A 70,869-nucleotide genomic window follows, 5' to 3' on the forward strand; every position below is an offset into this window, starting at 1 on the left:
GCAAGTCTGTCTTCTCTGTGCACCTCGTGGCTTGTTTACAGCACGAGAAAAATTCAGAGACTACTTTTCCAGAAGAGCTCCCCATGTGGACACACTTATTCTAGATTAAAAGAGGCCCCTCTCTGAACTACTTTTTTCTGGATAAAGGTAAATATACAAGGTACTAAGATCATCCATATGGAAAACTACTTTGCAATACTATTCTACTTTAAGCAAACATCTACCCTAATCTGAAATAATATTAAGTGTTGGAATACATCAAGATTTCTTTTAAACATCAATGAAAGAAATCCTACACCAAGCAAAGTCAATCCAAATTCTACAATCCTGAACCCACTGAAATCTGACAATTCTTAGCCACAGTAATGTTAAGTTACTCTTCTTGTTGAGTCTGCAAAACAAATGCCAGTGTATTACCAGAGAAGATGAATAATATGGGTTATAAATGTATTTTGTGATGGAAGTTGTAAAAAAAAAACCGAACAAAAAATCACATCTAGAATGTGATTTAGTTTATAGTTTTGGAAACGTTAGGTATTAATAATTTCAGGAGCTATGAATAAAGCCAAAAAATACTTCCACATCACATTCGTTTAACCATAGTCCAGTAATATGCTCTCATTCAGTCAGTTTTTTACTGCTACAAAATATTGAGCACACTTAAAACTGTATTTTGTACAGTGAAAGAAACCTGTGCATTACTTGTGCATGTATCTGTATCACCTGTGTGTGTATGGAGAAATATGGAACACAAGATTCTCAAAAACAACACTCAGATGATAAAAGAAAGATTCACCATAGGGAAATGCACCACACATTTACAATTTTAACAAAGGAAAATACCCAGCGTGAATGTACCTAAATGCACGTAAACCCAGCTAGCTACATTTTATTTCTCCGTGAACAACCATCAAAATTTAAATGACATCTTTTTAGATTATTTATGCCCTTGAGAATTACCTCAAGTCAACCACTTCATTTAATGCAAACTAGACGTTTTTACTTTCTCTATATAAAATGTTAAGATTTATTCATGCCCTTAACATACATTAATTAGACACTACTTATAAATAACCTGCAATAAGAATAACTATTTGAATAGGATACAATTACTTAGGGCTTGTGTCTTTTCAATCAGTCAGTGTCCCTGCAGTGTTTAGAGTGGCAGAGGGGAAGTGGCCTGCGGTTAAACAGAGGAAATACCAAGGAATTTTAATAGAGCAAATAGTCTCTTTACTTCCTACAGGGTACTACTTCAAAGGCAGCCCTGCTCCAGAGCAGACAATGTGTTAGAGGGGCCATCAGTCATTTAATAGTATGTCAAGTCTACTCAAAACTTACATGCAGTCCAAGATAAATACCACATAACTGAGACAATGGGTACCATCCTGCAGTCATTACTCTAATAAGTGCTGCCCTGCCTGCAGTATGGAGGCAATCATGTGCAAGGGTGGTATTACAAAATCAGACTACAAAATTATAACTACACAGTCAGACAAGGTATCTAATAAACTGGCTAGGGAAGTCTGAACTTGAAGCGGAAAATACAATAAAACCAGAAACGAGTACAAATATTTTATTAGCTAAAATGGTACGTTAGTTGTGAGCAATAAAGACAAAGGGGAGGGGGTTACGCTAATTGGAGAGAGTGTAAGTTTGCTGATCTAAAAGCCAGTCAAAATCGTTATATTAAAAGAATTATATTGTGGTACATTCCTGTTTAACACACACAATGATATTAATTATGTAAGCAAAAAAATCCAGAACAAAGCGCATCTGCATATTTCTATAAACGTCAATATACATTAATTCAAGTGCATTACAACTCACGTACTATGACTTGTAACAGTGATAATTTACTTAATAGAAGGTGCAAAACTTGACACAAATATACAATGGTGTTATGAGCCTACCCATGCCTGGTGAAACACACAATAGACGTACTCAGCCAAAACATTTTATTGCTAATTCTGTTAAAAAGACCTTATAGGGAAGTCTAAACCTACAACTGTTCCATCCAACACAAAGATTTAGATCCTAAGCTTTACCAGGGTTTGAAGTTTGTTTTTCCACACTTCTTTTACACATTTCCCCATGCTTTCGCCTTTCTAAACTATGCCCTACAAACTTCTGAACTGTGTGTTGCAGCAACGTTCTCAAAGGATCTGATCTGAAACCAGGAAAATCCTTAGTGACAGTCTAACAAAAAGGAAAAGCAATGAAAGTCAGTTGTGTTCCCTCCAGTGTTCCCGGATCACCACGCTTCAACTAAACCTGTAACCAGACATCGGGAGACAGCACAGGAACAAACCAAATCATACAACTCAAAAGTTATTAAAAACGTATTTAAAAAAAAAAAAAAAAAGCAATCGAGAAAAGTCTGACAGCAAAACACACCAGAAACGGGAACAAAAGGCAAAGACCAGTAACAAAACGTTTATCACCTTCCTCCCCCTTCCCCCTCCCGTAAATTTCCTACATCCTCTGTATAATGATCAGGCCCGGAGCTAAGACCCCAAACCGGCCTCGAATCATTAAAATAACAAAGCCCCAGCGATCGCTTTTATCCAGGTCGGCTCGGGGAAGTGGAAAGCGCTGGTGGTAAAGGACCTGTTGAGTGACTTCTTCACACTCGCCGGCTACGAGCTGCCTCCCCCCTCGGCGAGAAACCAATAAATATCCCTCGCCGGGAAATGCCACCCTCTCTCCCGCCCGCAATTAACTTCCAGATGCAGAGCCCCGGGGCAGCGTTATTTGCTGCAGAAGTGTCTCCAGGGCAGCCGCTCCCTCCCTCCGGAGCAGCGCCCCAGCTCCGCGCGGCTCTCCCGACCGCGGGACAGCGCCCGAGCCCCGCGGCTGCGGAACTCGCGGAACTCCGCGCATCTCCCCGCGCATCGCCAAAGCCCCTTCCCCGCCGCGGCTGCCTGCGCGGGGAGCCGGCAGCACCGCTCCGCTCTACTCACCCTCCCTGCGCACGCATCGGCCGCCGGGCCCCTCCTGCCGCCGGCTGCTCCGGCGGCTGCAGCGAGCCGGGGACCGCCGAGACAGGCGGCGAGGGCGAGGAGCAAGGAGCCGAGCTGCAGCCCCGGTGCCATGGTCCGCAGCGAGCCCGGCGCGGGCGGCGGGGCGGGGGCGGCAGCGCTGCCGCCCGGTGCGTGTCGGTGTGTCCGGGTGTCTGACGGTGCGGCTGTGTGTGCATGCGCGCCCAGCCCGGGGGCGGGGGGTTCGCCCGAGCCCCGGCCCCGCCGCCCCCGCCCCGCTCCAGTCCTGGCAAGCGGCAACAATGGGAGGGAGCAGGAGCTCCTCCGGCTGCTTTGCTTTGCACTCTTCCCTTCCCTTCCCGGGGAGCCCTCAGTGTGCGGGGCCTCCCCGCTCCCCGGGACAGCGGGGGGCTGCTGCTGCCTTCCTGGCAAGTAAGGGGTCAAGACAGTACCTGGCCGAATTCCCATCTTGGTTATATGGTGCGGTACCATATTCCTGATCCACTCACTACATTGCAAGGAAGAGAGGCATCACTTAGTGACACAAAACCAAAGGAGTATGGTCCAGGTGCTTCACAAGATCAAGGCCACAAGCCAAAGATCAGTCATAGATCTTTGACGTGCTTTTATGCATTACCGAATCGAAGAATCAATTAGGTTGGGAAACACCTCTGAGATCATCAACTGCCATGTCCAGTCTTTCCTTAAACACTTTCAAGGGACAGTGACTCCTCCATCTCCCTGGGCACTCCATTCCCATGTCTAACCCTCACTGTAAAGAAATTCCTCCCAATGTCCAACCTAAATCTCCCCTGGCACAGTTTAAGACTGTATCTTCTCATCCTGTTTCTGCCTGGGAGAAGAGATCCCACTGGCTACAACCTCCTTTCAGGTAGCTGTAGAGGCTGATAAGGTCACCTCCAAGCCTCCTTTTCTCCAGGCTAAACAACACCAGTTTCCACAGCTACTCTTTAATTACTCTTTAATTAAGGAAGACAAACTGGAAGAATATAATGTCATAAAGTTTTCAACTGCAGAAAATGCAAAGGAATTTGTACATGGCAATAAATATTTCAGCTTATTCAACTGGAGTTAATTCTGATATAACATGCTTTGATGAAAATACTTTTCTTTCAAATTAAATAAATCCCATTTCTGATAAATGTCAAATGCAAGCTGGTCTAATATATCAGTAAATCACATCAATTTCAACCCCTTTGCCTCAAAGTCATGTAAGAGACAGAGCAGCCCAAGGTTCTTCCGAGGCACAGGATGATTCAGCTTGGAAGGGACCTCAGGGGTCACTAGGCCTAACCCTCTGCTCAAAGTAGCCCTAACTTCAGTTTTAGATGAGGCAGCCCAGGGCTGTCATATGTCCCTTTTACATATCACTTAACTCCAATCAGTTTTGAAAACCTTGATTTTAGTACATTCTGTTTGCAATGATTGCTCTTGGACAAAAACATCATCCTCATGGAACAGACAAACCCATCAATATTTTATAAAAGACATTACAGCTTGGATTAAAATAGTATGTAAAACCACCACTAAAGCAATCAGTTGAAAGGAAACATGACCAGCTGGTAATTTTTAACTACTATTGGTTTTACACCTGTCATAGGGTTTTCCATCCTTTGTGACTAGTGGTGAAAATAATACAATAAAACTTCCTTAAACTGCTTGTTTAAGTTGATGGATCACAGCCCTGGCACTCATATTTACCTTTGAAAACAGGTTTGTGACTTCAGGAAGGCTATAGCCCTCCACTGTGATATGAACAGAAATTACATTTTTGCCATTAAAGGTTTTTTTTAGCAAAAGTTGGAGGTTAAGCCATAGCTCTTTGCAGCTCTGGGAACAAAAGGTTCTTACTTTTGGTGTCCATTGCCCCTGCAGGCTGGAATTCTGAAAAAGGTAATATTAAGTCTCTAGGTGGAATCTCACTGATTTTATGATTAGATATTTTTGTTGGCCAAGTATACCCAGGCCAGAATGGAAGTTTAGCATGTTTTCTCACTGTACACCACACTTTTCTGTCTGGATATTCCTGCTTTACTTTCTCCTTGCATTACTCAGAAGTAATCTAACAGACTTGAAAACTATATGAGCATTTTTATTTTTAATCAAGTCAGGCTGCATAAAACCCATGTAAATAACTAGTCCTTTTCTGTTTGAATGAATTACAAAGGACATAAATACTAGCATCGTGGCTAAAGAAAGGAAGACATATGTACAGTTCATTTACAGGTCAGTAAATACCTCTGCTTCCCATAACCACCTGTGACAAGCAAGGATTCCCTGTTGAACATAACGCCACTGATTTGCAATTAAATCTTCCAAACCATAGGGAAAACTGTTTGGCTTTTTCTGTTAACTGAGATCTAGACTGCTGGAGAAGCTGTAATTTTTAAGTGTGGACAAAATTAGAATTATCTGTGCCATTGATGCATTAGCCTATGATTTTAACAAAAACAGACACACAACAAATAGTGCCAATGCCTCAGTAGCAGAATAACTGAAGAACTCACAGCTGCCACTGGTTGCACTGGCAGTACCCAGAAAGCAGCAAAATGATTGGTCATATTTACTGAGACCTCAAACCTAGCAGCACAAAGCAAAGATGCCATCTCACAAAACCAGTATTGATACCTCCTTCCCAATAGTTCAGCCTACGCTAATAACAAAATGACATGTCTGAAAAACAATTCCTCCATGCTGCCACCATGTCCAACTTATCCCGTGAGTGAACTGAATACAGAATATTGCATTGCTCCGGATCCATTTAGAATAATTTATACTGAAATCTTTCGTGGAAAAAAGTAGTGGAGAGGAAGGAATCAAATGACAGCAGTTAATGTTTCTAACTGGAGTCTCCAAACTGCTGCGAGCTCATGGAAGGGCGAAAGTGGCTGCAAGGACTCTGCTTGTCTGTAGGTTCTTTTGTCCTTTTTACAACAGTCTCTTGTTTCTGAGCAGTATAGAATGCATACTATCCAAAAGTCATGGGTATCAATATCCTGCATGCTACAGCTGGTTTTGGTTGCCACTCTCCCTTCTTGCTTAATGCTAAAAATCCCTTTTTTTTCCTTCCCCTTTCTGACCAGCTGTTCCCAGATGGAGGAGACAGTGAGAACTCAGCAATCCCTATAAAAACATGAAAACTCATGTACCAAAAATTTCTGATAATATGGTTAAAAATTCCCTACAAAAACGTTCTATTGCTCAGCAAAAATTCATTCTTGGACTTGGAAGCTGTATGCTCCATCCATAGTTCATATTTCTAGCACTGAATTCTTTCCCAAGAGAGACTGACCTTGACTGCAAAAGAAATCAGCTTACTTTGGGGCAGAAAGCATTCATCAGGCTTGTAGAGTATTCAGTTCAGTCAGACAATCATGACTATTGCAATATCACAATATTGCAATATGTCAATAACTCCTGTTACAGACACTGCCCACTGTTAGGAAATGAGGATGAGATGCAGTGAATCAAGCAGACAATGTGCTAAAAGAGATGCCAGAACGGACACCCCTCAATGTGAGGGTCTTCTGGAACTTCATCTGGCAGATACTGGAAGGCAGAAAATCAGATCTTTTGAAAATACCCACTTACATGAAATTGTCCCACTTCCATTGGGATGGTTTATCTATGGGATGAGCACTGAGCATAAAATAGAGGAAGAACCATCTTCCAGTATCAAACTTTAAGATCAAAACTAACAAGTGTGAAATGGATGTGGACACTCCCAGCAAGGGCAGGAAAATTCCCACCTATGTCAGGGGTCATAAAAATACTGTTTCCATGGAGTCTTCTGTATTATAACATGCCACAGTTTCAAATTATCTGGCCAGGCTCAAGTGAAAGGTTATCAACTGATAAGAAAGCAACCTCAAGCCATAAAATTGAATTGAAATTTGAATCAAGTCTATCAATTGTTATGAATACCCATCTTGTTCAAGGCAACTGTTAAATCATTAGGCCTTGAGAAATGTGACAAAAATTCATGAAACACAGAGTTCACAAAGAAAAATCTGTATTACCAGTCCCATTTTATAGATGGGGAAACTTAAGCACCGAGTCATAAAGATGCCTGCTTTTATGTCTTGCACACATGCTCAGGGCTAAACCAATAATTAGATTTGGAGTCAGGAAAGACTCTGTGCCTTAGAACGGCAGGAAAAGACTCCTGTGTGTAGCATTCTTTGGTTTTAATTTGCTGCTTTCTGTAGAGACACACTGCTTGCTAAGGTCATCCAGACAGTACTCATGGGTGCAAGCCTCCAGAACAATTCCACCCAAGTGGCTGCTTCTCTCTCAGGAGTGGCAAAGAGCACCCAGCAGGCTGTCGTGGCAGCCAGCTGCCTCCTGCTGTGGCCACACGTTTATTGGCACTTTAGAGTAGCTGCTGCTGTGTCCAGATGGGAAAGTGGAATTAGATGCATGAATTCTACTTTGACACTGGCAGCCACCATTTCTATATCCAGATGCTTTGCAACAGGTCCTGAAACTGAGCATCCAGTCCTTACTGCTGGCTAAGCCAGACCTTCCAGAATCCCATGGAGTGTACTGGCAGGGATGTTTCTCTCCTGCTCACTTTTTTGTCACAGTGTCATGTTTGAGACTTTTCTCAAAAATCTCAAGTCTGTCTCCAGATATTTGGGGATGTGTTGAAGGTTGTAGAGTTCAGAGAGAAGGGAGTGAATGGTCTTGTGACCTTTCTGGATGACTTAATCTCTTCTACAGGAAATTGCACTCAATGACCAGAGAAGTTTAAGTCCTATATTCCTAGAGGCTCAAGTCAGCATCAGATGTAGGAGTATGTTATGGTGAAAAGGAAATGACTGAACTAAAGCAAATACTATTATATGAAAATTACTTCTGATCACCATCAAATCAACAATTTGTCAGTGATCCATGGATGCAAATCTTCATATAATATTACCCCTCCCCGGACCTCACAGTTCCCTATATTGTATAGAGGCCTCCTTCTACTGGCAGACGATGTTTGCAGCCAAATGTCAACTTTCTGTATTTCTGTTGAGTTTTGTATCTGTTTACTCATATGAATATAATAAAGGAAGTTCTCTAAGATTATTCAACTTAGTGATGTGCCACCAAGCACACTCCTCCCTGCTCCAAAAGCACACTGAAGTGACTCACCCTGTGGCCACATGTTGTTTCTGTGGGAGCAGGGCAGGACTGCATCTTTCAGCAGCAGTCTTCTGTTACACTGGATTAGGTGTAATATGAAACTGCACTTTTAGAGAAGAGTAGATTTATGATGCAAAGAAAATTTAAAATTGCATGGATGAGTCATTTTTCAATAAAAATGCTGTTGAACTAAAAATAATCCGAACCAACAACTGTATCCCCAAAGTTATCTATGTTTTATTCTTTAACAACAAGTGAATAATTTGTAATGTTCAATTTTAAAATAATGTATTTCTGCAATACAGAAATTTTATGTCAAACAGCTATTAAAAACATAAACCAAGATCCTCGCAATGCAGTTTGAATAAATGCCAGAAATGATAATGAAGTAATGTCCTTACAAAAGTTTCCAGTTTTAATTCTACTCTCAACCCTTTCTTATTGCAGCACAATGCTTCCCATGCAGACAGCCTGTCATTTTCCTTCTGCAGGGAAATACGGGGGAGGGAGGTGGGGCGGGAGAACAACCCTAACCTGATTTAACAGTCTGTTGTGCAATTCAACAGCATCCTGTGGCAATGTCTGCAAAATTAATCCTAGCACACTAAGGGACCCCTCACTGAGCATAACCTGCCTTAAACCCTTTCCCATTTAACTGAGGGAGAGCTATTTGCTCAAGCACTTTGGGATGACATCATTTGTTATTTGAGGCCAAAAGCTAAGGGTAATTAAGGCTAAAGAAAACGTTCTGAAAATTTTTGCAATTAAAATGCATGGAGACACTTGTAACAGATATCACTACAGAACAATAGAAACATGACTGGAAGAATTACAAAAAGTCTGACTATTGTGCAACCATTGTGGAAGAAAATTGGAAAGCCCTTTGTCAGTAGCACCTCATTCTACTCCCACAAAGGGAAATACACAAACAAAAGAAAATACAAAGGCTGGAGACATATGGAAATTGCATTTTTTGTTTATATGATAGATATTCCCCCAAATAGTCTAATGTAATTTTAAAACATTTTATAACAGATTTACAAAAGAATGCACAGCAATTCTACATGACTGGCCTAAAAAAAAAAGAGGAAGGGCCTTGTTAGGAGTGACAACTGTTGCTGGCAGCTCTACCTCTCCAACAAACAAACTCATGGTTCTTTTTATCTACAGTCTGGCATATTATTTTAAAACACTAATTTGAAGCAGTTGGATATCAGGATTGAGTTAGCTGCTTGTTTTTGGAAAGAGTAAGATAAATATGCAGATAGTAACAGACTGATCAAATGCAGTGAACAAGATTTGTTAAGACTCCATGGAAAGTTAAAGCCTGTTAATATGGTAAGTTACAATAGATAATTATTATTTCTTTCAAATTAGATTATAATGGTAACAATCACTGAAAATACTAGTCCTGCTAAACCATAATTTGTGATAAAACTAACTACCCCGGATCATATTTTTACAGAGGAGAGAAGGAAAAGATTGAATCAGCTTTCTCATTTAAACAAAAACATCCCCAAGAAAAGATTTTCCATGTAACCCACTTAAATTTTACAAAAGTTTCAGCATTCTAAGGGCAATGCTGATGCCACCTGAGAATGCTTCCCTCTGACTTCCTTTCTCTGCCAAAATGAATCAGAGCAAATTGCAGTAATATTGTCAGATAGCCACATCCTGTAGCACATAATGAGATTAAACTCTGAAGTGAGGGAAGCCTACAAATATTTGAATCATGACAGAAATTAAAGTGGATACTATTATATTTTAAAATATATTTTTAGTATTTTGCTCTGACCAAATGTTTTGAAATGCAATAAAATTAAGAAATGCACAGTGTTTAAATAGCATGAAGTAATTTCTTCGAATGTGATGAAACAATGAAAAATAAAAATCTGGTGGCAATAAGTGTTTCTGCCTGGCAAATATTTGCATTGACAACACTGTATTTATTATCACAGAAGAATTACATTAGTAGATATTGTACCAGAAGTCATTCTAAGTTTTACACCATAATGAGTGGGGTTTTTAGAACTGCAGGATAATTTGTCAAAAGCTTTCACAGAATCATTTAGCTTAGAAAAGACCTCTAAGTCCGAGTCCAACCCTTGACCAATCACCACACTGTCAAGCAGACCATTGCAGTAAATGCCACATCCAGTGGTTTCTTGAGCATGTCCAGGGATGGCAATTCCAACATCTCCCTAGGCAGCCTGTTCCAATTTTAACAACCCTTTGTGTGAAGAAATTCTTCCTGAGAATTTCTTTCTGGAATGTGAAAATATTCTCCTACCACAAACTGGCAATGCTGGGCAGTCTTACAGACACATAATCACGACAGCAGCCTAAATTCATTTAGAGGCAAGATTTTAAAAGGTTGGCTGTTCAGAGTACCAAAAATATTAAGCACCCGCACATCACTAGGTTCTGTTCATTATTGAGCACTCAGAGCTTTGGAAAATCAGGCCTGACATGGAGCATTTGTATGCGTGCACGATGTCAATTCGGTCACGAATGTTGGTAAATTGGAAGGATCGGTCAATCCCTTGCGGGCATCCCGTGCCCACGGCCCCGCTCCAGAGCGCGGAATGAAACCCCCCGAGCACGTGGGGCTGTCATTACTAAATGCAGCCACCAGAGGGCAGAAGCAGCCCAGCAGTTTTCTAGGCAGTTCAAATACAGACTAAAACTGTTTCAAAATTTATGACTTTAAAGCCTGTCTTTATATGGAAAAGCCAAATAAATAGCCAACAATTTTTAGTGCACAATACTTTATCTGCTATCTTCTTAATTTAGCATCATTCATAGAAACTGAATCCCAAGATAATTTTGAATATTACTATGATCCATCCATACAATAAAATTCTGAAGATTAAAAGTATGAAATCTATCATTAAAATATATATATTCATTTTAATTTAATATATAAAACATAATTTGGTTATGCAGAAAAGAGACTGCCCCAGAATCTAGAAATTGTGGACAGGCACTTAAAACCTTAGAAGTAGTACTGGTAAAATAAAAATTCAGTGCTAAGAGAGCAAGAAAGGATCAGAGAAAAAGAAGGTACAATAATTGAGTTGGTGCAAGGTCATCGGTTTTTTTAAAGGTCACAATGAGATAATGTGTTTGAAACATATGCAATTTAGAAATTACAAATTCCCAAAATTTTATAGAGATTAATAACAAGACTAATGACATAGATAATTTTTAATGAAGAGGACTATCTTATACCACCTGCCTACTTCTGTCCTTTTGCTCCAAATTGCACAAGGTTAAGGAAAAGAGTGACAGACCGTACTCATGGTGTTCTCAAGCCATCCTAATGGCAGAGGAAATCCTGGTTTAGGAGCTAGGAGAAAAAAATCCTGGAACATAAATCCAGAAAGAAGGAATATTTACTTCCCTTTCAGTCTGGGTGCTGTATCAATTTTACTGGCCACACATACACATCCTTACAACATCTCAAGCCAGATGACCCTGCTTGAAATTTAATATCAAAAGCATAACTGGTACCTATGTGAATCCACAACATATTCTGTTTGCTCAAGACACCGGACTTTACACCCACTGATCCACAACATGGATCAAAACACACCTGAAAAATCTGTTCTTTCATTGATTTTTTGTTCTTTTTTTCCCTTTTATTTTTCTTTTAAGGCACAAACAATGCATTACTTATTCTGTCACTCCAATACCAGCCCCATAGCACATCCATGTGATCAAATATTAAACATACTCAGGGGTATGAAAGTCATTGGCAATTACACCCAGCTACACCAAAACCTGTATATCCCTAAGCATTTTTGATCATGGTCTTACCTCCCTGCTTAATAAATAGTGTCCTGCAAAAAAACAGATATTAGAAGAAATCCTTATTGCTGTTTCTAAACTCAACAAGTACATGATTAGTTTTCCAATTTGCTAGTCAATCTAAGAAAGGAAAACTTCAGTGGTAACACTGTGCCATGCAAAACAGCATTTCACTCTTCAGGATTCTCCTGAAAATACTGCTGGCCCCACCAGTATCAATTTTGGGTGCCCAAAACAGACAGACTGGTTTCCATATTTTCTGTGTAACCCCCTCATGTCCCGCAAGTCCAGGCACTATCCCTCCCAAAAGGAATCTAGAACTGCAGGCTCTTCAGCAGCCCTGGATTCCTCTCCCTCACCAACAATCCTGTTTGCCCACTGTGACCACAAGAACTCCCTTCATGATGCAATCAGGTGGGATCCTTATGCCCCCCAAGAGGCTGAACAGCCCCAGCTCCCCCTCATATAATTATTATTATTGCTTTGTCTTTTTACTGTTTCATTATCAAATATGCACATAAGATATTCTAAATAGCTCATGTAAAAGTAATAGAATGTGATTTTGATTCAAGGTGAATCCATGACATGAATAACAGGACATGAAATAATAATTCAAGTCAATCACTATAGCTCCAAAGTATTCTTGGAAATAAAATACCTTAAATTTCCCATGCAATTATGTAATATTCAGTCCTTTAAAATAAAGGGACAAAGATAATCTGTCTAACAATTAATAGGGAAATGAAGTCAATCCAAGGAATAGAAAAGTTGTTTTACAACCAATTTCTAGAAAGCTTTGATTTTATGATTGTTAGTTAAACCTGAGAGTTGGTCTCAATCGTTTAAGAGTAGCTTATTTTCGTGTTAGATAAACTGAAGGAGTTTGCAAATGATTTTATGCTGCTTTTATACAAGGCTTCTGTTAAAATCCAGTCACATAAAATTGCTGGATTATTTTTAAAGTCACATTTCCTTTTAATAATGCTTTGAGCACAATGTTAATCTTCTTACATACAACTATAAAAGTCACAGGTTTCATCTCTTCCAAAGTATTTCCAATACAAAACTTTGAACAAGTAGAAAAATGTAAATGTATCCACACACACAAGAAAAATCATAACCTGTAGTTTGCTGGTGTGCTGGCTTGCTATTTGTAAGCACAGACTTGACTAAATAATTGCAGATTCAAAGTGTTAAATGACAGTTTAATGAATGCTGTTTCAACCTGGGCTTTTGATGCTAACATTAAAGTTTTAAACTATGGTTTTATGTATGCTTCAAGTAACATCAAAATAGAACTTTGGAAGCATTGGCTCTTTGGTATAAATTAACGTGAATCTGCTTTTAGACCATAGGCATAGCACATCTTTTTTGGACAGCACTGCACATTGCTGAAATTTGTAGTTAGAAAAAAAATAGAGACAATAATTAAGAGAAGAACATCAATTTAAAACAAATTACTATGCAAGCAAGTGGAAAACACTACTAGAATATTTAAGCTGCAGTACAGTCAGAGACAGAGGCCCAGTATCATCCTGAGTGAGGATTGTAGCTATTGATGGCTGTTGACATGACGACTTGCCCATATTAAGAGTGAGAGGGTTTTTTGCTGCAACAGTTTTTCTCCATCTTAGTCGATGTATCAGCTTATCACAAGGGTCAAATGATCGCTGGAGCCAAAGCAAGGCAACATGGCTGGAAGCAAAGGTTGTGGCTTCATGAGCTTAAGCCAGAACTAGAACAAAAAAGACCGAGACTCTACGCTCTGAAGCGCAGAGAGACAAACAGAACCACTGCGAGGCAAAGCATGCAAAAGTGGGGCAGGGCTGGATTCCAGCATCCAGGGTGGCCTCTGCCGACTGCCTCACCCACTGCCGTTCCTGGCCTGGCAGTGCCTGCACAGGTAACAGAACTGTCACACGCACTGCCAAGGGAGCCCTGCATATTGCCAGCAACTACAAGACAAAGATCCTGTGAAGTCCAGACTAATACTTTTCAAGGGGGGAAAAAAATCCAGCTGTTTTGAGAAAGTGATGGGCACAATTTAAACCCATGCTGGTCAGAGCATGTATAAATGTAAAGTGAGAGGCTCTTTTTTGACTTGCTGATTCCTTTACTCTGGGAAGAACAAGCTAAAGCCAAATGAAGGAAATAATGCAACTCTGCTTTTAAATTCTTTCCCCCTTAGCACTATGTGGGACACTCCTAGTACCTCACACCAAAGATCCTGCTGGTAACATTTGCTAATGGAGAGCAGGATACCAGGGCTGGTGCTATTATTATTCTGCTACTATTCTACTGCTTCTCTTAAATTGCTTTGTCAGACTTCCGTCACTTGAGACAAGTTCCATTATAGCAGACATTAGGTGTATTTAGGTATTTGCCAGATAATAGAGTAAGGTTCTTAGGCAATCATTCTGTACAGATTAGTCTAATCTGTTGCTGCTGGAAACCTTCTTTCCAGAAGCAAAGTAGACAATAGTTTCAGATTACCTGCAGTAAGGTTAAACTATGGGCAATATATGTTTTGAGGTGTGAAGAAAAACAAAATAGAAGAATGCATTCCCAATATTGTCTTTGCCTTTACCAGATCAGGCAGGTATCTGAATTGAGATTTCAATTTCTCTAAAAACTATTCCTAATGGATCTGGCTCAATTTAAATTGCTTTACTTGTGAATGTTCCCTTAAGTATTTTGGAATGCAGGATACAACAGAAGTTCAGTTAGGAATGTTATTTCCCAAATCCAACAAAGCACAAAAAAATTAACATTTCAATATCAGATAAAAGTTTGTTATTTTCATATTAAAATAAGATTTCCAGGAGCAAAGTCAAACAATTCAAGATTTTTAGGATTCTGTATAAAATTGAAGGCAATGAGCCAATGAAGTTAAGAACACAGAAGGGCCAATATCTGTAGCCCAGTTCTAAAGTAATGCAGTTTTTCAGTGATATTTTTCAGAAAATACAGAAATGTTTTTTTAATTTAAACTCTCATAGCTCAAACTATCATTCAAAATACTAAGTAAGGACTGAAGTCAGATCATCCCTCCTGTTGGGTTTTAGCTTTTTTTTTGTATGAGACAATATAAAATGATTTTTTTCTATCACCCCATTTTCTCAACTTACCTTTCATCCTATTGGACAACAGATATGGATACAAGCATGGAGAGAGGAAGAGCAATACTGTGTTTGTTCATGAGATAATGTAGAATTTATGTCTAGCAAGAAACATAGGCTGGAGTCTAACAGAAGGTCACCAGCACTTGGGACAAGTGCTTAGAGCTCTGCTGAACAAAGAGCAGCATAAACCTGTACTTACAATGTTTCCCTACATTGTGGCCATGAAGAGTTGGGTGGGGTTTTTTCATATAAGGCTCTCCTTGACTTCAGGATGAATATCAAATATGAGGATAATTAACTTTCTTGTACTGTTCGATAAAAATTAATTCAACACCCTAAAATTAATGGCAATGATCTGCATACCCGGCCTGGTCCCCACTGATTTGATCCCATGAAATGCTACATTCTGTCATTGAAAGATAATAGGGCAACTTCCATAACTGGAACACTTACACTGACAAGAGAGGAGATAACCAAGTTAAAGAATTAAACAGGCAAATAGCCTAAATTAATTAAAATTATATAAAAAGATTATAATTGTCAGCTTCTTTTAACTGAGCAATTGTTCAAACTGAAGAGCCAGTTGAATATTAGTCCTTCCATTTGAGACACCTTTTTCTAAAAACCATGTTCTTTATGAAAACTATCATATTCTTTATAAATAAGCTATTTAAACTCCAATGTGACAAACTGTTTCCAGTAGCAAAATTTATTTTGCATCTGGTTTATTTCAGACTTGAAACAGACTTCTCCTAAAACCATAAAGCTTTGTCAAGTCACCTGCAGTAATTGATAGTAGCTGAAAATCTTGTGCAACCCAGGGTTTGCATTTTTTTGAACTGCAAAAATATCTCAACTTCTTTGAAAATTCTTACTCAAGTATATAGGAAAAGTTCACTTTTCCCACAAAAAGTAGATTATAATAATACTTCAAGTATTTACAGTTTATTTGAATGAAAATTATAATAAAATTTCAAATCTGAGCATAAAATCATAATTACTATATCATTACTTAATACAGGTTATGAATAATCATTCATTTTCTGCAGTAGTACTGTAACAGCAAGCCATCCTTCCTTCTACTCTAGCAGGCTGGAGGTGAAAGTGTTTTTCACCATTAGAAACTGAGATTCTCTGTGTGATCTTTTCAGCTTTGCACGACGGTTCTGGAACCAGATCTAAAATGGAAAGAGAAGGGATGCTTTTCAGAAATACAGCAGTGGAAAGTATTCACACAGCATTACACATTTGTATGGTGACACCAGTTTGCAAGTTCAATATAAATTTTAAATCTGCAGATGATAGCATGTAGCTACCTGCTGTAATTTTAACACCATAGATGAAGAAAATAATATCCCCAGCTTAACTGGAAAGTAAGAATCAGCTTCACTGTAATTAATATAAAAACTGGTATTAAATTCAGTGACAGAATCAGACCCTGGAAGATCCTGAACATCTGGAATTCACACACTTATGGTGCTATTTCTTCAGCTGCTTAACTATTTGCAACATCAAGTTTCCCATCAGGCCAAATATAATACTTGCATCAAAAACCTGATAAAAAACAAAGCAAAGCCCAAATTCTAATGTTTACAGTATGCTTCTTATCACACTGAACTACCTGGAAATCAATAATTAATATCCCTGAATAGATTTTGCTTTTGGAAGATGAAGACATAGGTTCAAACACTTATTTAACACATCTATGCTCTGCTGGCAGTCTTGCAAAATGTGCAGGCAGTCACACAAATTATGTCCATACTTGTTTCAAATACATTTTTCAAATATGGTGACAAGCAAAATATAAATATGATTGTAAGGAAATGATCAAGTTCTGCACATAATAACTAGAGATTAACAGAGCAGATATTGTGGAAATATTATAGTGATGAATACCTCATCAATGCTATGGAAGGCTTTAGAATTCAGAAGGAATTCGATGGTTTCCATTTCACAAATCATTGAAGGCACATATATACATTGATTTAAACTGAGAATATTAACATCCTTATTACTGCTGTCAAACTACTTACTTATATATCCAGAGAGTACATACAGCTGGAATTACAGAAAAGTTCAAATAAATTTTTATTTACCTGGATCCTGTCTTCATCTAACTCTAATTTGCGAGCTAACTCTTCTCTAATATCAATGCCGGGGTAGGAGTTCATTTTAAAAACATTTTCCAATACTTCAATCTGAGGAGATTAAACACACTTGTTGAATAGTTATCACTATGTTCATAGCAGTAAAACATAAAATAAATAAAATAACAGCTTCGTTTGTTCAACAGGAGACTTCTGATCAGTATTTGCACAATTCTGATTCCATAGATAAAGAGAGGTCTGCTGAAATTAGCAACATTCCTGTTAATTTACACTAGTTCCTGATTACATTTCTCTCTGCCAAGGTACATCACACTGAATTTATCAGCTGTTAGAGGTTTCTTCCAACATTTTATTAAACTACATTGTTACTCATTTGTTAAGTAGGAGGAAAGCCCTACCTGGTTTCTAGTGAATGCAGTTCGTGGTCTTCTACCCCTGTACCAGCTCAATTCTCGTTTGAAAGACAGCCTTTCAGCGACTGAAAAATATTTTTCACATTTGAAAACTTTTTCCTCTTGCACTGGATCACTTCTAGCATGAAATAATGGATTTTCATAGCAAACAACAGGGATTTGCCGATGGGGATCACTGTCATCACCTAAAACTAGAAAGAACAAGAAAAGGAGAGCTTCAATTTACTGGTTTGCAGTAGAAACATGCCAATGTTTTTAAAGGGTGAAATCTTGAGAGGTTACAAAACAGACCGACTTACCCAAACTGCTGCATGCATCCATCCAGGGTCTGTGAGGTTTCCCAGCTGGAATGCCATCTTTTTTCTGCTCCAGTCCCAATATACTCTCAATTGAGAAGGAGCACTGTGTGGTTTTATTCTCTCCAAAGCCGGGCACCTTGCGCAGATCCGGAGAAGCTGCTGTGTTAGCAGCACACAGCGAGGGACCGGCCATGCCTTCGCCCTCAGCCAGCATAGCAGGGGTACTGTACTTGCATTTCTCCACAAGTCTCCTTATAGCTATGTTGACAAGGGGGTTGGATTTGCAACGTCATTAATTAAAATCCTTTATTAGAAAGTTTTAGCATGTCAATGAAAACTCTCCCACCAAGAGGCACGAGGAGTTAATTGTTTATTTGTTTGCAAGTAATTAGCAACTAATGGTGACACTAGGGGGGCCACCAAGGGGGACAGAAAGTGTTATCTCTCCTAACCAGAGCATCGACTTAACTTTCTCAAAAGAAGCTGTGCACAAATGTAGTACTTCTCTTTTATTTGAAATCATTAATGTATAAAATCAGTTTTTTAAAAAACTTTATACTCTAATGGACTCCACTTACCTAAACATAGAAGCATGATAGGAAACCAGTCAAGTAATAAGTAATCTCATTTAAGTGAATTTCCTTCCAAGGAAATTTAAAAAATAATCTCTTAATGCTATTAGGGTAATCCCGATGAAAATGCCTCTGTTTTTTCATATGCATATGTAATGGTGAACGTGGTCAATAAAACAACAATAGCTTTTGGCATAAGGCACTGTGCAGTGGGTTGGCAGTGTTGTCAAAGCTCAGTGTAATTGCCTTCCAAGTGCCTGGATTAGTTAATAGGAACAGTTGCACCAACTATTTTAAATAATTCATGCATTCATTTTTCTTATGAAAATAACTTTGTTGCAGCCTTTTTGAAACATACCAGATGTGAAATTTCCTGATAATTCTTCACTACATCAAAGCAAAACTTCAAGTAATAGAAGTAGTGCACTCAAATGTATAGGTTTAAAAGCATCCTTTTTCTCATAGATGCCTCTCCCTTCTCGTAGGTTTATAGCAAATAGAAGCATATTAAAATCCTACAGAGCAAACACTTAAAAAATTATGAGTAATGGGGAGAAAGGAGATAAAGGCTTTGTAATGGGGCTCAAAGTCTGACAGAATTCAGATTTCATCCATTATAAAGAAAATACTGAGTATAACATTTTTATATTCAAGCTCATCTGTCACTTACACAACAGTTTACATTACATGCTCAAAACCAGCTTTTGGTTCAGGACAAGAAAAGGAGGAATTTCTGTAGAGACACTGTAAAATCAAGATTTATCCAAAAATAACAGGCAAAAATGAAAGCAATATTTTCATTTCAGGAGGAACAGTTACCCCTCCTACTGGCCTTTGTGTTGTGCAGTAAGATTGCTGTCAAACCAAACTATTAAAAAGTGATTAATTCCAGAAGTGATCTTACAAAGGACACATCTCAGCACAGATCAATGGATCTTGAAGCAGCATCAATCCACCTGCAATGATCACTTGCAAGCTGAGCTCCAGCCACCATTATAGACCTTAAGCCTTCACTTGAAAACTGTATTTCATTATTTTGGCCCATTAGTAATGACCAATACTACCTTGCAACCCATGTGAAATTACCTATAGACTTTTAGCTAAATACCTTTGTAGGGGCAATTAGAGCAACACAGCAAACATTAAGCTGGGAATACTAAGTAATCAATAATAGGAAAACTCACTGCTCCTTGGATATGCAAATCCAATCCTCTTACAGCATCACATACTTGATGAGGGAGCAAACTAATCTCCCCTTCAGACTTTGCACCACTATTTTTTGCCCAGGGACAGTGGAGTTCATCTCTTCAGTAGATGAAGCTCTGGTTCTTTACGGATGGGAAGCCTCCGAGGGCTGTTTACACCAGCCCAAGAGACCACACTGAGAGCTCTTGGGGGCTTTGCTCTGAAGCCCCAGCCCTTACTCTTGCTGCCTTTTGCTCTTCTCACCCACTGCTACTCCACTGCTGGGTCACCTTTCACTAGAGCCTGGGCAATATTTTTTTTCCAGGTTTTTTAAAAGGCATAAATGGTATATATTATCTTTCTTGATTACTTATCACACTCCAAAAATCTGCCTTTCACCACACCCTTCCCACAACTTCTTTACCCAGCACTATTTCACCACCTCAGAAGTCATACTGCATAAAGCTCTCTTTCAAATATGTTTTGAACATGAATAACAAGTATTATATTCAAAGCCAACTGCAAAATTCCCAAGTTTTTTAAAAGCAAGAATACCTCAAAATGGTAACACCAATTTTCACAAAACAAAAGCAGTTAGCTATTTCTTGGCTGAAGTAAAAGCTATTTTGGCAAAGGGAGATTGAGTGAAGGCAGGTAAATTCAAGGTTAATCCAAAGTTGCCACTAGCAAAAGTATGATAAACAGTGTTAAACAGTGGGAAACATTGCAAATAAAGCCTGCCTTATCCACACAGCTTTCACCCTCCAGCAGAGGCAAAATATTCTCTCCATAAGGGCACACATCTGGCATCCTCTAAAGATCTGTTCGCTGCTCTTCTCCCTGTTGACAAAGTGCCAAGGGTTAGTTCCCCACGTTTTTAAGGCCTCTTAGTAGATATTTTGGAGAAAGAACAACAAAAAACAAAACCAAACAAAAACCAACCCCCCTAAAAAAAAAACCAAATCAAACAAAAAACCCCAACCCCACAAATCAAAAATCCCAAACAACAACAAAAAACCCCTCACACACTAACAAAAGACCTACAATACTGAAAACAGTGTAACACTAAAACCACGCTAAGAGGATTCAGAGGGATTCTTCAATTCATTACTATCACATTTGTTGCCGTCAAATTTGTAGCTCAAGTAAAACTTTTGGATGCCACTTACAGCTGTAAATACACAAAGCTAACTAAACCCAGTCCACTTAAAGTTACTACCTTCCTGAATTCCGCTGGGAAAATGCATCTTACAGTACAAACCAGACTAATTTCTTACAGGAGACTGCTGTAGAACTTGGTCACATCTATTTATAGGTCATGAACCAATGTTAATGCCCTGTCACATGGTTACAGGTACAAGACTTAGTCTTTAAAATACTTTGTAAGATAACCCTGAATTATTACCCTCGTTGACAGGGGAAGGGAGAGGTGCCGTGACTTGTTTCAGTCAGGTGAGTCACGGGCTGAGCTGGTAAATGAATTGACTGAACAGAGCATTAACTTGGAAATTTCTTCACCATTCCCTACAGGGAAAAACAAAACAACACAACAACAAAAAAAAACCTTAAAAAACACCACCCACCAAAAAACCCAAACCAACAAAAAGCCACCTCAAAAATCTTTAATTGTCTGTAATTTAACACACCAGCCCTGTCTTTTATCTGCTTTTAAAGGTAAATCATGACCTGATACAACATAAAGACAGGTCTCCATAGCAAGACTGCACAATCATTATCATTTACTCTGCTAAATGACTTAATGCACTTTCTAATCTGTTCTTATACTAAGTTCACCTGGTCCCAAATAGGCAAAACCAACAAGGGAACTGCCTCTTTTTTTTTTTTTTCCAGCTAAGAAGTATAATCAGTCTACAAAGTCTTGCTCTCTAAAACTACCTGAAAGGAGGTTGTAGCCAGGTGGGGGTCAGTCTCTTCTCCCAGGTAACAAGTGACAGAACAAGAAGAAACGGCCTCAAGTTGTGCCAGGAAAGGTTTAGATTGGATATTGGGAAAAGTTTCTTCACAGGCAGGGTGGTCAGACACTGACAATCACCATCCCTGGAAGTGTTCAGAAGGGGGGAGGATGTGGCACTTGGGCACATGGTTTAGTGGTGAACACAGGCTGCTGGATTAATAGCTGGGATTGATGATCTTAGAGGTCTTTTCTAACCTTAGTGATTCTACACTAATTTCAGAGCTGAACCAGTTTTCAAGTCTAACCAATGATCTGTTTCGATTCCTGTGAACCCTCAATAGTTTTGAGCATTTAAAATCAGTCCCCAATCTATAGCACCACACTTCCTCAGTCTAAGACAGCAGAGAGCCTATTTTCTAATATCTAATCAGAATCTCCCATCTCAGCTTCAGGCCTCTTGTCCTCTCACTACAAGCACGGTAGAATTGACTGGCCTCCACCTGGGAGGACCATCCACATGGCAGGGCTAAGAGGCGACTTCCAAAAGGGACGCTCCAGGTAACATAGAAAGAGGGCCAAAGATGCTTCATAACGGCAGGGACCCAAGCGGGCTCCCCCGCTGTGGGGTGGCCCCCAGGGTAATTGTTTATGAAGAGACGACAGCAACGCCCAGAGCACAAACAGAGCTGGGAGGGCACTTTGCTTGACACTCATGACCCGCACTGCCGAGCAGTCACCTCAGCAGGGACACGTCCCGGCTGCCTCCACTCCGGTCCCCGCACGGAGCCGCTCCCGGTGCGGAGCCTCCGCCCTGAGGGGCCGCGCGCGAGCGACCCCGCCCTCAGCCCCCGCGCCTGCGCGCGAACGGGCGGGCCCGCCAGCCAATGGGCAGCCGGGCAGGCGGGGCAGGCGGGCCAATGGGGAGGCCGGGCGCGCGGGGGGCGGGACGTCCGGCGCCCGGTGGGCGAGGGTCGGTGCGGGTCGGGTCCGGCCGGGCCGGCGCGCGGGGAGCGGAGCCGCGGGGTCTCAGCGCGGCCGCCGCCATGCCCGGCATCGACAAACTGCCCATCGAGGAGACGCTGGAGGACAGCCCGCAGGTGAGACGGGCCCGGCGGAGGCCGCATCCGGCCCAGCCTCTGTTCGCCGGGCCCAGCGCTGCTTCCCTGTCGTTCCCGGCCCCGGGACAGCCGCGGCGGTGGCCGGGAGGGAGGGGGACGCCCCGGCAGCGCGGCGGGGACGCTGCCTGCATGGCTCCACGGGGCTCTCACAGTCTCGGCTCCGGCTCTCCGCCGCGGTCGTGCCCTGCGAACTCCTGCCCGGAGCTCCGCGGCGCCGTCGCCCCGCTGGCCCCGCCGCCGCTCCCGGGAATGCCGCGGGCCGGGAGCGGGGCCGCAGCTCCGGGCCCGGGTGCTGCGGGTGCTGCGGCAGCGCCGTCCGGGCAGTGCCGCCACCTGCTCCTTGATCCCCGCCCCCGCCTTCGCGCCCAGGCTTGATTTTGGACACCTCGTGACCACAAAACCCGTGTTGCCTTCTCAAAACGATTTTTCCTCTTTGTTTTTCACTAAAATCGCATTAAGGTTTAATAGCCCCGTATGAACGGCAGGTGCTGCGTGAGGTTATCGCGGCGATGGTTAATGCGGAGAGTAGGTGGGAAGCACGTGGTGCCCGGAGGCCTCTCATTGCTCCGATTCTTCTCTTCCATTGCTAGTGCCTGATCTGTGTCAGCGATGCCCTGTAGTGCACTGGTGTTTCTTTCTAAAGTAGGAAATGCTTTATTTAATTGCACTGGTTTCTCTTGCTGGCAGCAGCAACAGCAAGTCCTTGTACTGTGCTTCTCAGATGTGGGGAAAAGAGTTTGCAATATATTTTCTTTTATGGCAGGCTTTTGAATTAAAATCTTCTGATGCATTGTTTATGTAGTGAGTGGGATGTCCTATATTGCAATAGCATGTGCATTGGTAGTTTTAATTCCTTGGCCATAGGAAGGGAAACTTTCACTTGTTAAATAGGGAATTTTAGCCTCTAAAATGACAGTCATTGTAGCAATTCTCTATCAAGTGGAAGGACAACTTAAAAAAGGCAAGAGAAGGCCATGCAGAAAAGGAATCGTTCTTTCCTAAGGATAGTGCCCCAGATAGCTCAAATGCTGGACGTGAGATGCGATCTCGCCTCTGATGTGGGCTCTGGTCCAGGGCCAAAACCTGCTGTTATCTCATGAAGAGGAAAAAATTTTGGAAGTCTTATAATAATAGTGATTTTAAAAAATTATCTCTTGAAGGTCTTTTCTTAGTCTAAGGAGGTCAGAACCATTCATATTTACAGGAAATGTCAAATGTAACATGAACTTCAGGATCATCTGAGGACATCTGGGAAGCAAATGAAAAAAATGTTACTTAATGGAATGTAATTGTGAATTCTGGAATCTTCCATGTGAGGTTATTTGTGATGCAGACAAGTAAAGCCTAATTGAGCCCAATGAGGTGCTTAAACAATTGGATTTGCCAATATTGTCTTCTGTTTTAGGTAGAAAATTTGCATCTTTCAGTCAACTTAATATTTCAGGTGGATGCTGGGAGCCAGGTCCTCTAGTAAGGACTCAATGGTCTTCTGTTAGCGTAGTCCATTTGTTGCATTAGTTAATTTCTGTTCCTTTGAAATCAGTGCAATGGAAATGGCAACAAATGGTTGAAGAAAGCAGAACCCTCTCTCTAGAGGCGTTGCTGTGACTTCGATACATTCATGCTGGAATATTGAAATGCTCATCAGCATGGGTCATTGTTTAGTGCTGCACTATGGCCTGGAGTTCATGTTTCAGACACTGACTGTAGTTATATAAACGTCATATCAAACTTTTTCTGTGTCTGAGGGAAGGAAAGGCTTTTCTAAAATGTTCAAACCCATTCATTTCCTGTTGTCACAGGATAAAAATCTAACCACTGTGCTGTCAGGCCTAAACCAAGTCCCAAGTTTACATAGTCTTTTGTTATGCAAATTGCTATGCAAAACAGAGCAATTTAAGTATTAGCTTTGGGCATATATTACACACACACATACTCAGTGTGTATTTAGAGAGAGCTTCTGCTCACACTGATTTGCATTCCCAAAGCATTGCACAACAAAAAAGCCAGGAGACTCTGGTATCACAGGCTCTGTGTCTTCTGTCGCTTGCAGTGCCCTCCATATGGTGGCATAGAAGGCTTAACACTGACTTCTAACGAGGTGGTTTCTTTGTGCAGCTTCTCCCTGGTACAAAATGATGCAGAGTTTTACTAGAAACACAAGTAAACAATGCCTAATTTTCTGCTAAGCAGAAGTCTGCTTGTTTGCAGTTTCAGGTTAATTTCTTTCCATCAGTATCTCATCATATTATTTTGAAGGCTGAACATCAATAACTGACATTTTTAAAATAAAACATAGAAATATATTTTTTTCAATGTTCAGTTTTAAAGAGTAAATATAATCCAGAAACCTTACATGATACTCCTTTAAAATTACAAGCTCAGGTTTATTTGTGTTCAGGTTTAAAGGTCATGAGTGTATAATTCAGTGGTTATAGTACCATGTAATTTTTTTCTTTTGCATTCTTTCGTATACGTCTACTTTAATGGGAGAGTCAAGGCTGTTAGATGACACATGTTGCCACACCTGGCAAAGACTTGAGTTCTCCTCCACCTCTTTCCACTTGTTTCATAAACTAGAACCAGCATTAAAGCTATTTGTTGTGTTGATTATGCTGTTTGATTAGATTTTTTAATATTTAAATATCTTTTAGACATTATATAGCATGACAGTAATTGTGATACAGCCAAGCATCTAATGCAAGTTAGACAAAAGAATTTTATGTCAAAAGAATTGTTAAATAATATACTTTATACGAGTTTAATGTGTACTCTTTTATTATCATTGAAAGCAAAGAATTACTGAAGTAACTGAAAAAGACCTTCATGCTTCAAGGGGAGATGGACTAAAGACTTCAGTAATTTCAAGACAGTGTAGGGAAAACTAAAAAATAGAATTTCCAATTTCAAGTGTTTAACAATCATCGTTTGGGAAAAAACAATTATGTGCTTGTGATTCCTTCAATTTTCTGTCTGGACATTAATTTTAGTGTAAACCTAGAAACAAAACATTGCTAAAGTATTTTTTAGCAAAAAATACAATGTTTTGCTAAAACATTGCTAAAGTATTTCTTTCGTGGCTCTTGCAAGCGCTGCTCCTGATCCTACAGCCAAGCATCCTGACCAGTGTTTTTAGGAAAAGCCCGTGTAGGCTGTGCAGAGTTACTGGTACATCCTCTGCTTTTCCCCCTTTGGGATTTTTGTCATGGTGGAAGGAAGCCATTCAGTATCCTCATGGTGAGGAATAACCTTGCTTCCAAGTGCAAAAAGGATGCGAGAACATGCAGTCAGCATCTCATTTGAGCTTACAGGCAAATTACACCTGAGCAACCTGATTGCCTTCTCATCGAGTCAGTCATTTTGGCAGAAGGGAGAGCAGGGGATGTCAGTCACCCTGACTTATGCAAGGACTCTGACATGGTCTGGCAACATTCTTCTGGCCAAAAGGGAGAGGTATGGACTGTGACCTGAGTGGAAAAACTGGCTGGATAGTTGGGCTTACAGATAGAGATCAGTGTTTTAGTCTAATAGGTGGCCAGTGAGAAAAGAGGTTGATTTTTGAGGTGGATGCTGTTAAGCACCATCAGTGATGCAGGCAGTGCAGTAGGACACAAGAGTCATCAGGCTTGTGGGTGACACCAGCTAAGGAACAGACAGATTGACAAGCTGGGGTAAGGACACAAGGACAGATCTTTCCGCTCCCTTTCAGCAGTGAGAAACATGTATGTTGAGGACAATCAGATGTAGGTTGTATTGTTTGTTTTGGTTTGGTGTAGTATCTCAGCCTTTTGATCACAGAATTGATGGTTATTCCACAGGTGAGTTATAGGTCCAAGCACAACCAGCAACTGTCTGTGTCCAGATTGGACAATATGGGACAGCCACAGCCTTTATTTGGATCTCACTGCAGGGGGAATGTGTATACCTGGCAAGCTGTTCAATACCAGTCAACTTCACCCTTCTCCTTAGGGAGGTACCATAGTGAGCCCAATAATTGCCCACAGGTTCAACTTCTAACAGTTGTCCATCTCCCTTTGTCCTTTCCCTTCTGAAAATGTATTAACCTGAAGAGAGGCTGACAGTAGGAGGACAGCTGAGCTTGGATGTCTGTAAGATTCTTTGGCATGCAACAAGTATCATTCCTTTAAACGGGGCTGGAGGGTTTATAAAATTTTCAGTAATGAAACCTGAAATAATGCTATTTAAGTCTGAAATCCCATTATATTTAAATTCTTCTCTTCTAACTTGTCATGTTCATGTTTTGGCTGTTTGATTGTTACAGACCCGCTCTTTGCTAGGAGTATTTGAAGAAGATGCTGCTGCAATATCCAATTACATCAATCAGTTGTTTCAAGCCATGCACAGAATATATGATGCACAGGTAGTGTTAGTGAAATTGTTGAATGTGTTATAAAGCTTTGGAACCACATTTCATGTCTCTTGCTTTATGTTACATTATTGTGAGCAGTATGCTTTTCTTTAACTTCCATATTCTTTAAACGTAGAAGTGAAATAAAGTAAGAATTAATGATTGTTTTTCTGTATGTTAGGGAGTGGTAAAGACCAAATTGTTGTGATTCTTTTTGCAACAGAATTTCTGATGCCAAGTGAAATTATGTTCTCTGTTCTCCTAGTATCTCTAATGTATTTCCCAAGTGTTTCTAAAATGTTATACACGCTAAAATGATCTTGGTGTGTATAATAGTATGTACCAAGTGGGAGGTTGTTTTTTTTACCCACAATATATTCATCTAGAAATAACTCCACTTTTTATGCCAGAAAAAGAATCTATTTTGTATGTTTTCCTAAAAATTTGAGTTTATGGCTGTATTTTAAATTTGTATATACTTTAACTGTGTGAGTTTTTATTGATTTTGATCTTTTCCCTTTTTTTTTAAATCAGAATGAATTAAGTGCAGCAACTCATCTGACTTCAAAGCTTCTGAAGGAATATGAGAAACAGGTACTGCATAAATCATTGTTGTCTGTGTGTGGTCAGGACTGTGTATTTTTGTAGCCTTTTATCTCCCAGAGCACAGTGTAGAATGTGTTTAGGTTTGGTCCAGATAAAATGAACTGCTGTAGTTGGTGGTTCAAATCTTTGCCAAAAGAATCTACTGTCTTTATTTTAGTTCTAACTAAACCAGAATGAAGTTCCTCTTACCATGAAGAATATCAATAAGTTCTGAAATATTTTACTTTTGGATTAGTTTTTTGGGAATTGCTTAGGGTGGCTCTGTTTTGTTTTTACTTTATTAACCTGTTTACCCTTAAATGCTTTAATTTTAATTTCAATAGTCACAAAGAGAAGAGGTTGCATTGCGATCTCCAATTAACAACCATAATTTACTCTGTGAGAATAATTCCATCTCTGAAAGCACAGACTGTGGAATCCATAACTTTCTTCCTTCATAACTATGAAGGGTCTCAGTTTGTAGCTTTGCTGCTGAGCCCCCTCTTCTGAGACTAAAAATGTTAAAAACAAATACTTGCTCCTTTTAGGAGGCTGCTGTTCCCTATCCTCCTTTTCCACCTAATGAGGTGAACTGCTTCAGTGTATCTTAACTGTGTAATATTTTGAAATAAGTTTTGGGCATAGAGCAGCGATACGGGATACACATCATAAAGTCACCCCAAGACAACCTGATATAGAGGTGATTAATCTAGTTTTGTGAATGGCAGAAAACACTGCAAACAACGTAACTCTTTGGCTTTTCAGCGTTTTCCACTTGGGGGAGATGATGAAGTCATGACTTCCACTCTGCAGCAATTTGCAAAAGTGATTGATGAGGTAAGTGCTTGTATGTGCTTTGCTAACGTTTTCAGGTACAGACTTTGCCTAATTATTCCAGCCTCTTTTAAGCCAGGAGATACAGAAATGGCATTCATTTGTCAACAAGGTAATGCTTAACTGTATATTGCAGCATCTATTTAAAGTTATGTAACCTGAAGAGAAAGAACAAATTCAGCAAACTGAGGATACATTGCTGAGAAAAAATGTAGTTTAACTACTAGAGAGAGAGCCAGAACCATTACACAGTGGCAACTATTTACATGAGGGTATCTGTATTGCCTGATTTCAGGTACCTGACTGACAGAGGAGTCTCCTGCTGTCTCTCTTAGAGACTGACTCCTAGGACATACAAGTGAGCACCATTAAGAGCTGAATCAGGATTTTTGTTGTGATCCCTCTCCTCATTTAAACAGCATTTTAGGAGGAGGATCACATTTTGTTCTGCCTCTGTGAGTTGTGGAAGGTGGGCTGTGACGTAGCTGGAGGGAAACTGGAGAAATAAACTGACTAGTCATTATGTATGAGGCTCTATTTGGACATGATCCAGTAACTTGGAAAAGTTCAGACAAAAACTAAACTCTAAAGGTTTTCTTTAAAAAGCCAATGATGAGATCTGGGACCTAGAAAAAAGTAGCTGCAAAAAAAAGGAACATTAAAAAATGTGTATGAGTTGTACATGTTATCTTTTGAGTGACACTGATGTCATGCTGTTGTGATTTTATTTGGTTTCAGCACTGCTTTGCTAAGATTTCCTTCTTTTGTCTTTTTCAGCTCAGCTCTTGCCATGCAGTACTTTCAACTCAGCTTGCAGATGCAATGATGTTTCCTATTACCCAGTTTAAAGAAAGGGATCTAAAAGGTAGAGGACTTGACCAAATACTGGTTTTTATCAACAGCAGCAATAATAAAAACATAGCATTTAATCTCCATAGCTCTTGTTTCACTAAATAGAATACAGCACTTATTTTTCCGCTCTCAAAAGTATGCATTTTCCCATTTAAAAAGAAAATTAAGTTATTCCTATTAATGAGAGTATTGCAGTTGAACTTAACACTATTATTGTTTCAAAAAAAAATTACTTATATTAGGGAAGCACTTATCTTCTATTCAAGATGAACATTTAGCAGCTACTCAAAGATGTTAGAAAAGAAAAATTTTTAGGTAATTTGCATTTTCAGGAAAGATTTATATATTGTTTCATGACATCAATATAATTGCTGAACTAAACTCAAAAGGCAAAATGCCAAAGCTGTAGTATTTACTATATTAAAATTTAGTAATGTGGTTCTTCAACCCAGCTGGTAATACAGGTGACTTCTTATGTGCAGCTTCCAGGTTCTTATTTTTGTAATAATTGTAGCTTATTCTGCCTGGTTTAAAATAACATCTAATGTGTGTGATTATGATAGATTTTACTCAAGATACTGGAGTGAATAGACTGCTGTGGCAAATGGGCTTCCAGGTAGAAATTATAAGAGTTAAACCCCAAGTAACTTGAATATCCCTGTTGTGAACATTCTAGAGTAGGTATACCTAAGCTATGAATATCATAAGTCTAAATTGAAATAAAAATGACAAGTCTTTCATAAGTCTTCTAACTCTTTATGAATCTTGGAAAATACTTCTTTGACAAGAGTTTGCAGCAAAGTTATGGATTGAAAAGATTATGGATTTTTTTTTTTTTTTTTTTTTTTTTTTTTTTTTTTTTTTGAGCAAGGGATTGTGACTGTCCCAAGGCTGATATTACTTCTCAGGACCTGAAAAATCTCCAATAGTACTCACTGAAGAGGCATCCCTGAGCCAATAATCGCAAATTAAATTTTCCCACTGGAAGATTTAGCCACCAGCTGGTGTAGTTTGTAATGACCCCACACTTTATGGACTTCATAGGCACTTCTTGGACAGTTTTTTTGTTTGCTTTACCACAAAGTTGACCATGGCTCTCTGCTGGTTTATACTGTAATATGGCAGAAATCACAACCAAGATGAGAACAGGTGTAAGGTATTGTGTTGGTTCCAGTTCCCTGACACAGTGAGACAATAACCAGCTGGAACCTGGCTGATTTTAGCTAGGATGAGTCCCAGTGTGTTTTGGGCTTTGCTGTTCCCATCTCCTTGTGCTTCCATTTCCCCAGCTCAAGCCAGAACCCAGACTGGAACTAGAGGTGACACATTTGTATTGATGATGACTTTCAAAGACTTTTGAAAAGAAATTCTTCCTTACATTATTACAGAACAGTATTTTTTTTGGTAAGCACAGAAATGATCCTCAGGTGCCAGGTAGGAGCAGACTTGCCTGGCCATGTAGTACCTTGTGCTGGTAGCTCAGTATGGTACAGGGTGTTACCTTCAACTGTTCAGGAGTGAAACATTACATGAGAAACTGTAATACATGACTGTTATGTTAATAACAACTTACTTAAATTGTGATATGTTGTTTTTTTAGAGATACTAACTCTAAAAGAAGTTTTCCAAATTGCAAGTAATGGTAAGTGTAAAGCACTTAATCTTACCAATATTACAAGACAACAGTATTGTTGTAGATTATTATTTGTACTTAATTAGTGGAGTTAAGCCTGCAGACTTAGAGTAACTAATTAAGGTGTAATTTTAGGCACTCAACTTTCCCTGGTTCACTTGTAAATCCCTGATTTGTGTACTGAAGCATTAAGGCAAATGGAAAGGGTTTTTTTTACAACAGCTTAAGTGTATGTAAGGTTATTAAATAATGTAGAATATGCCACCAGAATTACAAAACATGTAAGGTGCTAGCTCGCTTCTTAAAGTCAGGACTGGATCAATAAAAAAATGCTACCTCCTTAAAATGAATTTCATAGTTCTCTTGCCTATTGTCAGAAGTTTTTTTTTAGCTACCTCTAATATATCCATGAAGAGAACTTACTATTTAAGTAAGATTCTGCTTCTCTGAGTGAAAATTGCTTCATTTCATACGGATTTTCTAATGTGAAGTTTCTCTACATAATGGACAGTTCTTTGAAAAATAGTGGATGTTTAGGGAACTTTGTAACAATTTTGCATCATTTGTGTCTGGTTAGAATTTTTCTTCAGCCCACGTATTTGTAGCAGTGAAGTGATTATAGGTAGACAAGAACAATTCATCAAGGTGTTAATATGATTGAACATTTCATTCAGCTGTCTGTGTAACACAGTAATATAAAAGGTTTTCTTCTCTGTTTCATAAATCACTAATTTATGAAAATGATCATAAATTCTCTCTTGATTGCGTAGACCACGATGCTGCCATCACCAGATACAGTCGGTTGTCAAAAAGAAGGGAAAATGAAAAGGTTTGTAAAACAAAATCTGAATGTAAAGATTTTTAGAGAAGAAATAATTTTCATCTTATATATATTTATGATGGAACACAATGTATGGCAGATTCCATGTGCCATTGGATAGTTTGTTTTTGCAGTCTAGACAGAAAAGCAGGTTTCTCCAATACATTCCTGTCCTTGTAACACTGATAATGCTTTAGGAACAGTATTGTGATACCATATGCAGTTTGTTTTTGTGAAGAAATAACCACACTTTCCAGGGAGAAAAGAATGCTGTATTTGTTTTTCACATATCTCATGTTTAAATTAGAGAAGCAGAATTGCAAAATAAGATATGCAGCTGCTGGTGATAGAGGGTAGAACACGGTTGTGGGTTTATCCATGCGGGCTATAAAGCTGTCTAGAAGGCATGTGATCAATGCCAAGTCTCACACATTCCTTTTTCTCCCTCCCCCTGTGTCTCTTCAGATCAAGGCAGAAGTTACAGAAGATGTATATACTTCAAGGAAAAAACAGCATCAGACTATGATGCATTATTTCTGTGCATTAAATACTCTCCAGTACAAGAAGAAAATTTCTCTGCTAGAACCCTTGCTAGGATACATGCAAGCTCAGGTAATTTCAGATTCTGAAAGCTGTAGGTCTGAAAGAAGATGTAAAAGTACTTCATGAAGGTTGATGTACTGAAATCCATTGCAAGACCTCTTTGGCAATCCAGGGAAGGAAATGGAGAAAAAGACCCACCCATCCACTTCTTGGAGCTGCCAAAGCTGCAGCCCTGACGGTGCCATTAGCTGGCACTGGTCATTGCCCACTCACTGCAGGAATCTCTTCATGAGATGTCCTCACTGCCATCAGAGTGTCTTTTAGCAAAGCCTGGGTGACAAATATAAAGGTTAATTTTTCCTTAAAACCTAGATGGCTGAATTTGATATAATGTCTAAATTTTCATTGCTGGGCATTTGATTCCACTAAAGGGAAGAGCTGATTAGAGGTTTCCTGCAAGTTCACATGGAAGTGTACCTTCTCAGCAAGTAGCATGGAGACAGTTAAACTCATTCCTATGGCAGCTGTTCTGAAATGAGAACATCACCGCTGTTCTCAGTGAAGGCTGTGGAAGAGCCAGAATGCTAAAAAACATTCTGGTTTGGTTTTGCTTAATATAAATAAGTTCCTGATTGGTTTACTGGAGGATGGATGTAACAGAAAATACAACCATGATAAAGTTATTTGGAGAGACTTTATTTGTATTTTCGGAAGTATGTCATTAAGCATGGGATTTGGGTTTTTTTGCAAGTCAGACTTTCCAGTATCTGGCACTGCCACGTGACCTGAGTAGAAATTAACTTCTGCACATTGTCTGAAAGTTTTCCAAAGGCAAGAACTCTTGCTTTCTTTTGAAACTTTGCAGCTTGTATTTAAGAACCAAGCTCTGCATGTTGTGTGCAGCAATCTAGTGCAACCTGTTGCTTAGGTGGAGCTTTTTGCTGAATCTAAGAAACGGAAGGGTAGGGCCATGTCCCGGGGCTTCCTGTCCTGAAACTTCTCCTGGCTAACCTCAGTTTAGCTGTGGCAGATTTTCTGGCCCATTGTGGAATACCCTGTACTTAAAATACATATAGTTAGTTCCCTGTGGATGGCCCTGGACAAATCCTCACAGGTTTGTTCTTTCCTATGTGCCCCAAATAACGTCCCCATAACAGCAGTTAGCAGAGTGGTGGGCTTGAAAAAGGACAGAGAGGCATTGGGAGTTTTTTCCAGGGCAATTCCTGTGTGTTTCTGTATTTCCTCCAGGCAGCTCTGAGCACATCCTTGTGATACAAATCCCACTGCAGGGCCAGCAGCAGCCTTTACCTGCAGCCACAAACACACATTCTGCTGCTTTTAGTAAGAGGCTTGGGTGGGAATGAGGGATGAAAACAGATTTCTGTGAGAAACTTTAACCTCCTATGACTTCATCTGTTAATTGTTAGTGTAGTTTTATTGATGACTAAATTCTCCCTTTTCCTCCTTTTTTTTCCTAAAGATAAGCTTTTTTAAAATGGGTTCAGAAAATCTTACTGAGCAACTGGAAGAATTTTTGACCAATATTGGCACAAGTGTACAGAAGTAAGTTGGCTTTGTTGAATTTCAAACTTTTATCAAGACATTTATTTTTTTCTGTTTCTACTTACTAATAAATTATCTTTGTTAATTAACGCATTTTTTTACCTCAGTGTTCGCAGGGAAATGGATTGTGACGTAGAAAACATGCAACAAACTATAGAGGACTTGGAAGTGGCCAGTGATCCACTGTATTTGCCTGATCCTGATCCTACGAAGTTTCCTGCTCATAGGAATCTGACACGGAAAGCTGGCTATCTCAATGCAAGAAAGTAAGGTTAACTTGTTATTTAAAAATCCAGAGCATTTAATTTTGGGGAAGGAAAACTAAGGAAGTTGAAATTTTTTTTTTTTATGTTAGCTGTGCTGATTTTACATGTTTAGTTGAATAAGTCACATAGGAGCTATTCTGTTTCTTTCTTTGGACTTCTTAATCTAATTAATATTAAATTCATTGTTACACTGATGTAATGTCATTCAGGTGCAAAGCATAATTATCCTGATTTCAGTCTAATTTTGCCTGAATTTTTACAGTTTAAAAAGAAAGCTTTTGAGTGTGTAATTTCTCTGCATCCTAATGGAGAAGTAACAAGATTCTGTCTATTAGGATTGTTCTGGAAGTGTCTGAGATGGATTGTCTTTAAATGTCTTAAAGCCTTGGGATCCAAGTTATTAATAAAGCATTGTAATCTTGACCTAAACAAGGCAAAACACTCTTAACTAAAATCCCCTTTGGAGGAGCTTCTGGACTCCATGCAGTAGCAGCTCCTTGTCCACAGGAGGGAGCTTTGCTTCTAATGAAGTCCAACAGCTGTTTTTCAGAGTTATTAAATGTAAGTTATAACATTCAGATTTTTTTAGTGTAATTTATATAATAAGCCCCAAGAAATTAAAAAAAAAAAGTAGATTACTTTTACAACAACAATTAAAGTAAAACACTCACTGAATGAGGCATGAATTTCTGTATTAGAACACAATTGCAGCAATTAATATTACAGAGTGAGCAAAAAGTGAGGCTAACTGAGGATCTCTTTATCTTTTAGTAAGACAGGGCTGGTATCTTCCAGTTGGGAGAGACAGTTTTACTTCACTCAAGGTGGAAATCTGATGAGCCAGGCAAGAGGTGATGTGGCTGGGGGACTTGTCATGGACATAGACAATTGCTCTGTGATGGCTGTGGACTGTGAGGACAGACGGTACTGTTTTCAGATAACATCTTTTGATGGCAAAAAGTGAGTGGTCTTACACTGCTGTTTCTTGTAGGACATAGAGAAAAGAAAGATGGTCTGTCTTTAGCCAGATGTTGCTTGCTATATTTTGTGGTTATTTAGAAGCAAAATCTAGGATGTCCTTTTACTGTCTGATGTCTGGATTTTTGTTTATAAGCTCTCTGATGTAGCAGAGTACTATTTCAGAATAAGATTATGATAATCAGTTGACAGTCATGTATTATTGCATTTTGTGAATACTGAAGTATTACATGGACACAATTAGAATTTTGTTGCTTTTCTGTTTCCAATTGAAAGGAAAGCATAGGTTCCTCCCCTCTGTAATTAACTGCTGACTGCACTCAGCACAAACACAATCTTCAGCTTTTCATAACTTGTTCTTCAGTGTGTAAACATGAAAATGTAGTTTCCTGGCTGACTGTATTTGTGAGGCGTTTTAAATATACAAAATTGTCTTTTCCATTCTCCTCTTTCAGGTCTTCAATCTTACAGGCAGAAAGTAAAAAAGATTATGAAGAGGTAAGCTTATAGGAGGTGTGCATGGAGCCCAGTGATTTTCTGCTGTACAGAAAGAATACATTCCTAACCATAGCTGCATACTGCATATTTTTTCTGTTTCTTCTTATTAATAGATTATCTTTGTTAATAACACCTTGTTTATCTTAGTGTTCCAGTTAGTTTCCTCCTTCAGAGAGAAGTTGAAAAGCCAGGAACAGGAGCGGATGGTTTTCCAGAGCAGAGAGAGAAAGGAGATTCTAGCTTGCAGATGCAAGAAATGAGCAAATTCCACAAAAGCCAAATTGAATTTTTATAATGTCTTGAGGAAGCAATGTCATCTGCAGCACAGAATAATGAGTTACAGAGAATCCTGATGAGGGTTTTTTTTAAATCCTCAGAGTTGTGAGTTAAACTTTCTTTAGTTTAGTTTTAGTATGACTAAAATAATTTTTGTGAGTAAAATCTGAAAGTGTAAGGTGCAGTATGCAGGTGGCAGCAAATTTAATGACAAGCTGGGTGTGCAGAATACTTGGCTCCTTGAATTTACAAAGGAAGTAGAAAAAGTGCTGAAACTAGCAATTCAGGAATTCAATCAAGTTTGTTTAGAAAACATGACAAATGATTTTATTTTCTTTTTTCTTCTTCTTTTTCAGTGGATATGCACCATAAACAACATATCTAAGCAGATATATCTAAGTGAAAACCCTGAGGTAACTTTACTAAAATGTATAGTTTTCAGTAATATGTTTATATTTATATTTCTATAGTAAATTCATATTGATACAAACTTACATAATGATTTTTACTTGCTAAATCAGGGGAATTGGCCCAATAAAAACTGTTTTATAACAGAGCACATATCTATATATGAAGTGTGTCTTCATGGGTTTTAGTTCATAGTCAGGGCTGCATTTGTCAAATGAGATTTTTTTCTTTCCTGGCTACATTTGCTTGTTTTACCAGACTTACCATAGGAACTTTTCTCTATTGCTGGCTTTTATTAACATTGGCAGTATTGTAAAGCCAGTGTGTTCACTTAAATTGAGAAACTTAACATCAGGATTTGTGTTAGAAGAAAAATGAGAAGAAAATGCTGCAGGTGTGTTGGTGAAAATTTAAGAATGCAAGATTCTCATGAAGGGTTGAATTTGTAACTTCTGCCAACTGCATATAAATAAAACGAAAATCTTACTTTGAGAAGAATGTTTTCAGTTATTTTTTCCCATCTCTGCTGCAGGAAATTGCTGCCCGTGTGAACCAGTCAGCTCTGGAGGCTGTCACTCCTTCTCCTTCCTTTCAGCAGAGGCATGAGAGCATGAGGCCAGCTGTGTAAGTGAAGCAACCAGAGGGCATCTGAAGTGCACATATAGAAAAAGAATCCTAGATAAAGTTCCAGGGGGGAAAAAATGCCAAACAAACCTACAAAACTTTCTGTGTTCAGAACTAAATCTTTGATAGGCCAGAGGAAAATTTCCTGAACACACCTTTCACTGCTGAAGCACTGTTGAGCATCCATGGTTACAGGTAATCCCAATGCCAGCAGGTGGACAGTTTGGTTGGTTTCATCATGTTTGTTTTGTTGCATGATTTCATGATGAGATTTTTCTTCATATATCCTACTCCTGGAAGCAGACCTCAGATTGTATTATACTTAATATGTGATTATAGATTGATGTTAAAACAATCTGATGCAATTATTAATGGAAGTAATAACTTTAACTTAAATTTGACTAGGTACATGTATTTGTTTACTATACCTTGATCTTCAGGTTTTTTAGTTTTTGGTTTGTTTTACATCTAAGTTCTGGAATATTGCATTGGTGTCCCCTGTGGTTTAATTTATTGTCAACCAACCTGAACTCACATACCCTAATTCTGCCTTTTTGGTTTTGTTGTAGACAATCTCGTCCTCCTGCAGCTCGTACCAGCAGCACAGGGTCACTGGGATCTGACTCAGCAACTCTCTCAGCACTTTCCTTGGATTCCCTTGTTGCCCCTGACACCCCCATCCAATTTGACATAATATCTCCAGTCAGTGAAGATCTGCCTGGCCAAGCAAAATCTTCAGGGCAATCGGGCAGGTAGGAAATGGAGAGACAAGGAAAAGATCCCTAAAGTTAATGTTACTAATTCAAAACTAAACAAACAAGAGAACCACATTTAAGATGCATCTCCAGCACACACATTGCCTTTTCCCTGACTGATGTCACAAATTCTGCAGTGGCCAGTGAAACAAAACAGTTTGTTTAACTGTTAAATGGAATTGTAAAAAAAGGCTTAATTACATCACTAGAGTCAAGGTGTAGTTTTCTGTTCTGCAGCAGCTTTTCTTGCTTTTTTAACAGCCAATGCTTGCTTTTATTGATTTATTTTAAACTTTTGGTTTCACAAAGTATTTTCCTTTCCTATTGCTTGCTCACCCAGCAGCTTGGGTTATTTCCTCTTGGAAACTCAAGAGAAATTTGGTAGCCCTGCCTCCAGGTGATGATGGCATATGATGACACTCCTCTTAAGCTGAAAGGTGAGTGAAAATGATCTAGGCTTCTAGAGTAATTTCATATACAGACAAGTTAAAATCATCTAAGAGTTCATCCCAAAACATAAAAACATTTTCTCCTACTTGTTATTGTATTTGAGTGGGAGATGTACTAAAACCCAAAGATCTGTAAATCATCACTGCATTTCTAGAATTCAGATATTAAGAAAATGTATTTGCAGATCCAGCTGCTCTTAACAACAACAAAAACAGCCAAAGAGATTAAAACTAATTTATGTGACTCCGGTCACAAAAATGTGTTAGATCCCCCTGCCTTCTAGGAAAATGTTTGAATTTTGAATTGCATCTTACAGATGTAAGAGGTAAAATTGTATCTATTTTTTCTTTTTTTTTGACAGTTTTCTTTTTGTTGTTGTTTGGTATAGCAGCATAAACAGGAGGCCAGCTAGATCTTTCAGAACATACTGATCTAAAATAGACCTGAGCTGTATTGCAGGAAGTGGAAAGTTTAAGACTTAGCTGAATTCCTGTGGTAGCCTGGTCTAGCTCAGCTGGTCAGAGCAGGGTGCCAGTAACACCAAGGCTGTGGATTCAATCCCTGTATGGGCCATTCACTGGAGAGTTGGGCTCGATGATTCCAACTCAGAATATTCTGTGATGTCATCAGTTATAATTCTAGTCTAGAAAATAGTATTTTTCATAGCAGAAATGACAGAGTTGAGCTCAGTATTTTCAGTTAACCATCACCTTCAGTAAAGAACTGCAGTGTTTGTACAGATAGGTAACACATCTGTTATTAAAAAAGAATTACTTTCCTTGGTTTCTGATACTGATGACATATTTAAATTTTATCTTTGCCTTTTAAGAGATCCTGTGAAATTTTGCATTTACTGTTCCAGTTTAATATTAAATGACAAGGGAAGTCTGAGCAGTAGAAGATGCTAGTAGAAGGAATTTGCTTTTACTGTAATTACACAAGTCAGCATTTAATGGGATGGTTCTTGATTGAGTCCATGGTATCTAAACATTGTAGCAATGCCATCTTGACTTCAGAGTTCGATCTAGAAAAATTTTAGTACTTTAAACCAGACATCTCTTAGTTAAAAGATTTTTGATAATTGATGAAATAAAACTGGCAGTCAGTATGATGTGTAACTGAACTTTTTTTCCCTCATAGTTCTGAAATCTGCTTTTAGAACCCTATTAAGGTGACACTTTCACTAATCCCATAAAAAACCTAATTTGAAGTATACTGAACGCTTGCCAATAGCTTTTCAGCTACCAGTTAGCCAAAGAGAAAGGGTGATTTCCTCTACAAGTTTTAAATAAAATTTCCCCATTTCCTGTGCTCATTCCTTTACTGTTTTTGAAAAATGCAGACTTGGAAGCCTAGAGTATTTTCACTGTTCTTTGTAACTGATAGTAATTCTGTCTTCAAGAGCCAGAAATAGCCACATTTCTCTTGACCCTCTAGGAGTAAAACCCCAGTGATGTTTTGAGAAAGCTGCATTTGAAACAAACCCAGGGGCTTCTCCTGAGTAAGTAATTCAGTATCTTGAGAGTGATGAGAAGTGGGTGCTCCGATGGAGTACTGAAACGGCTTTTGGCTGTGCTTCCTGAAGCTGTTCTGTGAAATTTCATCCCCTAAAACTACACTTTTTCAAACATGAACAAGGTTTTGGTTTGGGCTTAATTAAAATATAAAAAAATCCCATGTGAGCAAAACTTTCTGTGGCAGCAATAGGACAATAATATCTGGTATTTTTCCAATAATGCGGGTCCTCAAATACAGCAATTTATGTCTCACTCCTCATGAAATTGCTTCTCCTTATGATTCATGACACATTATTCCTCCAGATTACAAGTTTGTTGAACTCATTATATGTTGGTATTTGACACAGCATGAGACTACTGCACTGTCCATGAATGGTTCCTCTAATCTGACTCCTGCTTTAATGTTTTCATTTTTTAATAGACGCACAAATCCTTTTGGTGAATCTGGAGGCTCAAAACCTGAAACAGAAGGTAAAACAAAAATTTTATTTCATTGCAAACTAAAAATAAATTTTGAAAATTGTACTTCTGTTTTCATTTCTAGGTTCTCTCTTCTAATTTAACACCGGTTTTAAAATGCTTAATTACACTGCAAGATATTTGCTAAGTTAAATCAAACTACTCTCTGAAGATCTGTTGTAAAAATGTGTTCATTAACCAAATGAGAAGATGTGTGACATGCTGTGTAGTAATTACACCTCTAATTGCTAAGTAGGAGCAATCTCTTTCCAAGTTAGGAGGAGTTTGGAGTTTTCTTGACTGCAGTCCACCTTTGGTTTTGAATGGGAAACCCAAAATGGAGTTTGTTTTTTTCAATGCTTTTCTTTTTTCATAGATTCAATTCTTCATCAGTTATTTATTGTAAGATTTCTTGGCTCTATGGAAGTGAAGTCTGATGAAAGCCCAGATGTTGTTTATGAAACAATGCGTCAAATACTCGCAGCTCGCGCCATCCATAACGTTTTCAGGATGACAGAATCACACTTGCTAGTCACTTGTGACTGTTTAAAGTAAGTTTGCTTCCTGACTTCTACTGCTGTTTATTTACAGAATGATCTTCTTTCACTTTGGTAAAATTTACTTTCTGGTTTGTCTTTAAAAACAAATTTTTAGGTTAATTGATCCACAGACACAAGTTACAAGACTACGAGTAAGTAACTTTCCATTTTAAGATAAATACCCAGCAATGTAATTCTTTTACTTTAAAAATACTATTATTAGATGATAGCAAAAATCACTGATTGCATGAGATTTCCAGCCAAATTTCCAGTGCAATTAGGAGAGCAAGACATTTGGAAACACGTGCAAATCAGGTTTGCGGGAGTGATTTCAATAGGCCAAATTGGCTTTTGAGGCCCCCTTCTCCCCGTGTTCTGAGAGGGTAAAAGAGTAAAGAGAGAACATTAATGATGGAGTCACATTAGTTCTGAAGTCCAAGAGGGTTTGTTTGCTGTTTGGTTTCTCTGTTTGGTTTTGTTTTGAATGCATAATTACCTTGAAGTTGTTGGATGGTTTCTTAATCTCTCCATATTTGATCCTTTTGGCAGTTTCCTTTGCCCAATGTAGTTCTGTATGCTACACACCAGGAGAACAAGCGCCTGTTTGGATTTGTGCTTAGAACTTCAGGAGGGAGAGTGGAGAGCCGCCAGACTTCCATCTGCTATATATTTGAATCAAATAATGAAGGGGAGAAGGTATTGGTGATGGTTGACTTGTATCAGTTGTGAATCTGGATTCCAAGATGCTAGATCCATTCAAGCTGTCTAAGGGATTTTTTATGTACTGAAAATGTTAAACCTGTCAGTTTAAGTACCTGCAAGTGCTTTAATGTGCTGTTATATCTAATTCTGATGCTGGCATAAATTTAAAGGCATTTTTAATTATTTCCTATCTGTTTTGTGTTTAGATTTGTGACTCTGTTGGACTGGCCAAACAGATAGCTTTTCATGCAGAACTGGTAAGAATCTTTTTGGGGCAAGGGATACTTGGGAGTGGAAGGAAGGGGGTATATTTAATATGGTTAATAGCTTGTATTCTGCAAGATGCTTGTAGAGGCAGTAATACTATTGTGTATTGTAAGGGATTTTTTCCCTGGAATTTAAATTCAAATGAAAAGACTGATCAATATCTACTGTAGAACAATATTCAATATAGGATTCATTTTGCTACTTTTAACAACCATACAAGTCCTTTAAAAGCAGAATAATCAAAACAGTGATGTCAGTCTTGAGCAAGCTCATATCAATCAGTAGTGTATCCGACATCTCAGGCTGTTGTTATTAACTTTATTTACATTTTTGCCCTTCAGGATCGAAAAGCCTCAGAAAAGCAGAAAGAAATAGATAGAGTCAAAGAGAAACAGCAAAAAGAACTGAATAAACAAAAGCAAATTGAGAAGGTACCTTTCATCATTATTTCTTAATATTAGGTTTTTTCTACTTACTTTCTTTTGCAGTTTTGTCCAAAGCTGTCCACTGATACATCATTTAGAAATCATCATAATGGTATCTTGTGTCAACTGCAGATGGCTTTAAGGGTAATAGTCTTTTTCTGATTTCCCAACCCCCCTTCCCACCTTAGGACTTGGAGGAGCAGAGCCGGCTGATAGCAGCTTCCAGCAGATCCAACCAGAGCAGTGCAGAAGGACAGTTTGTAGTCCTTAGCAGCAGCCAGTCAGAAGACAGTGATTTAGGAGAAGATGGGAAGAAGAAGAGAGAATCTGAAGCCTAAGGTTGCCTGCTTCATTAAAATTGGAATCCTGGATATATCTGGTGAAATGGCACAAGTTCTACAAGATCAAAACGTAGGTGGGAGGGTCTGTTGTGTTATAGAAAAGACTGCACAATATGTAGACCCTATTATGCCGTGATTTTTCTTTCTCAGTTAAGTGACTTCCATTTCCTGTCAGTATAATTTCTCTTGTATGCCAGGTGAAGCGTGGTGATGCTGCCATGTTTATGTCAAACATATGTTTTCTCAAGGCTTCTGTGCAGTATGGGGAAAAAATGTGGGGTTTTTCCCCACTTACCTCTGTGCAATTGACTGCTTTGGAAGCAAAAATGAGAACTCATTGAGCTTCAGCAGTAACACTGAAATTCGTTCTTTACACTGCACTATGGACAACACCTTGCTGGAAACAAAAGTGGATATCCAAATAAGACAGTGCTAAGCTTTACCCAGTTTGTTGCACATAGCTGTTCTTAAATTTAGAAAGGATGCTCATTAACATCAGTGAGATGTGCAATAGTTCTAAACAGAAGGATCTTTTTTGTTTCATTTTGCACTGTATGATACTGTCTTGATTTCTTTTTTTTTTTTTGGTGAATACAATGCCAAGAAACTTCTTTCAACAGGAGAAAAAGATACTGTCAGACCTTGATAAGAGCTAATGAGATGCAGTTGAACTTTGTTGCATGAGGAAAAGCATTCCTCATCAAATTCTAAGAGTAATGTATATAGCCTTGTAGCACAAGTGCCATGTTCTTGGTTTTTTCTCAGTACTTGGAACAAAAAGCTGTAAATCTTCAAGTTCATTTTTATAGAACATGCTTACAGTTGCAGGAACATCTTGAATTCCATCATATGAAAAATCATCTACATATGTAAAAGCCTTGCTGCCAGTACACTGCATCTACTGAAAATGAGTTGAGGCTCTTTAGTCTTTTTATAGAAAATGATTTTGCAAACAGAATTTACTGGTTCTGAAGTAAGAGACAATACTAATCCTACATCCTAGAATCAGTCCTGGAAAGCATTTTTCAAAGTGACGTCTGTTTACAGCTTGTAATCTGCACTCCATATTCCATACCCTGCGTAATGTTTATTTTGTATAGTACTAGATGTGCATTCACCTTTTGATCCAGAAGAGAAATCTTGTTTGAAGAGAAATATTTATTTTTGCACTAATTACTATAAATATTAAAATCCAGTGGAACAGAAGATAGCTCTCTAATAGTGGCATGAAAATTACAGGATATGTAGAGAGAAAAGAATATACTTATATTCCAAGTTATAATATAACAGTTATGAGTGATTTACAGTTCATTGCAGGGCATTTCTGGTGTTCAGGAATGGAAGCAATTATCAGAGTATCTCCTCAGCAGCTGGTGATGGCCCAGCCCTACCTAGTTGGAGTTGCTCAGTGCTGATAAAGTAAGTGAGGAATCTCAGGTCGTGTCTGCTGGATGGCTGTAGGTGCACAGAGAGCTCATCTGACACCTGGGAGTGCCCTGCATTGGCCAAAGCTGGCAGCCTTCTCCTGCCCTTGGTGCTGCAGATGTGACTGTATGCAAGAGTTGGTGGCCTTAGCTCCTGTGACAGGAGAGAAGGGGAGCATTGCCTGCCCTCACAGCCCGGGGCAGGACCAGCAGAGGCAGCTGGAGCTGCAGCAGCTCTGGGCAGAGGTTGCAGCATAGCCCAGGCAGGGGGTAGAGCAGCCCGAAGGGCCCTGCCTTGAAAAAGGAGGGGGGAGGCTGAGGAGCAGAGAGCCCCCAGGTTCTCTTCCTGACTTAGTTACCAGGTGCTGTTCCAGTGCCTTTTTCATCCCCAGAGTAGCCAGTCACTTGTAGAAATACCTGCTTTTGCAGTTGTCCAGTTAGATCAAATATTACTGCCCTGTGGCCAGATTTGGCTGGCACACTGCCACATGGACCACACCAACCAGAGGCTTCTTTCAAAACACAGTGGCATTTTTATTTCATATCTAGGCCTCCATTCTCAGCTCCTATTTTTAAGAGACTATTTTTACTCTTGCCAACAAAACTATACAGAGAGGCACACCAAATCCAGTTTTTCACCTTTCTGTGCTTAAATCAAGGCTTACAGAGTGGTAAGGCAGACAGTTTCTCTCTGCAGATTGTTCCAGTTCATGTTCGTTTGCTTGTGTTTGTTTTTATTTACTGATATTTCTGTTTTCTATCAAATAATATCACAGCGTAGCTCAAGGTCACTGTGTCTTACTTGTATCTTTCTCAAGTATTTACTGAGGATGAAGCAATTTTGAAACAGCACACAGGGAGCCTATGAAATCAGTGATCTCCAGTGTCTGGAATCCAGTCCTCAGCTTGTCAGAGAAGGACTGGTTGTGTTAAGCACTGGAGCTGCAGTAGCCCAGGCTCCAGGGGGAAGACACATAATAGACAAGCACTCTCATGAAAAAACATTTCTGATCAATAGCCTGTTTTGCATTAGCCTTATTGAAGAAATGTCAGAAAATGGAATTACTGTATTTTTCTCTAAAACTACCATTACTCTTAAAGATATAAATCTGCAAAGATGAGGAATAATGAAGTTGGCAGGTGAATTTGCTGTCATATAGGATCTTCTGGATTTAGCAATAAATGTTGGAATTATTCCATTTGCTTTTCAGGCTTTTCATATATGCCATTAAATGTAGCTTTCTAAAACAGAGTAGAAGTGAAGTACATTTCATTTATGTTGGATGATCCTCATCTTAACAACTACAAGAATGATATGCATGAATGAAATGTAGGGGTTGTTTTTATGCTTATTTAGGGGAATTCCACTGGTGTAAAATGAGCAAGAAGGTATAAAAGCATCTGGGATAATGATGAAAGCTGCATGAGCAAAGGGTATGTCAGCAGAGCTGGGGAAGTCAGACAGGAATGGTGATTGAGTTAGCAGTGGGTGAGAATTACTGAGCTTTGCCTAAGGGGGGGAAGATGCCACAGGCTGTAATTAGAACTCTCTCAAGGCAAAAATAGCTGCTGAGGTTTTATCCATGCCCTTCTTCCTAAAAGGAAAAGCTATTTGGTACCTTTTTTCCTAGAAGGTTTAGAGCTGCTTCATTAGAAAACAGCTTCGTTGGAAAAAAAATCAGAATGCTTGGAATTTTCCTTGTTAGTGGGAACACCTCATGGTCTGCTGGGAACTGCTGTGGTAGGATTTTACCACCTGAGTATTTTATTATTGTAACTAAATTACTAGTTGGCTTCCTCTCCTAAATTACAGGAGATTAAATACACACTCCTGTTTTATTATTTCCTATTGCCTTTTATTCACAAACTGATCTTTCAAGCACTTTCAGCTGAAGCTGTAGTTTGCTTCATGTGCATGTACACAGTTCAGTCACTCCTGAAAATATTCTTCTTAAGTCCATGATTTTGAAGTGACTTCACATAGGTACTGAATTGGCAGTGTTGTTCAGGACTAACTTGTTGTGTTGCTAATTGCAGCCTCATAATTACTGCCACGCTTTTATCCTTTAGGTAAGAGGATATGAAGCTTGTTACACTGTGTAGATTTACACACTGCAGACCAAGCCAGTCTTGCTGTCAGTTGTTTCAAGCTCCATACATTATGTATGTAATGGCATGAATATAGAAATATAGCAGGTGTGCTTACGGGTATGCATTTTATTGCATTACAGATGATAGCTGGCACTCCTCTCTGGCCACTGCCAGATTTGGCCAAATCTGAACCAGAGGACAAGGTCAAAGTCATGTACAACTTAAACATAGCTAGCTGGGTATGATCAGGTAATGAAAAGTCATTTGAATGTCAAAGTCTTACTTCCTTAATCTGTTAGAAATTGTATCAAGACAATTTACTGTCTAACAGTAAAGTAATATTTTAGAGTTAAAAAACATTCCCCTTCTAGAGGGCTGTCAGATTTCCTCTTTATATGGATGTAAACCCAGAGCTGAAAATTGTGAAACAGCTGAAGTTATTTATGAAGCTGTAAGTGATGTACATGGATATAAAGAAATAAATTTGACTGTTTAAGGTAAATTCTGATTCATTAGTTGCACAGCAGTTGGGATAAGCCAATGGTGAAAACTATGCTACAATATCATCTCTTATTATTTAGGAAATAGTTCACCTGGAGAGAGAAAACTGCCACTGCTTAGTGAATTCAGTAGAGATATGTCTAGTGTAACAGCATAAGCTGATACTTCATATTCTTTCTCTTGCTCTATATTACAAAAGTTCTTGCAAGTTAATTAGTCCCCAAGGCTTTTATTTTAATTAAGCACTAAATTGACTTTTTTTCCCTGCCACAATGGTATCTAAGTTGTCATGACAAGAGTAAGTCAGTGTGTCATTGTGAATGCACTTGTATTCCTAATGAAGTTTATATTGCAAGCCGAGGATTTTGTACAATCTTTCTGGTCATTTTTATAATAGAGTGGAGTGGTCAAATTCTTATGATGGTGTTCTGGATTGGTCCTGTTCTGGTGAAGTCTAAGTGATTTTTACAATGTTTGAGACTGACTTGCACATTTTCCCTGAATAGCTGTATTAAAAACCACCAATGGCATATTTATGTCAACTCTGATTGTTGTGTCTTAATCTTGGAAACATGGATAGTAATCCTATTGTGCCAGGGTTCCAGTCAGCATTGTGTGTATTAAATAAAAGCTTAACTATAGTAACTTTCTGGGTGGGCTTGTACTGATGCAAAAGCCTCCTGCATTCTTCATCATACTGACTTTCAGGAAGTACCATTATTGGTGACAGGATGTGTTCCTTTCCATTAAGCAAAGTTCTGACATGCAGTTATAGCCCTCTATTGTCAAGTGTAGCTCAGTTCTCTTAATTTTTATAGTATTAGCCAGATAACCTCAGAAGAAGTTGTTACACTTGGGAATGCTGATGACTCATTTTTGCAACAATCAGAGACTGAAGGGTGAGCAGGAGCTGTGGCAGCTGGCTGGGCAGGGCCTGTGGTGGGGCAGTGACACAGGGCAGTGAGGGCTCTGTGGAACAAGCTGAGTGCAGGGGCTCTACCAGCACAACCACCACCATGGGCACTGGGCATATCTTCACAGGGTGAGTTAGTTTATTATGTGATAAACACCATGTAAAAAACCATGGGCCATAACCACATTATGAATTTGTATTTTATAAGGTTTCTAGATTTTTCTGGGGAAAAGCAGACTTTTGAATTCTGTAACTTCTGTGATAAAAGATGCATGTATAACTAGAAAAAAAAAATCTATGCTTACTTGATTATGAAGGAATAAATACTACTAATTCCAACTGTGTTAATGAACTTTTTTCCTAAAATAAGGACTGACATTTGCAGTATTTTTAGAAGGAACAGGCATACTGTAAGTCTTTCTAAGACTTCTGTAAGACTTCCTACACTGACAGGGCTGCAAAAGCTTAAGCTCCACCTCCATAACAAGATACTCCAAAAATTGCAAGCCTGGCTTTGGGGACAGCGCTGTAAAAGGAAAACCCAGCAAAGTTCCATGGTGGATGAGACATATCAGTACCTGAGAAGGAGCTGCAGAACTAACACAGCTTTCAGCAGTGCCACCTTGTTGAAACATTGGTATGTCACACAAGCTGCTATGAGAAGCAGAGATTTCTCAAGCTTAATCCCATGTCATTGCTTAGAATGGGACATTGCATTATTGGGTGAAAAAAAAAAATTTAAGCTGCTCTTCAGAACTTCACTGTAGGACTTCACAAATAAAAACTACTTCTTGTCAGGGGAAGGGAGGAAAGTACAAGAGAAAAAAGAACTATGTCCCTTCCTGGTTTTAGTCAAATCCCTGACCTTTAAACTCAGGGTTTAGTTAACTCTGGACTGGGGGTAGTGCTATGTGATACAACAGGCTTTAACTTAGCTGTAACACAAGGCTTGTAGCGCTGTATTTTACATTTCCTTAACTTGTCACACTAGGCATCTAAAATACTGTTACCATAACTTCCAGATAGGTCATAGTCCAGGAGAGCCATAGAATGGGATCACCACTACTTACATTTTTAGGTTCTCGCCAATTTCTTCAGGGGGTAAAGGGAGAACGTTGGCGTTCCTTAATGTGCAGAGGAGAGAAAATCCCAAAAGAGAAAAGCACAACAGTCTTATCCACATTAACCTTCTCTTCAAAGTACAGGACTAATACTTAGGCACAGTTGAGGTTGTAGATCCCTGTGAAGTTTTCCTGACCATAAAGATCATATTCCTTGTACAGTATGTAGTCTTTCAAGCAGTTTGGCAGTGGAAGGAAGGTCATGAAGACAGGACAGCGGAGACGCAGCCGGCCCATGCACGCCCGGATCGTCAGACGGCAAAGGTGCTTCAGAGAGCGAGGATTTGCTAGAAGAGACAAGCAAAATTAAAGTGCTACCAACCAAAAAGGCCCCAATGGCAAACCACCTTGTTTTTATTAAAAATGTAAGCAGATCCTTACTTAAAATGAAATGGATATCTGGCCAGAGTTCCTGTTCTTTGAGAACTGCTTCGAGCTTCCAGCAGATCTTAACGTGATCAACATAATCTAACATGACTCGCACCACTTTCCCAGACACGTGCTTCAGCCAGGCCAAGGTTATCACTTCACAAAACTGATAGAAACAAAACGTTTAGTAGGGTAATATTCAATACTGCAGTAAGTGACTTCTGTCTCTGAGGACAAGAACAATTAACTAACTTGAGCAGGGTTTTAGAGGTTGCCACAACTTGCATAAGCTTCACTAGTAGAATCTAAAAATCTGAGAGATGGTTATTTTGTACTAGATCCAAAAATAAACTTAAGCAGCTGTATATTTGGGAACTTGGTGCTTAAAAAGAAGTGCTAGCACTCCAAGTAGAATTTAGACTTGTGTCCCAGTGCTTAAAAGGGGGATCAACCCGCCCTGTGCATGCATCATTCCCTTATCTTTAGGTTAAAGAAGAGTTTATTAGGTTCAAATGGACTTTACAAATTGCAAAACAATGACACCGATGAGTGTCTCTAGGAACCTCTTTTGGTTTGCTAATTTCTGCTCTGTGCTTATCCCACCAGCTTCAGGGGTCCTTTCAACAGCTTTCCAGTCTTGGTGTTCTTGTACAGGACAATGCAGAGAGCCAGCCTGCAAATCTCTGCTTTCTCAGCATGGACAAGACTGCCCTGGAAAACCAATTCCATACTGATCATTAGCATATCATCAGCTATATTTTCACAATTTAAAATTGCTGTTTGCAATCATTTGCTGTCATGAAACAGGCTTCATAGCAACATCTTAAGCTGCAGCAAGGGACATTTAGGTTAGACACCAGGAAAAAATTCTGCACTGAAAGAGTGATTGGGCACTGGAATTGTCTGCCCAGGGAGGTGGTGGAGTCCCCAGCCCAGGAGGTGTTTAAAAAAAGATTGGACGTGGCACTCAGTGCCAGTTGATGAGGAGGTGTTAGGTCATAGGTTGGACTTGATCTCAAATGTCTTTTCCAACCTAGTTCATTCTGTGATTCTGTGATCTACTCAATTTTAAAGCCTTGTCTATTCCTCTTTTTATGTGCCAACTGTCTTCAAAACTTCCTTTTCTGACAGTGCATTAAGCACCTTTCCATTTAGTTTTAGGAAGGACAGTGGTGGTAGGACAGCACCCGAAGCCCTGTGACACACTTACCATGGTGTCCTTGATAACAGTGGAGGTCCAGCCATCAGTCACGTACTGGGAGTGGGCCCCGCTGCCCCGCGGGCAGTCGAAGCAGCGCTGCACGTCATAGCCGTAGTTGAGCAGCATCCTCAGCATGACCTCATCTTTGAGGGCGTACTGCAGAGCTGAGGGGAAATGCGTGGTGTTCACGCGGCAGAAGTAGTTGACGTTGGCCCCATGGCGGAGCAGCAGATTCATTAACTCGTAGTTGCCCATTCTTAAGGCTATTTGGAGGCAGTTGATGGGATCTTGGTTTGTCAGGGCTCCAGCGTTCAGCAGCAGCTGTGTTGAGCAGATATCCCCGTTGGAAACAGCGAAGTACAGGGCTGATTTCCGGTGGTCGTCGTAGCCTTTGCGAACTCTCTGAGCCAGCATGAAATTGGCATCAAAACCAGACTGGAGGAGAAACTCAAGGCACTGAGGATGTGCTCCTGCTGCTGCTGAGTGAACTGGACTTATCCCACTTTCTTTAATGGCAGCAAAATCAGTCACTGGAACTAAGTATTTTAGGGCTCTGAAAAATTAAAACCAGAAACATCTTAGAATCAAACATTTTGGTTCACCTAACTCATTTCTGAATTTCTCTTGTGTTGTTGGGCTTCAGAATTCATCCCGGCTGTTAGAATAGTCTTAATACACCAAATCAGTACCATGGCATGCATTGACTTGAATTGCTAACAATGAAATTGTTCACCAGGAATGGATACCAACTTTACACCTACTACACATAGAATACTATTATATTATATACTATTATTCATGAACAACCCATTCCTTGCTTCAGGAATTAATGATTCCTTCTCAACAAAAGTTTTTCCTGAATGTTGAAAGCACAGTATTATTGCTTAACCTATAGGATCATGGAATTAATACAATATATAATATAACAAATATAACAATTAATATATAGAAAATATTAATACAGAAATTAAGAATCCTCAGATACTTGTTTCTCATTTGTTAGTTGTGATTTTAGCATAAATATCTTCCCCCCAAGAACCTCAGCATCAGACTGGACAGTGTTACTATTTGTGACAAATGGGGAAATACTGTAGGGATTGAGATGTACATCCTAAAATCGTGAAGATTTTATCCTGACTGGTCACTTACATTCAGACACAGTCAAAAATAATTCCTTCTACAAAACAACAGATTTGCTGCCTGCTTTGAATAAGGTAAAATTACTAAAATGAATATTTCTGGTGTCACTATTACTTGATTTTTAAGTGTATTAACTCACAGAAAGTGTCCTCTATACGCAGCTCTGTGGATTGGCAAATGACCCGAGTGCTTTGGTACATTGGCATCAGCCCCATATTCTAGTAAAAGACTCACGGAATCTGGATTTCCTCCTCCTGCTGCTTCAAACAATACAGAAGCACAATCCATTGCCTGTGAAAGAACATCTGCACCTGGGAAGAAGCAGCAAGGATTTTCACAGTAGTCACTGTTAATATCCATCTGTAATTAATACCTCCAACCCCACAGTGATATGGTATTTTGAATTCTATTCTTCAATAGAACCACTGTGAGCGTAAACCTTCATGTTGGATCCTTGATTTTAGATATGTTTATGTAATCCTGGGAACAAGAAGGTCCAAATTACTTTGAATCCAGTCAGAATTGCTCCTAGGACTGGGCCAGCAAAGAGTTTGGTTCTTATTCATCAAAACAATTGCTTTTGGCTTACATACAATACATTTCAATTCTTTTACTTTACAAAAACCAGACAGGTGTAACTGTAAACGTGAGAGAACCCAGTATCCAAACAGTTCATGCAATCCAGTTCCAGGGCTGCTGAACCATCATGTAAAATTCCCCACAAAAAAGTCTTCTCAGGCATGCCCTAAGGTGATCTGTCTACATGAGAAAATGATAGTGCATTTAGAAAATATTACTCAAGCACTTGTAAAAAATTACAAGTGCTCACTAAAATATTTACGTATTAATATATTATTTTAATATTATACAAATTGATATTTATCAGGCCTTCACTACATCACAACAACCCTCAGAGCAGATAGCATTTAATTTTCTCTAGTCAGGTGAGTTACTTCTGCTGCTGTTTTTGAAGGGGTATCTGAAGCCTTCTCTTCCTATGAGCTCCTATAGAATAAAGTCTCACCTTTTTGCAGTAAGAGCTCCATAATTTCTGTATGTCCCATCTGTGCAGCCAGGGCAAGGGGTGTGAGCCCATATCCACTGCGGGGGTCAGGATCTGCTCCAGAATCCAGGAGAAGCTGCACCAGAGCCTTCCTGCCCAGTCTGGCTGCCTCATGCAGAGCAGTTCTCTCATGGACACAGCGCAAATTCACTCTGGCACCAGATCGTAGCAACAAGGAGGCAATGTCATAGGAATCAAGTTTAATTGCTGTAGGACAACAAGCAAGGAATCAGACAGGATGCTATTCACTGCTATTCTGTGCACAATGGTTGCTGTTACATGGCAGCCCAGGAAAGCTGTTCCTGGCAGTGCTATTTATACAAGGAGAAATGCCACCCTACATTGAAGGGTTTAACTCATCAACAAGTCTCTTCTTTGCTTCCAGGACAGCACTAAGTATACAAATGAATAATTTCATGGGAATCTCTTTTTCTCTCTGTACATTTTTTCTCTGTTGCATTTGGTAATGGAACAAAGCTCTCCTTGCCACTAGATGGAGACCACATCCAGGGCCTTGGTGCTCAGGAGCTGCCACCAGACTCTGTTTAATCTCCGTAAGAGTCACCATAATGTGAAACAAAGCTCATACTGACTGTTTCATATGCTGCCTTAGCTTAAGAAGCCTGAACTCTTAAGTCAGTGAGGATCTTAAAAGAGAAATTTGCATTAGCTCCAGTGGGTGGAATGATTAGGCAATACCCTTCCCTCCTTCTCCCTTTGATCTTCCAGGCTGTGCAGGATAGAGAGTGTCCTTCAGCAGGACAGATTAGGCTGAGCAGCTTCATGTGCCACAGCTGCTTGAACACCAGTGACAGCATTCTGTGATAGAAACTGTGATGTCCCATTATCTGTAACCTGCACAGCTGCTTTAGATAAATCCCATGCATCCCCTTCTTGGGGGATGGTGCATTTTCATGTCGTGCACTTCAAAAGTATCTAGGAGTTCCCTACATTTTTTTTAAGCAGATGGCCCTGACTTGAAGCTGCAGCCATTTCACAAGGATGGACTGAGGGTCCTACAGATGATTGGTAGGCTTTTTTCTCCTCCTTTTTGAAAAAGAAAACACCCTTCCAATACAGAAAAATGTATAAATCCAAGAAACTTAGAGTGTTCCTTTAGAATTCAGATAATGAGAACACACTTTACTTTTTTCAGTTAGATTCAGTAAGAATGAAGGCATCATAACCCAGACTGAGGGAAGCAGAAGAAATGAACACAGAACACTTCTGGAAAACATTTTGGGAAAATATGGTTCTTTTACAAATCAAGAATTACAGTTCTTGTGCATGATCAAATTAAAGTGGCATTCACACAAAGAGTGTGGGTATGAGACTATACTAGGACTATACTAGGTATGGGGTCTTATTCCTAAATTACAAAATATTAAAGAGAAGCAAACAGAGAATGTCAGCCTGTCTCCTTCACTTGTCATCTCTGGACTAATGCCAGCAATGTCTAAATAGGGACTATTTAGAGACTTTGCACTCTACATACTGCAGATACATGAGGCTGGTTAGCTACAATTTTTGAAAATTAAAGCAATTGCCTTGGGTTTTGGAGAAAGGGAGGCTGACGCAATGAAGGAGATACCATGTGGACAGAGAATATCAATGTTTTATGCCTGCAGACATGAAGAGCAGTGATAGCATGAAGAAGCAGAAGGACTTGTTACCTGGCATCACTGCAGAAATGATGCCAAGCAAAACAGAGGATGACACTCTGCACTTCATGGAGAAAGCTAATTATCATGTGAGAAAAACAGACAGGGACAGACACATTCAGTGCTGAGATTAACAACTTTTTTTCTCCTTATAGCAAAATATTTTAGGCATTGAAGTCAAATATGTCGCACTGAAACCTAAAATGTGTAACTATATTCTCACCTCATTCCCTCACCTCTCCACCCCTAAAACCAGTATTCACCTATAACTAAAGGAGAATCTCCCTCTTCATTTTTAACATTGGGATTGCAGCCATTGAGCAGGAGAAAGTGGACATTGTCCACAAAACAGTTTCTTACTGCCACCAAAAGAGGTGTTTCCCCTTTGAGAGTGGTCTGTTCCCACGTAATGTCACGGGAGGCTGAAATACAGAAAAGCAGAACACATTTGAAGTTGGATGATTCATCAAACTTTGCTTTGTAAAACTTTTTGGTGGAAAACTAGAAGGACTTTGTACCTTGTAAAGTTATTTCAAGGATGTTCTTATTTAGCTGTGCTGCAGCTTCATGCACAGGAAGCCAGCCTTGCTGATCTGCTTCTTCAAAAGCAGAACTGTGCCTCACCAATTTCTTCAAGGCCTCCTCTTGGCCTGTTATATTTTAACACAGACACATATCCCATTACTCATCACAAGACAAAATTCAGGCAACTAATACACTGAGTGCCATTTATCCCACCAGTGTATCTTGCTCATTTTAAAAGAAAGGCCTGGAGTTCTCCCTTAATTTCAGGAGACGAAGCACTGGAATTTCTGAAGGGGGTAACACTTGAACCCATCCCACTTCCATGATCCTATCTAATAAGTTAGCTTTTGGATGTCTTGGTTTTAGTTTCCATACTCCTCCCAAGACTATATAAAGAAAAACTGCCCTTAAATCAGGTGATCAAATCAAATGTAGGCATTGCTCAGCCATTCCTGGGATATAGGCTTAGAGTGGTGTATTTGTACTTAACTGTCCGAATTGCTGCAATGATCTGCCCATGTTCTTTGCTTGCAGTATACTGGAAACTGCATAAACAGGACAAGAATAAAATGAGAAGTGAAAATTCATGTGAAGTTCAGGATATAATTATACCTTAAATACTCAGATTTACAAGACATGTTAGATTTCTCTAAGTTACATTGGTTTGGTGAGGGTTTAACACATTGAAACACTTTTTTTGTTGGTCTTTTCCTGACACAATAAATACTGAATTTTTCACACAAAGGCCAACAATTAAACGCTAAAATGAGGGGAAGGCCCCATACCAGTCTAATTTTACATCACCTCCTTATCTTTTTCATAAAGCCTTATACTAATTAAATATTGATGTAAAACATCATCTGAAAGTTTCATACATCCCATGTTTTCAAGGAAACAGGTACACTTTTCAGGGAGCTACCAGTGCTTTCCAGTATCCATGAGACAAGGTCAGCACAATACAACATATGTAGTTACAAAGGAAAATAAGGTCTACTAAATGCTTACAATAATGACCAGAAAACACCCCAAATAGAAAGAATAACTTATTACCTTTCAATCTCTGTTGCACTGCCACTTGTTTCAATTTTATACCTATCTTGTAAGCTTTCCTGAATAGCTCGTTGGGTAGGGATTTCCTCATCAGAATCGCCATCAATCATATACACAGAAGTATTCATGGCAAATCAGCACAACATGGATCACTTTTGTAGGGAAACACTGCTTTTTAATTAGAAGCAGATGTTAAATCTTCAGGTTAGATCTGGAGTAATAGAAATAGCAATCACTGTGTCAGTGTAAAGAGAAATGAAAAGCAGTTAAATAAATGACTATGCTATTATATGCTTAAGCAGTCATGCTGTTCTTGGCATACTCATGATCTCAGATGTTCTGTTAGGCTCAAACCTCTCATCTGTTTTACCTCATCAAAGCTTCCACTTCTGTCTTTCAAAAGAGTTGGCCTGAAAAAACAAAACAAAACAAAACTACAGGGCAATGTAAAAAAAAAAAAAAAAAGTAAAACTGGAAGCAAATAAATGCCATGGCAAAACAAATGAGCACAGGAAATTTAAGGAAGTTGTCAACATGCCAACTACAAAGCTTGGAATAATTCTAGAAACATCTTAAAGTTGGGCAGCAGTAATTCACAGCAAACCTGCGTCATTTAATTTGTTACCTGATCCACCTAATGTGATTACAAGGCCTTGCTCTGGAATTGCACATGTAGCAAACAAGAGAAATATATCAGCAACATATACAGCAAGAAACTGTTAGTAATTGATTATACTATGGCTCAGTGAGTACATAAACATCTTAAATCTAGACGACATTTTTTTCCTAAAGATACTACTAATTTTCCTATGAATTGAGAAAATACACTGGGTTTCCTCACCTGAAAGAGGGAAGACCTCAGCCTTTGAAGAAGTGATTATTAAGTTGAAAGTGACATTTTCAGGATTGCAAACAACCTCTGCAGAGCCCATGTCCATTAATAGCTCACTATAAATACCTGATCATAAGATACTCTGGGACTTTCTCCACGTTTCTTTCACACACGTCAGTTATGTTTAATAATCTGACCTAACAAGTGGTGCCAGCAAAAGAAGGAATTTAAAGTCCAGTTTTCTTGCAACAATGCTTTTGATTTTTGAAATAAGAATTTCAGAACTATAGCAGTAAGTACTATAGTGTGAAAAGAAAATTCTTTAGTGCTGTCCTAGGAGAGCAAACTGAAGGTGGTGTTAAGAGCTTGCTTAAGAGTGAGACAGCAGAAAAACTAAAACAATAAAAGTAAATATGAACAAGCAAATAAAAATCAAACAAAAACTCTATTAAAATTATTACAGGTTTCTGATTTCTTAATCACAATTTGCACTAATATAAATAAAAAAGCAAGTGAAAAATAAACATAAAGTTTTTAAAGGGAAAAGCAGTTTCAGAAAGCCAGACTTACACTGGTCTAACACCCAAAAAGCAGGGAAATGGGGGACACAGATGCCCAGTTGTAATAGTGATGGTAGGATGGAGTGGGTCCTTTATGTGCTTCATTTATTCCTACTGTATTTTATGGAGGGATCCATACACAGAACTGGTGATGGCTGTATCTGAATGCAAGGTGGAAACAGTTCTTTGCTAGAGGAGATCAGGAAAGAATGCTCCAGTAATTTTTAAAAACTATTTTTAAAGAAAACAAAAGTGCAGAATCAAGTTTATTACCTGTAATGTTTTTGTCAGCACAGGCTACTTTCATTTTCCATGAAAATATGTTTTGTGATATTCAACTAATGCACAAAATGGATGTTCACACTTTAATAATATTCCCAAGGGCTAAAATCCCAGCTGTATTGCTTACAGGTTGTAAAGATGGTCATAATAACAATACATACTCAATTAAGTCAAAAGCTTGAGGGTCAGAAAGTATTTGTATGCCCTCTTACAATACAAAAACCTCCAGATGTTTCTTTTACACACTAAGTTCCACTTCCTCTGTAAGCCAACAAAGAGAACAAGATGTTGTGAAGTCTGTATGTGAACTGTCCACAGTCAGTCATCCAGCTGGCACAGCAAGGCTACGCCTCTCTTGATCCAGTGCTGCACTGGCTGGTCCGTGTTGAGCTTCAAAGCAATGACGAAGTTGGTGGAATGCCCAGTAGTGGATAAGACCCCTTTGCGCTCACTTGTCTTGTAGAGTGGGCAAACATAGGCATTAGACTCCTTTATGTCCGATTTTACAGCTTCAAAAAAACCCAAAATAATGCATTACATTCAGCAGATCGATTTGGCAGAAACATAATCTACATGCAAACGTTAAGTATTCACAGTAACACCTTTACAGGTAAATAAAAATGCAAAATGGTTTTGCAAGCAATAGAACAAAATTACCTGGTTTTCTTCTTGTGTTTTCTTGTGTGGTTTGTTTGGTTCTTAAACCCAACTAATTTAGCTACAATTTGTGTTCAGGACTCAATGCCTTCCTGTGATCCTACCAGCTTTGCAATACTCCAACACACAGTAAAATCTGAATAGTTACCTAGTTAATACATAGCTTATGCATGAGTTTTTCATAGCTCTACAACAATTCTGGTCCAGTTGCCAGAGAACCTCACTGCAATTCAAGTCATGTGATATCCAAGGACAGAACTCTGCAGGAACTCTTTGTATGCCCAGACTGCTTACATGGAACTTGTACAAAGCCTAAAATCATGCAGGTCTGAACAAATTCATCCAACCTCAAGAGAAGGCTCTAGCAGAAAAAGTAGCAAATTTTAATACTGCCTATTTGCTGACACCTAGGTTGCAACAGTTACAGTAGTAAGTCCTGATTTTGTGCATAAATAAAAACAGGGATTTAGTCCTCGCAATCAAAGAAAACAGGAGTTGTGAAAATTATTTTCCTAGTAGGAAACACAGAGCTACAAATAACCTGAGCAAACCCTGCTACATCACACGAGGTAAAACACTCAGTCTCTGTAAGTCAGTCAAAAGTACTCCTCAGGGATCTTCAGTAAGAAAAGGAAACCACTGTTGCGCTTTCTTGTTGAATAGCTCAGACATCAGAGAAATCATACTCACTTGGCTTTATCCAAATGATAGGCATGCATCAAAGAGCACTTTGGGATACTGCTCAGTTAACATTCCCCTGGAGAGAGAAAGCAACAAAGCAATTGTTTGTGGCTTGAGGGGTTTGGTGGGTGTTTTTTGGTTGCTACTTGCTTGCTCGTTTGGCTTTTCTTGCCCATGCATGAAAGAGGACTTAATTTGGTGTGTTATTCCAATAATATGAAAAGTATCAGTTAAAATATTTAAACCAGTCTTGTTTGAGCACTGAAAAAACCTTTCCAGAACCACAATAAAACACTTGGCTACTGACTTGGCCCTGTCCCAGCGAGCTCCGTCTAAAAATAATCCGTGGATGTAAACACCATCTTCTGGTGCAGTATCAGCAGTATCCTGAAGAATAACCTGCAAGAAATAAGTGTTCCACATCATTAAACTTTCACCTAATACCATGGAGCTGAGTTAACTCTATTGTGACTTCACTGCTAGAATAAAAAGCTACAGTTAGCAGTGTGAAAAAAACTTCCTAATCTGCTGGTGCATACCAACAGACCTGTTACCTGCTGGGCACTTCCCAAAACCCAAAAACAGCTGTCACCTTTTACTCCTCATGACACGTGAAACTGGTTGTTAACTGTGTACTACCCTGCCCATGCTAATGTTAGTGCAGGTTATCTGGAATACAATGTACTTCTAGAAAAAAAAAAACGTGCAAAAATTAGCTCAAAATTATACTTTTACAACTGAAGTGGGGGTTTTAAAGTACATATACACCTGGAATTCCCTATCTCCCTCACTATGGGGATCTCATCGGCACTCAAAAGTAGCCCAAATTTTAGGGATTAGGCAGCCAAGTGCTGCCGCACAGTGGCGCAATGGCTTTAAGCAGCACCGATGCCGTCGGCAGTAAATTTAACACGCGTTACCCTGAGCTCCACTGACACCAAAACATGTCATCATCCTGCAGGAGATGCAGCTGAGAGAGAAACATTCATCTCACCAAGCTGCATAATTGGTGTGGGCCATGTCCCCACTCAAGGCTAAGTGCAGTTTCATACAAGCAAATGTAAAGAGGCATCACAAAGACCACAAGTTTCAAGTCACAAATGGACTTCAGAGGTTGCTCGTTCAGCTGAACTACTGCAGTTTCAAGGATAAAATCCATGTTTGACTACCTAAATATTCAATTACCAAATTAATAATATGGCTTTTCTAAAGAATAGGAAGGACATCTTTACTGTTTACTCTCAGTCCCATGTCATTAAGTTAAAAAAAAACCCCAAAACAACCAAAAAAATCAACAGCTTTAAAGCTGAGCTGAAAATCAAGTTTTCCTGATATTAGAAATACTATTACAAAGTGCAACAGCGTTAGAAAAATACTATTCCAAACTGGGGTAGTAGCTGTCTTCCTCTGCTTAGCACCCTAAATTCTGTGCTAAGAATAGAGTCTTATGAAAGAACTCCCTCCCAGAAAACCAGCAATCATTAGTGTAACTTGTGGGCAGTGCTGCAATGACTACTCACATTAACTAAGCACACACAAGTGTAGGAAAAAAAGGGAAAAAAACCAAACCAACAAAGAGCTGCTCATGTTTGTAGTGTTTTAGCTATTCCCCAGCTTCTTCCAGAGAGGTAACATTTGGCATTTTCCAGTTTCCAGAATAAGATATGCGACTATAAGAGAATGATTTGTGTGGGATGAAAGCTGTGCAGGGTCAGGATGAGGCCCCAGCAGGTACCTGACAGAGCTGAGGGACACCAAGTGCTCTCAGGGCTTTACCTCAGTGTTAGTCTGCAAGAGCATCCTGCAGGGACCATGTTTTGGGAAGGAAGGGTGATAGAGACTTGGCAGTGCTGGCTCAATAGCTGGACTTGATCTTGAAGGTTTTTTCCAACCTAAATCATTCTATGGTAATCATTTTGTGGCTAAACACTAAACCAGACCTTCAGAACTATCTTGCATGGATGCATGCAGAATTCCAAAGTTCCAAAGATGTTAAAGAGTCCAAAGAACCCACTGAAGCTTAAATGAAACAGTTAAAGGTTTCAGCTGGAAAAGGAAGTACTGACATTTGTCCATTTGAAGTTTTGTTTGTTTGGTAGTTGATTTTTTTTCAAACATACATTAACCCTTACCTGCATTTCAAGAAGCTGGAATTCCAATTGAAAAGACAGGGAGTGACATTTCCCTGATAATCTGTGCTTCTGCACTGTCCTGTTTTCAGTTATAAAATCAAGTTAACAAAATAATCAATTACACTTCTATTCAATGACTTCTACATTTCTTCCCTTAATCATATTTAAAGTACCAACTGATACAATTCCTCATGTAAAGAAGTTTAATATATTTAAAAACCCCAACAACTAACTCCACTTTCCCCCTATGCAAAGCACAATAGTAGTCTGTCACTTTCCCACTAAGCAAAGCACTACATTTACTCAGAAACTGTTTTGTCAGTGAACCAAATCTTATTGTATTTCAAATATCAACAATCTAATTGTCTTTCTGCTAATAGTAAAGTAGAATATAGGTTTGCAGATGAACTGCAACCAGTATACTCAGTAAAGGGCACAAAACTGCTTACTTTTTTCCACTGTTTTCTTGGAACAGCTTATGAACTGGAAACCAGTAAATGTCATGAAAAATGGGAGATCTGTTCCTAGACTTTCAAGTTGAGCTTTCAGGTCTGATGGATATTCCTGTCCCTTGGTTTCTCCCTGAGTTTCTCTTTGGAACGATTTTCTAGAATGGAAAAAAAGAATAAAATCAAAAGGGCAAAAAACCCAGACGTAACTTGTTTTTCCATGTCAGTACAGCAGTATCATTAAATAAAAGGCATTGGGAATGGGATCTAATGGTTTTCAGACCCAAATCAGTTTTCACGGAGTCAAATTTCAGTTGGATCACATTGCTGGAAACAGTAAACTATTCTAACTTACATAAACTCTTTCCATTCACTGCCAGGTAGACACAGCTTTTACTCCAAGTCTGGAGGCGCAAGTGTCCCTTTTGAGAAACGTGCAACAAAAGGGACCCTAAGATGCCTTTACTCATCTAAGTGACTTATTTTATCCACTGAGTTTACATTTACTAACACAAGGAAAATCCTAACATAGAGGCAAAAGCTTATCCCAAACAATTTTGTCAAAGAAACTCTGTTAATCTAACAAATGAGAAAAAGGCGTACATTGACTTCAGTATCTCCTCATCAGAAAAAAAGTGGATTCTTGTCAGGTATCTTCATACTTTTCTGTCAATAACCTAATTTCTTCTTCCAGTGCCCGGATTTCACCTTCATAAGCTTGATAAATGCTCTTGTCCATTTCTCAGGATCAGTGTTACTGCATAAAATAAAATAAGGATTTTTCTCAGGAACAAACAAACAAGGGATTAATTTTTTAACAACACAAGCATAACATTAGGTAACTGTTTGAAGATACAGACCAGTGCACAGCCTCCAGAGACAGACCTTAAATCAGGGATCTAATGCAGTCAAGGGCTTTAAGAACCTTTTTAATTAGTCCTAATTTGATCCAGGAGCACATCCAGCTGTTTTACATTTGCTGTAATAGAACAACAAGCTGCTCCACAGGTAAAAACCAATTGCAATTAGAGATAAAAATTGAACCCAGCTTTGACCAATTGACCTAATGACTCACCTGGTCAGACGAGGCACAGCTGCTCCTAACACTGTTCCTAACACAATCTGCCTTCAGAGTAAACAGCAGTAAAGAGACACAAATTGCAAAGACACTTTATCAGTAATTTAAAAAATAGATAAACCTCAGTTTTCAGGAAAGATAATAATCTGACATTCAGCCTAGCTACAACACAGTCAAACGTCTGTCGGAGATATTATGCAGCTCAAAATTAATGTACTAATACTTTTGACCAAGAAAAACCCCAACATTCAGTTTTGTGTGGTTTTAAACCACCCCTATTCTATGTGCAAGTTCCACACTAGCATGGTTCAGTAAAAGGGGATGAGGGGGAAATAGGATTTTATTTATTTAGTAAGAAATAGTGCCTTTATAACACACATAAGAAAACAACATCCAAAGCATGCTTTGCATCAAAGACTTGCTTAGTGAATAAAGGAAGTATATGCAACTAAATAATCATCCAGTCACCACCAGATTTTTTTTAACGGGATACAGTGAAGAAAGTCACGGTCATAATAAAGAGTATGGTGTGAAAAAGAAAAACATTAAAACAGCCAGAACTTTACTCCAGGTCAGCTGGTCCCTCTTTTAACAGCAGCAACACAAGACAAACTACGTGCAGCTACTTGAACTCAAGGATTTCACCAGACTGCAGAAGACTCAAGCACTAATTATGACTTCAGAGAGCTTTATATCTGGGAGAAAAACCCTACACTTTAATTAAGCAAAACAAAACTTTTACAAACACTTCTCCTGTCGTATATCATACGCGTGTATATTTATAAATATTTGTGCATTAACAGCACATTTTTCACCTTTCTACGTACCTGCCCGTTTATACCCCCGACTATTTGAAGTTATGCTGCCACAAGAGCAAACGCCTTGGAGCGCTTGTGAGAACCGAACTGGACCTTCCGACCTCGCAGGGCGATGCTGAAATCGCGACTCGTCCGAGGAGCCGGTGCTGCCCCGCACCGAGGCTCGCAGGTGCCAGAGATGCCGCGAGGGCGGGAGGAGTGTCCAAGCAGCGCAGTCGGCAGCCCCGGCACGGAGCGAGGAGCGGTCGGAGCGCTCTGACGCGGCCCCGGCACGGAGCGAGGAGCGGTCGGAGCGCTCTGACGCGGCCCCGGCACGGAGCGAGGAGCGGTCGGAGCGCTCTGACGCGGCCCCGGCACGGAGCGAGGAGCGGTCGGAGCGCTCTGACGCGGCCCCGGCGGCCCCGGCACGGAGCGAGGAGCGGTCGGAGCGCTCTGACGCGGCCCCGGCACGGAGCGAGGAGCGGTCGGAGCGGTCGGAGCGCTCTGACGCGGCCCCGGCGGCCCCGGCACGGAGCGAGGAGCGGTCGGAGCGGTCGGAGCGCTCTGACGCGGCCCCGGCGGCCCCGGCACGGAGCGAGGAGCGGTCGGAGCGCTCTGACGCAGCGCGCGCGCCCCGCGCCGTTCGAACCGCGCGCCAGCCCACAAGCCTGGGCGCTACCACAGCTGCTGCCCGAGGGGGGGGCGCTGGCCACGCCTTCCTTCCCCTTCCCGGTCAAAGAACAGAGCTGCTGGGGGATAATTCCCGAGTTCTTTATTATAAATGAAAAGAAAAAGCCTTGCTTTGTCGGCTGTTCCCTTGGTTACGTTAATTTTTGCTCACGTGTTCCAGAAAACACCCCTGCTTTTCTTCCTGGTTAGTTACGTTCAAAGCGTCCGCTGTTACACGAGCCAGCCCCTGTGTTCCCACCACATTTGACCGGCCGGAAACAGGAACCCGGCAGAGACGAACAGCCGATCAGGATCCAGCGGCCCCAGGAGGCGGAACCCTTTTTTCGAGTGCGGGCTGGGGAGAGTTGCGAGGGGGACGGTAAGCTGGTGGCGCTGCGGGGCTTGCAGATGGCGGCGGTGAGGCAGGGCCGGAGGCGCCTGCGGGGCTCCTCAGTCTGGGGGTCTCTCGGCATCTCCCGGGAGGGGAGGGTTGGGCTGTGGGCGGCTCGCGTTCCCTCCATAGGGAACCCTTGGGTTATACTGTAAAGAGCCGTTTGCACTTACGCTCGCGCATTTGGTTATGTGGTTCAGGGTTTTAAAAACCCCCCAGCGCCTGAACCCCGGTTCCTGCAGCAGCGCGGGATTTGCTGTCGCTGCGCTGGAGCAGAGTGTGTTACCTACTGCAAATCAAAGAGTGCTCTTCTTATGGGGTTCTCCATGGCTTTCTAATGCGCTGATTTGTCCCTGATTCGTTGTTCTAATCACGTTAACTTCTGTGTCATTGATCTGTTTTGTCTCCTTGCAGAGAAACAGGGTGTGTGTTCTGGGTGTCACACCTTGACTTCTGAGCATGGAGAAGGAACAGGTTTCCAAACGTTTGTATGTTGGAGGGCTTGGCCATACGGTTTCCAAGGCTGAACTGGAAGAAAGATTTGGCAAGTTTGGGCGTGTTTTGGAGGCAGAGATCATTACCAGAAAAGATGATCAGGGTAACAGTTTTCTTTCATCTTTTAAAAGTTAATTCCTTTTCTATTGGCATGTGAAATGGAATTTTTGCTTCAGAGACAGGTCAGTTTTAAAGGAAACCTTGAAACTACATGGAAATTAACTTAATGTTTGTCATTCATCAGGGAACCCTACGAAAACTTTTGCCTACATCAGTGTCAACACTTCTGATGCAGATCTGAGAAAGTGTAGGTACTTTTTTTTTTTTTGGCTACTTACGTTTTTGAGGCAGGTTACAGCGCTGATAATTCATCTCATGTTGTCACATCCAGCTGTGGTCACAGTAGAGTCTTTTTCATTCTGTTGTCAGGTTGATTCTCTTTTCTTTAAGCTGCAGTTTTATGGAAGCTGCTTTGCTGACATTTTCAGAAATTGCTGTGAGCAGGTTGAAAAGATTCCTTGTGACGGAAGTAGGTGATTTGGGAGTTTCAGAGACTTGTAGAAGGGTCTGGCTTGGAAGGGACCTTAAAGATTATCTCGTTCCATGCCCTGCCATGGGCAGGGACACCTTCCACTATCCCAGGTTGCTCCCTGTTCAACCTGGCCTTAAACATTTCCTGGGATGGGGCAGCCACAGCTTCTCTGGGCAACCTCTTTGTTTGTTCTAAGCCTTTCATGAAAAGGAAATGTACTTCAAATGCTTCCATCAGGTCTATAAACCATTGAAATTGACTTATGTGAGAGGAAACCCAGAAGAAGAGCTGATGCAAGCTTCTGTTGTAATGTGCCCCTGTGTGTGGGGAATGCTGCCATGAGGCACTTCTGCAGTGAGCACTTCAGTTTTGGATGGAGATCTGGTTTAAGATTTGGGTATTGGCCCTTTCAGATGCAACCCTAACCCAAGTGAGCAGTGAGGTTATAAGGTCATGCTGAGGGAGCCTCAGGTTGTCACAGAAGGAGGCATAGTGAAGTCTGTGGTGTGCTTTTTGTTAACATAGAAAAGACTCATTTCCCATCTCTTTGTTTTGCAGGCATGTCAATTTTAAATAAAACAAAATGGAAAGGGGGGACCCTGCAAATTGAGTTGGCCAAAGAAAGCTTTTTGCACAGGTAGAAACCAATCTTTTCAAATGTATGCTGTTGCTAAAATTACCTTTTTTCTGCTTATCTGATAATATTATGGCTGTACTTCCATTTTCTACGCTGTTATTCTTTCAGTTTTTGTAGACTCTGGTGGGCTGTTGATGTGTGTTTTATGCTGCAACGTGTTTTGCATCATTATTCTCTTGAAGGTGATGGGTGTTAATTCTCTGAGTAGTGAGTGGTTGCTGTTCTGTGGGAGGGGATCACTGCTAGCTCCAATTCTGCATCTGGGCAGACCTTTTTCCATGTGTGATGTACTTTCTGGTACAGGCTGGCCACGGAGAGGGAGGAAGCAAAGCTGCAGAAAGAAAAACCACAGAGAAATGACCAAATGTGTCTGTTGGAATCACTGAAAAAGACTGGAGTTGTGGATTTCCACATGAGAGCAGTACCAGGTGCCAGATCATAAGGTATGGTGGGGTAGATGCATAAGAGAAGTAAAACTACGAAAAGCAAGCTCATTGCATCTAAATTCATGCCAAATTTATGCTTATAAAGAAACTTCATTATTCAGGGTGACAGTCCAAGCTGTGAAAAGCACTCTGAGGAAAGACCTCGTGTGTAGACCTGGAGAAGGGTCCTGTCATTCTTTGCAGTGACTGGAAATAATAATGATCATTCTGTCCTCTCTTGCATGTGAAATGAGGAAATGCTTCATTCCTCATTTATATTGGGAATATTGCTGCGTCACCCTTAAAAGCTTGGTAAGAAAATGTGTGACTGATTTCTATACACCACACAGCTTTTGGTGGCTGGGTTGGGCTTCAACACAGGATCAGGGTCTGCACATGCTTACAAAATTAAGAATAAAGTCATTGAACATGCAGATTTAGGAAACAAAATTTATATTTACTACAAAGTTTACAAAACTGTTTGCTAAAGTATAGAATGGTTTCAGAGATTTTTTTTTGTGGTAAAGGAGGAAAAAGCAAAATAATAGTGATTCTGTCTTTGTAGGTACCACTGTTTATTCATAAACCAGAGCCCTATATTAAAAACAGCACTTGTAAAGCAATTTAGTTCTTTATTATCACTCTTTATTTGTAGGTTGTTGAAATTTAGTTTTTTGGTTGGCTTTGGTTTGTATGGTTTTTGAGAAGGAGGCTGGCCAAGTTGCATGGTAGGGCTCACTAGAGAGAATAAACAAAAAAGAATCCATCACATGTAATTCTTTGTTAATGTTTTTGTTATTTAGAATAAACATTTGTTTTTTTCCAGAATTCCTTCCACTTTGTATTTTTTTTTAACACTGATTGTTTTTCTGTTTTTTTAGAAATGGGTTGCTGGAAAATTTGGCAGAGTCTTGCCTATCCTGCACCTCATGAATCAACAAAAATATAAAATATCCTTTTCTAATTGTTTGGGCTTGGACACAATTCCCTTCCTTTTGTCATATGGAGAAACAGTTGCTTAACAGTCTTAATTTTTACTTCTCTGTCAGGCTTAATATACTGAATCCCCCAAGTAAATCCTGCACTAAGTTTGTGTGACTTGTTTTACACTGCAAGTCAGTTGTTTAAAGGCTTATGGTCATGACACAAAAAAGAATTCTTTGCTGTCCTTTCCTGCAGAATTCAGCCTGTTCATAAAGCCGTGAGTCTAAATTTCACCCTGCAATTAAAAAAAAAGCGTCTGTCCTGAAGATGTTCTGGCCGATATTTTAGCAGGGGAGGAGGATGCTGTTGAGGAAAGCTCCAAGGGACAAAATAATTCACATTGGAAATATCAGCCCTTCAGAGGAATGGGGTCCCTTTGTGTAAAAGAGTTAAGTAAAGACAGCACTGGGTTAAAGAAGAAGTCTATAGAAAGCTTGGGACTTGAAGCTTGTACATCCTATTGTGGGGAGGAGTCATCCAAAAATCAGCCAAAGAACCATCCATCGTGTTCACTTGAAGTCAGCAGCGAAAAGAGACACAAAATGCCTTGTGAACAACACGAGGAGCTGTCAGCTGCTTTCTCCTCAGCAGCTGGCTCCAGGCCTCATTTGCAAGGGAAGAACAAAGGTGTGAGTTCTCTACAAGACCAAAACTCAGAGCATGGAGCTGCTGCTGCCAGTACTGATCAGAGTGATGGGAGGAGTGACATGGACAGTGATGCTGCAGGGGCCCAGGAACACATTAAACAGCAGCTGAAGAGCCCAAAACAGCTTTCCAAAACATTTAAGAGGAATACAAGCAGAAAAAATTCAGAATGTGAAGGTAATAAAGGTGGGAATGGGAAGACAAGCCTTCTGGAAGATAAGGAGCTTTGTCATCATGCTGCTGCCTCAAAAGAGCCCAGTACAATAGAGAAATAGCTCCAGGACAACCAGAGGAGGCTGGCAGCTCTGGAAGAGAGACACAGAGTGAGAGAATTATAGAAGAAACTCATTCAAGGAGCTCTTTCTAATCTGGTAATTATACTCACAACTTCTACCTCAATACAAGGTACTAGCACAGTACAAGGAAGAGGGTAATTAATACATGTGGAGCAAGATGCTTTAAAATCAGTCTGGAATTTCTGATGACATTGCCAGTTTTCTTTTGAGAGTATACAAAAGGCTGCATACCCCATCCCTGGAGCACCTGTAGAGTTGCAAGAGGAATAGCAGTTCCTCTTTTTGTGTCATGGAAATGTCTTTCAGAGAGTCATGTCTGAGGGCAGCAAGTATTTGATGTGTTTGACTTGACAGTTGAGTCTTTTCTAGGATAAGCAGCCAGCATGAAAAGCACAAACACATAATATTCGATTCCGATGAGGAAAATTAAGCTGAAGTGGATGAGATGTTGAAAAAACATGCAAGTTCAGGAGATACGCAGAAGTAAGTGTTACTGGGAAAAGTTTAGTGTGACATAATCAGAAAGTTGAATTTTTATACCAAACTGTCTCATGTTGTAACACCTGAGTTACCCTTTGCATGGGTGTTTTGCCCATGGTAAAACCGAACAGTCGTAACTGTAAAGCAGAATTGTACAAGGTGTGTGCACAAGGTAAGATGTCTTTCTGCTGTCTTCATTAAGAATGTTGAGTATTCTTATCAGCCACATACGCAGCCTGTGTGGTTCTTTGCCCTCGTGAATCTTGGGTTTTCTCTTCTGGATCCAGTGAATTTTGTATTTAAAAACAAAGAAAACAACAACAGAAGAGAACATACACAGCCCTAAAACATTCCACAGGCCACCAAAAGGATGGCTTGTTACATTTGATAGAATATAGCATTAGGACAGGCTTAAAGGATGTTTGTTTCTTGAGACTTACTAGATAACTCTGATGCAATGTACTGATGTGTTCATACAGTTACTGTCCTGCGTGCTTCCAGCCTGTCTGATTTACAGCGCGGGTTAAAATGGGGATCTCAGTCGTCAGCAGCCATCAGTTTTGCGGGCAGATGTAGGCTCCCAGTGTTGAGCTTTTACTGGAACAGCTGCTATTTCACTGCAATCTAGATTTCAGCACGTTCAGGAGAACTGCTGCTGCCTTTCATTTTTCATAGTACACGAGGCTGTAACACAGACCATTTCTGTTGGAGCCCACGTGTGGTGGTGGGGGGAAGAGAATAGGAAGGACGCGAAGAATAGGGCTGCTGACTTTATTGCTGTGTTGCTCATGAGTGTTCCAAGCAGCAGCATAATCACAAGTGCTTAACCCTTATAATTGGTTCTTTGTTTTGTGCAGAGGGCCCAAAGTTATTTTGTAGATCAACAGAGCCCAGTGAAGAGGAAGACGGTTGGGAAGACAGACGTAGATTATTGCTTGAGGTGAGTAGGTAACGTCTGTTCCCTGGTAACTGTGGCTGAAAGCTGAGCATGAGGAGGGAACACGGCTATGAATCTGCATGAGAAATTAATTCAGGACCTGGACAAGAGCCTGAAACTTTGTAATTACCAGAGAACACAAGTGGTTTAGTATACTGGTTGTGATGTCACTCAGGTAAACCACTACATCTCTGTATGTTACAGGACCAGCTACTTAACTGCATGTAAAGAAAGTGTTCAAGAGAAACAGTGAATTTAGAGACTTCTCCTAAGAGTGGATTCAGAGACTTCTCCTAATGAGACGTTAGATTTTCACTATTTTCTGGAATGCCGAAGGAAGCATAAGGACGCCAAAAGAAGAAAAGTGAAAGTAAAGCAATAAACATTTTTTTCTGATGAGAAGCGGGTCATGTTTCTTCCTTGAAGAAGCTGCCAAACAGTGCTACTTTGGAAATCCTTTCCAAGATCTAATAGGAAAAACTCTGGGCAAACCCTGTTAGGCAGTGTTTGTGAGCTGGGGCTGATGGCCTCGGCTTCTGGGGAGGCACGGGAAGGCTCCAGTCCTGACTGGCTGGTCAGGCTGGGGCCATTGAGCTCTGGCTCATCCCTGGGGGCTCCAAGGGAAAGCAGGAAGGTCAAGGGCCCCCCAAGCCAGGGCCAGGGCCAGAGCGGTGCCCTCAGCCCTCCAGGAGCGGACGGGCTCTGCCAAGCCCAGCCTGGGCACTGCCCCCAGCCCAGGGACACCGGGGTGCTTTGCCTCATACCCGTGCCCAGACCAGCACAGCTGTCACACTCCCAGCTGGCTGTGCTGTATCTCAGGCCGGAGCAGTGCCTGTGAGTGACCTCAGCAGTGGAGGAGCAGCACAGGAGCAGATCCCAGGGCCTGGGGAAGAAGGAGGTTCATGGCGCTGAGGACAAAGTGCCCAGAGCTCGGGATTGTCCGGCTGAGCTCTTCTGGCTCCTTCTGCTTCCAGCCCTTGCCGAGACACGGGTTCACTACAGAGCTCTGGGTGCCACTTCCCAACTTGGCCCTCCTCCGCTGCCTCCTCCCTGCCTCCCTGGCATTGCGCCAGCTGTGCCTCCCTCCTAGTTCAGTGAAGGCATCCTTGTCCTCCCCAGGTGCCTCTCCCATGGAGACAGGAAAATTGATGAACTCCCGCTGCCCCGGCATCAGGCAGGTGCAGGGTGTCCCTGCTCGTCACCCCTTGCTTCCCAGGGCTCACGCTGATTGCTCTAGAAGCCATTGATCTGGATTTTCCAGGAGCATGTTTGCAAAGACATGAATGAGAAAAGGCCAAAAGAACGGTTTGTGCTTCTCTTCTAGTTGTTTTTTACAATATATTTATTTGCTAGTAGGAAAGCATGGACCAAACTGGCAAAAGTGCCTTTCATGTGGGAAAAGCATCCCTCCTGCATTTGACTTCTGAGTGGAGGACTGTTTCAAGCTCTCCCAGTCAGATGCACACAGAAAGC

At 40.1% G+C, this 70,869-nt stretch overlaps 3 protein-coding genes, 1 long non-coding RNA gene and 1 pseudogene across 8 annotated transcripts; 2 read left to right on the top strand and 3 right to left on the bottom strand.

Moving 5' to 3' along the window:
* Positions 1-16,143: 16,143 nt before the first annotated feature.
* Positions 16,144-18,098, bottom strand: HESX1 (HESX homeobox 1; the record flags this gene model as incomplete). Its single annotated transcript, XM_082289075.1, has 4 exons — positions 16,144-16,242; positions 17,161-17,262; positions 17,571-17,776; positions 17,885-18,098. The coding sequence occupies 4 exons, from the start codon at positions 18,096-18,098 to the stop codon at positions 16,144-16,146; spliced, it is 621 nt and encodes a 206-aa protein (XP_082145201.1).
* A 4,402-nt stretch (positions 18,099-22,500) lies between these two features.
* APPL1 (adaptor protein, phosphotyrosine interacting with PH domain and leucine zipper 1) lies at positions 22,501-47,646 on the top strand. The gene is made up of 22 exons (XM_082288941.1): positions 22,501-22,653; positions 26,957-27,055; positions 27,578-27,637; positions 28,394-28,465; positions 29,240-29,327; positions 30,915-30,956; positions 31,718-31,776; positions 32,233-32,379; positions 33,791-33,873; positions 33,981-34,139; positions 34,911-35,099; positions 35,573-35,615; positions 36,248-36,304; positions 36,832-36,923; positions 37,493-37,675; positions 40,067-40,116; positions 40,481-40,655; positions 40,759-40,795; positions 41,193-41,339; positions 41,552-41,602; positions 41,954-42,043; positions 42,226-47,646. Exons 1-22 carry the CDS (start codon positions 22,600-22,602, stop codon positions 42,373-42,375), a joined length of 2,127 nt encoding a protein of 708 aa, XP_082145067.1. The 5' UTR covers positions 22,501-22,599; the 3' UTR covers positions 42,376-47,646.
* ASB14 (ankyrin repeat and SOCS box containing 14) lies at positions 37,686-56,371 on the bottom strand. Of its 4 annotated transcripts, XR_014226740.1 has the most exons (12): positions 56,279-56,371; positions 55,808-55,847; positions 55,438-55,648; positions 54,877-54,932; positions 54,381-54,512; positions 54,126-54,284; positions 52,163-52,408; positions 51,278-51,449; positions 50,008-50,551; positions 48,810-48,963; positions 48,378-48,715; positions 37,686-40,104 (listed from the first exon to the last, which is right to left on the bottom strand). XR_014226740.1 is itself a non-coding variant. In XM_082288944.1 (11 exons), exons 3-11 carry the CDS (start codon positions 55,563-55,565, stop codon positions 48,522-48,524), a joined length of 1,785 nt encoding a protein of 594 aa, XP_082145070.1. In that variant the 5' UTR covers positions 55,566-55,648; positions 55,808-55,847; positions 56,279-56,371; the 3' UTR covers positions 47,790-48,521. The 4 variants fall into 4 exon arrangements, 3 of the variants coding, with proteins under 3 accessions (XP_082145070.1, XP_082145071.1, XP_082145072.1); XM_082288944.1 differs by lacking the exon at positions 37,686-40,104 and having other exon boundaries at positions 47,790-48,715; XM_082288945.1 differs by lacking the exon at positions 37,686-40,104 and having other exon boundaries at positions 47,790-48,715; positions 55,760-55,847; positions 56,279-56,329.
* A 717-nt stretch (positions 56,372-57,088) lies between these two features.
* On the bottom strand, positions 57,089-58,862 carry LOC309576995. The gene is made up of 3 exons (XR_014226730.1): positions 58,757-58,862; positions 58,459-58,525; positions 57,089-57,620 (listed from the first exon to the last, which is right to left on the bottom strand). It is a non-coding gene; the product is annotated as an uncharacterized lncRNA (long non-coding RNA).
* Positions 58,863-64,168: 5,306 nt separating this feature from the next.
* Positions 64,169-69,732, top strand: LOC309577080 (annotated as a pseudogene). The gene is made up of 9 exons (XR_014227383.1): positions 64,169-64,563; positions 64,705-64,767; positions 65,551-65,629; positions 65,933-66,072; positions 66,936-67,051; positions 67,254-68,054; positions 68,349-68,462; positions 69,317-69,399; positions 69,601-69,732. The product of XR_014227383.1 is annotated as an uncharacterized misc_RNA (transcript).
* The last annotated feature ends 1,137 nt before the right edge of the window (positions 69,733-70,869 follow it).

The sequence above is a fragment of the Coloeus monedula genome (assembly GCF_965178545.1).
Source record: "Coloeus monedula genome assembly, chromosome: 11".
In the NCBI taxonomy this organism is placed as follows: Eukaryota; Metazoa; Chordata; class Aves; order Passeriformes; family Corvidae; genus Coloeus; species Coloeus monedula.

Bases quoted from the DNA above. Each gene is read 5' to 3' on its own strand.
- APPL1 (XM_082288941.1), top strand. From the start codon at position 22,600: ATGCCCGGCATCGACAAACTGCCCATCGAGGAGACGCTGGAGGACAGC. The intron at 31,777-32,232 runs GTTTGTAAAACA...GTGTCTCTTCAG, and splicing joins AAAGAAGGGAAAATGAAAAG to ATCAAGGCAGAAGTTACAGA. The intron at 33,874-33,980 runs GTAAGTTGGCTT...TTTTTACCTCAG, and splicing joins ATTGGCACAAGTGTACAGAA to TGTTCGCAGGGAAATGGATT.
- ASB14 (XM_082288944.1), bottom strand. From the start codon at position 55,565: ATGAATACTTCTGTGTATATGATTGATGGCGATTCTGATGAGGAAATC. The intron at 54,285-54,380 runs GTACAAAGTCCT...TCTGTATTTCAG, and splicing joins CCTTGAAATAACTTTACAAG to CCTCCCGTGACATTACGTGG. The intron at 48,964-50,007 runs GTAAGTGTGTCA...TGTTTCTATCAG, and splicing joins CTGTTATCAAGGACACCATG to TTTTGTGAAGTGATAACCTT.